This window comes from Zootoca vivipara, chromosome 1, assembly GCF_965207765.1.
Source record: "Zootoca vivipara chromosome 1, rZooViv2.hap1.1, whole genome shotgun sequence".
Classification (NCBI taxonomy): domain Eukaryota; kingdom Metazoa; phylum Chordata; class Lepidosauria; order Squamata; family Lacertidae; genus Zootoca; species Zootoca vivipara.
In genome coordinates this window covers 126,956,531-127,027,967 of record NC_142582.1, presented here as the reverse complement: position 1 = coordinate 127,027,967, position 71,437 = coordinate 126,956,531, and the positions used below count along the sequence as shown (strand labels likewise).

Genomic DNA, 71,437 nt, shown 5'->3' with positions numbered 1-71,437 from the left:
GCGGGGTAGCGATCCACCCAGGGGTGATTTTGTCACCCCCCCTCAGGGATGACACCCGGGGCGGACCGCCCCCACTGCACCCCTTCCTACGTCCCTGGATGGATCAGCAACATAATAGAATTGTAGAATTGGAAGGGACCCTGGGGATCATCTAGCCCAACCCTCCAACCCCCTGCAATGCAGTAATCTCGACATGAGGTCTCCCATCCAATTTGAAACCATGCCAGAACCTGCTTAGCTTTACAAAGGTGCTAGCAGTTTTATTTCTGCACCTCTATAGAGGCAGTTCTGGCTGTTCTAATTTATTGTCCCTGGATAGGTCTCTCTGAGAGGCAGGATAGGCTGAGATACAGTGTGACCAGTGGCAGCAGGTGCCCACTAGGATTGGTAGGGCGGAAGGCAAGGAGGCGAACAGTAGGTGGCGCCAGAGGCCACAGCAGACAGAGCCAACACATTCTAAGTTTTGTCCCCACCCTCTTCTTCCCTGCTGAGTTCTACAAGGGGGCAATAGTTGGACTGTTTTTAATTTTTAACTTGGAAACCATTGTAATCCACCTTGGGTGCTGCTGGTGTATCGCAGAACCATAGAATGGTGGAGTTGTAAGGCCCCCCCAAGGGTCATCTAGTCCAATCCCCTGCAATGTAGAAATCAACGGTGTCAATGTGGTGTGATTACGATGGGCAAGTGTGTTGTCCTCCTGCCCACCTGGCAGAATCCCGAAATCAGAGGTTGAGAGGGGCAAGTGAAGACTTGCAAAGCCCGTCCTGTAATGATCCATTCAACCTTTTGCCACCCCACCCCCACTTTTCCTTTGCCACTCCCCATGTTGGAGGTGCAAAGGAGGTGGGCAGGGAAGATTGCCAACTCAGCCTACCCCAGCCCACTAGACCTCAATATCACCCTCTCCCTCATTCTCCTTTGCCTACTCCCAATGTTAGGGGTGCAAACCAGAAGTGGGAGGGGGCGTTGCAGAAGGACCTACACCTTCTCCTTTGCTCCTCATGCTGCTGCAGCAGCAGCCAAAGAAGATGAAGAGTCAGCCTGGCAGGAGCAGCAGCACAGAAAGAAAGACAGAAGCAGAGTATGGCCAGCCTGGGGACTGATGATAGTGCCTGCAGCAGTGGGCCTCTGCTTCTAACCACTTCTCTCCTTCCTCCTGCTGGACAGACTCTTCATCCTAACCAACTGGCGGCAGAAGCAGCAGCTTTCCTGGCTGGTCAGGGAGGAGGGAGGTGGTCAGTAGCAGTGCCAGCTGGCCTGGGGGTCTAGATTCCAGAGATAGTGGTCCCCGGGGATGGCAGGAAGAGCCAGTGGAGCTGCGAAGCTACTGTTCTGGCTGCCCTTCTATGCTTTGCTTAGGCCACCCATCCATTGCCTCATCACACTGGGGCAATTCACAGCACCACCTATCTGTAACCAAGTAAACTGCAGCATGATGACAACCTTATATTTTTATTATAGCTGTAGATATAAATAGGTAGAATTGCGCTGCAAAGCACAGTACCTTCTTCCTGTGTTTACCCGAGCTATATACAGTCATACCTCGGTTTAAGTGCACCTCGGTTTGAGTATTTTCAGTTTAAGTACTCCGAGGACCTGTCTGGAACGGATGAATCCACTTTCCGTTACTTTCAATGGGAAAGTTCGCTTCAGGTTAAGTATGCTTCAGGTTAAGTACGGACTTCCAGGACCAATTACACTCATGTTGTTGTTGTTGTTTAGTCGTTTAGTCGTGTCCGACTCTTCGTGACCCCATGGACCATAGCACGCCAGGCACTCCTGTCATGCACTGCCTCCCACAGTTTGGTCAAACTCATGTTCGTAGCTTCGAGAACACTGTCCAACCATCTTGTCCTCTGTCGTCCCCTTCTCCTAGTGCCCTCAATCTTTCCCAACATCAGGGTCTTTTCCAAGGATTCTTCTCTTCTCATGAGGTGGCCAAAGTATTGGAGCCTCAGCTTCACGATCTGTCCTTCCAGGGAGCACTCAGGGCTGATTTCCTTAAGAATGGATAGGTTTGATCTTCTTGCAGTCCATGGGACTCTCAAGAGTCTCCTCCAGCACCATAATTCAAAAGCATCAATTCTTCGGCGGTCAGCCTTCTTTATGGTCCAGCTCTCACTTCCATACATCACTACTGGGAAAACCATAGCTTTAACTATACGGACCTTTGTAGGCAAGGTGATGTCTCTGCTTTACACTCATACCTCGGGTTAAGTACGCTTCAGGCTGAGTACTCCGCGGACCCGTCTGGAACAGATTAATCCACTTTCCGTTACTTTCAATGGGAAAGTTCGCTTCAGGGTAAGTACGCTTCAGGTTAAGTACAGACTTCCGGAACCAATTGTGTTTGTAAACCGAGGTACCACTGTACTTCATGCAGAAAGATCGTATAGCAGGCACATTTTTCCCCAGGACCGGTCCATTAAAGGGCCATATTTTTTTACATTTACACTGTACAACAGAACCTCTTCCCCTTGGGAAAGGTGGAATTAACCTTTGCCAGCTTGTGCTGGATGGCAAGCAGCCAGACTCAATACACCCAAGGTGGATGTTCACATCCACTTTGCTCACTACATTATCCGAGCCAGAGAGGTCACTAAAAATAGTTGCGCAGCACTTTACATTTTCAGCCGGGAGACTTTTGTTATCATTTAGCTCCTTTCTCGCCGCTGCATTACCTATCGCAGTTCCTCCAGCTGAAGTAATGCATTGGAGCTGAGCTCGGCTAAGTGTTCCCAGAGTTCACGCACTGATGGATGGAGTGATTCCAGCAATATTGTAATCACTTGCAAGAGCGAGCCGAGTGACCCATTTCCAGCCTGAATAAGATAAAGCTTCTGCAGACAATCTGTTGCAGAAGCTGAAGGTGTCCCTGAGCCTCAGCTGCAGCATCTTTAGTAAGAAGCAAATAAACCTCACACCGACTGTCAAATTCCTCTATAATGCAAACTTATTTGTAGCCTCCGTTCCTCAGCTGTAGCACAAGTAGGACCCACCAGAGGCAAGCCACCTCCTCCTTCAGTGATCATCTGGGCAATGCGATGTTGTACCTGCATCTTGCACCCCCGATCTGCACCTGTTAGTGTGGTGTAGTGGTTAGATATGGCGTAGGGAACTCCCCCCCTTATTTGTTTATTTCCCCAGAGGCCCCCCCCCCCAAGAAATACATAATGAAAACTTATATTCCCATACATACACCACCATACATCTTATTAAGTGATCCAAACGTTAGTATGTACCTTTGGTTTCCTGGAGAATTTATAAACAAAAGGAAGCCCTGCTATTCTCCCACAAAGAAACCTGTGTGCTTAGTTGCTCTTTCCAGGCTTAATAATAATAACAATTATTATTATTATTATTATTATTATTATTATTATTATTATTATTAATGCCCCGCCCATCTGGCTGGGTTTCCCCAGCCACACTGGGCGGCTTCCAAGAGAAATATTAAAATACATTGGTATGTTAAACATTAAAAGCTTCCCTAAACAGGGCCTTCAGATGTCTTCTAAAAGTCTGGCAGATGTTTTTCTCTTTGACATCTGGTGGGAGGGCATTCCACAGGGCGGGTGCCACTACCGAGAAGGCCTTCTGCCTGGTTCCCTGTAACTTGGCTTCTTGCAGCGGGGGAACCGCCAGAAGGCCCTTGGTTCTGGACCTCAGTGTCTGGGCAGAATGATGGGGGTGGAGGCGCTCCTTCAGGTATACTGGACCGAGGCCATTTAGGGCTTTAAAGGTCAGCACCAACACTTCGAATTGTGCTTGGAAATGTTCTGGGAGCCGATGTAGATCTTTCAAGACCAGTGTTATGTGGTCTTGGTGGCCGCTCCCAGTCACCAGTTTAGCTGCCACATTCTGGATTAGTTGTAGTTTCCAGGTCACCTTCAAAGGTAGCCCCACATAGAGCACATTGCAGTAGTCCAAGCGGGTGATAACTAGGCATGCACCACTCTGGTGAGACAGATTCATAGAATCATAGAACGAACCATAGAGCTGGAAGGGGCCACAAGGATCATCTCGTCCAACCCCCAGCATAGCAGGAATCTTTTTGCCCAACATGGGGCTCGAACCCACGACCCTAAGATTAAGAGTCTCCTGCTCTATTGTCTGAGCTATCTAAGGTGTCAATATTTCTGTAAGGGCCATACATGTTCAAGTTCTCGCCTTTAAGTCTTTCCAAAACGTGGCTATAACCATACGTGCCCAAGGGCCACATTCCCTTCTAGGGGCCCCACACCAGTGGTGGGTGGGGCTAGAGGCAAAAGTGGGCAGGGCAATAGATGTAAGTTTCACCTTTTGTGCAGTAGGCAAGCTTCTACAAAAACCCCAACACAACACCACTCCCAGTCCTCTCCTCCACCCAGTCAACCAACAGGCATTATCTGACCTCAAGGACCCATTCCAGTCAGGCAAAAAACCCTCTAAGAGGATGCAAAGCAAGGCCAATGAGGCTGCTTGGACACAGAGGAATGGTGGGAGGAACCAGCTGGAGAAACTGCAAGAGAAGAAGGCTCAGAGCCTGGAAAGTGGTAGCGGGACAGTGATGAGTGGTCAGAGGGAGAAGAGGGGGAAGACTGGGAAGAGGAGGTGTCGGAAGCTGAAGAGGTAACAGGGCTGAGTGAGCAGGAAGAGGCTGAGGCAGAGAACAGTCCAGAATCAGAGGCAGAAGCTGAAGCAGGAGAGGAGGGAGGTCAAGAGGCAGAGACAAGTCAGGTTGGGGAAGAGTCACAGGTGCCTATCCGCCCTGCTGTGACAAGCTTCCCTCGCGCCCCCCATGAAGGCCACATTCCCTACAGAGCAGCCTTCCAGAGGGCACCTTCCAGGTGGAGGAACCAATGTAAACACTACCTTTACAAAGGTGGTCGGCTAGTTTCTGCACACAATCACACACCACACTCTGCATTCCATCAAGGCAAGCAAGAGGCATTTGCAGAGCTGAAAGGCACACCACAGTCAGGCAGCAGTAAAAACTATGCAGGCAAAACACTTAAATTCTGCCCTGAGATCTTAAGAGGAAGGGCGGTACTGTATATAAATCATATATAAATTCTATATATATATATATAAAATCTGGAGCAGGCAGAGGCATGTCTGCAACTAATGCTGGTCAAAGGAAGAGAGAGAAGGAGGAGAAGGAGAAGGAGAAGGAGAAGGAGAAAAAAAAAAAAAAGAAGAAGAAGAAGAAGAAGAAGAAGAAGAAGAAGAAGAAGAAGAAGAAGAAGAAGAAGAAGAAGAAGAGTTTGGATTTGATATCCTGCTTTATCACTATCCGAAGGAGTCTCAAAGCGGCTAACATTCTCCTTTCCCTTCCTCCCCCACAACAAACACTCTGTGAGGTGAGTGGGGCTGAGAGACTTCAAAGAAGTGTGACTAGCCCAAGGTCACCCAGCAGCTGCATGTGGAGGAGCAGAGACGCGAACCTGGTTCCCCAGATTACGAGTCTACAGCTCTTAACCAATACACCACACTGTATGTTCCATCCTCCCCAGGAGAGGAGAGGAAATGACACCACACAGAGCCCTATCAATTGTATTTTCTGCCTATCAACCATACAGCTCTGTGGCCTTTACCCCTTCTCATGCTAACCAGAAAGAGTATACATTTGTTAGGCTTGGCTTGGCTGCTAATCTCCCACAGAAACCATGGAGAGAGGGTGGGATACAAACATCATGAACACATAAATGTTCTAAATAAATACTCCTAAATTCTAAATAAATGTTCTAAATAAATACTCCTCAGCCTTGTGATTGCTATCTGCCCAATGCCAGGTAACATATGCTCTGCATGTGAGGCTTCCATTGGGTAATACATCTGGAGTGCGCACGGGTGCTGTTCGGACTGGGATCTCTGATCAAAAAGGCAAAAAACATATGATGCTGACAAACGGAATCTCGCGGGCTTCTTGGATTTCCAGATGTGTGTGAAAATCTCTCCTCAGGTGCTGGCAGAGAGAGTCACACCTAACAGTTCTAGGAGGAAACGATGAGCTCAGCTTGGAATGCTTAGGCTGAGGGTGGGGAACCTTTCTGAGCCCGAGGTCCACATCCCCCCATGAGTAACCTTCCAGGGGGCCACATGCCATGGTAGAGGGCTGGGCGGGGCCTGAGGTAAAAGTGGGCTGGGCAATGGATGTGGCTCTTTCCTTATACAAAAGGCTACACATCCCAGCCATGCGAAAGTCAGAGGTTTCTACACAAACACAAACACACGCGTGTCTCCATCTTCAGTCCAGGGAAGCAAGAACAGGGTGCATTTGAGCTAAGCAAGATTATTCAGAGAAATCAGGAAGGGTGGGGGCGGGGCCAGAGGAGAAGGGGTGGGGCCTAGGGAAGGTTGTGGTTCATGCACAGGGCCCCAGGATCAGTGGTAGAGCACATGTTTGGGATGCAGAAAGTCATGGGTTCAATCCCTGGCATCTATAGTGTTTGTGTGTTTGTGTGTGTGCAGAAGCTCAGATAGAATCTCAGATAGGTAGTATCTCTAGACACCTCCAGTTATTATCAATAAGTGTGCTTCTGAAGTATTTTGGACACGTAATCTACAGTAAATCTACAGTAAATACCATCTCCCCACTGGACGAAATGATGAAATTTATTTATTTGCATTTTCATAAGCATTTGCACAACTCTTACACAAAATTGGATATAAAGGTAGTTTCTTATTGAAATAGTAATTCTTCTATCTAAATAATCGTTCTGCTTAAGCGTAGCCATTTTTTGAGAATCACAACTGTTGATAATTATGTGAGGCATAATTGTTACATAACAGTGGCTACCACATACATTTGCATATACACTTCATTTTGAGTGTGGCCTTGTCTGTCCAACTCATAAATCACTTTTGTACTATCTTCATTGGTGGTTAGGAGTCCTAAGTAGAGTAACATGTCTGTCACCTGCTGGTCAATGTAACACATAACACCCACACAAACATTCTTGCTTTTCAAGCAGCGCTAACACAAGAATCAGGCTAAGTAGACCAAACTAATAACAGCTCAGAGAACACTCCAGGGGAACATGACGCTGTTACTTGGCTAAAGCCAAGAAAGCAATTCTGTCCCAGCTTTCCCCAACCTGGTGCCCTCTTGGAGTTGGACTACAACTCCTGTCAACCCCAGCCAGTGCCAGTGCGGCTGATGGGAAGGGAGGGTGTGTGAATTGTAGTCGTCCCGTCCCGTCCCCCGTCCCCCCCCCCATCTAGAGAAAGCATTGTTGCTCCTCCTGCTTCTGCAGAACTCAAGCCTTTGGCTTTGTCCCCTCCCACTAGCTGGTTCTTCCAGAGAGGAAACTGAACTACCCACTGCGTCCTAAGTCAATTGTCCTGACTCTTGTGTGAAAGCACCGCTTTAGCAGCTCCTCCTCTGCTACAAATTTGCACCAAGCCGTGAACCTCATTTCCCAGCTTCAACTTGTTCACAAATTGTGGGCATAATCTAGAGCAGGACTGGAGAACTTGCCATTGCGACTTTTCTCAGGCCACAGTTCCTCAGCCTCCTTGGCGGCTCTTGGAGGCAGTTGCTGGCAACCATAACCGGATAGGGAACCTTGACAAAAGCGGGATCTTTTCACTGCTTCTCTTTCAGTCCATGTAATGATCTGGTTCCTGATCACAGAAAGCCAAACTTGGGCTTGCTGCGATGTGCAAACGAGGCGAATGTTGGCTGGTAAAAACATTTAGCTAGTAAAATGATGCTACATTTTGTGGACTTAACTTTGCAAGGTTAAGTGTAAGGACGGACATGAAATGGCTATGGCCCTGTTTTCTCTGTCTAAATGGGGACGCTTCCTATTTTATTACATGCGCGCGCGCACACCCCTTGATAAATCATTGACCTTATTTTGCCCCTAATGCAAAGTGATCTTAAGGCGCCACAGCTCTCTCCCAACTGTCTCTGTACTTTACAAAGCATCCTGCAGCAAGACGACCTCAAAAACACAACATCCATTTGGCACAGGCTAATAGCCCCACCATGCGGAGAATCTGAGGTTTAACCTTCTTGTTGTTTCTGATTATCATAAGGACATAGAACGGAGAGCAGTGCAGCTGGATCAAGCCAGAAGCCGAACTCCTCCAGCCCTGTATTCTTACCTTGGCTAGCTAGGTCCCCTCTATTGGGAAGCCCAAAAGCAGAAGCTGAGCAAAACAGTCTGCGAATCCCAGCAACTGAAATTCAGAGAGACTCACTGCCTCTGACAGTGAAGGTACAACATAGCCCTTGTGGGTGTCGGCTACTTCGCTTAGAATATCCGGCAAGCTTGAAACATTGCACTTGTATGTTATGTTTGTTAAGCCAGGGTTGAATTTAATTGCTTGTTGCTCAACACTGAGATAGGAGAAATTGTACTCATCTCAGATAAAGAGCTGTAAAATTGCTTTAGGGTGCCTCCTAGGAATCCATTCACAAATGAAATAGTAATAATAACAATAGTATTCCTAGATAGAAAAATTGCTGGTGGGGATTTAAAAATAAATAAATACCAAGGACTGGTTACAGAAACTGTCCTCTGTTTCCTTTTTTGTTTTTTTTTTGTGGAGCAGAGAATGGTCCAACTTCTCTCCCATGCATACAGTATTGGCATTCATCTGTCTTGACAGACAATGGAGTGCGCCTCCATGGGTGAAGTCAAACCGCTGCGATAGCAGCACTGAAGTGCTGGGGCACAAGCCTGGGCAGTGTGTATGGAGGTCCTGGGCTGCCCAGGTGACAAGACATCCCCCTCGGCCTTGTTGATGTGGTCCAAAGGAAAGCAGAGCAATATATTTGGCACCAATTTGGCTGCAGGAGTTGCTGGAAGGAGGTGGACAAGGCGCCATCCAACCGTTTTAGGGACTCCACTCTGGATTTGTGGAGGATTTAATCCTTAGGCTTTTCTTGTCCTGAAGATGTCCCACAAGGCAGCGGAGATCCCCAAACTGCGGCTCTCCAGCTGTTTTTGGCCTACAACTCCCATGATCCCTAGCTAACAGGACCAGTGGTCAGGGATGATGGGAATTGTAGTCCAAAACATCTGGGGATGCCTGGATCAGAGTTTTCCTTCTCCTAGATGGGCTACCTTGCCAGGTTGACAAGCCCTACCTGCCCCTCACTTCCCTCTACAGCATGTGCAGAAACCGCCTTCTTGACCGCTGGACCCACGATTGGTTTGTCTGCTCAATCCGCTAGAGCCTGTCTTTGCATTCAGGAGAAGTCCCTAATTCACCGAAGGTTTGAGAGCCATCGACTACCCTCACCTGATTTAACCAGCTAGTTTATTATTATTATATGTGCAATGTCTCTCATAACATTTTTACATTTAACCAGCTAGTTGAAGCCGTTTCTGGGCTGTGGCCGCTGTCACAAGCTGACAGCTTCTGGAAGCCACAGGTGAGAGCTGAGTGCAGGGTGGGGACCAAAGGTAGCCAAACTACCCCAGAAGGAGCACGGTGTGTCCCCCACCAGAGGCACTACCCCTCCCCTAACCTCCCATACACCCCATGCATAAGCCAAATTCCACAGCGAAACCTACATCCTTAAGGAAGCTGGTCCTCAGAGGTAGCCTTCCTGCTTGGGCCCTATAGAAATGTTGTTCCTTCAGTCACTTTGAACATCTGGCCTGGGTGCAAGAGAGGCCGAAACCTCCTCTCAAAGACGGCTTTGTTTGCAATGCAGTGACACCTAGAAGGCTGCCTGCTGGCCGGAGGGATATGGAGGCCAGATTCGAGGCCTCGTGGCTGCTTTTGCTCTCCGTTTTCCCCAACCCTAGTTAATGAGCGCTTTTTAGAACTTCGCTTGGATTTCAGTGTATTCCCCACACATGTGGATGAGAAATGCCTGGATTCTACCCCTTCTGGGAAGGCAGAAAGTTTGGCTGGGATCAGGAATGGTCCTACCATTTGGTAGAGGAACTCTACAGTTCCATGATTCTATAAAAGCCTGTGCTGGACCACAAAGCTGGGACCCCTGTCGGACGAAGGAAATCCATGTCTCAAATCTGTGGAAAACCCCAAATCCCATTCCCCCCCACTTCCTGAAATATGCTGCTCTGAAGCCAAGCGGGCAACTGAGGAATGCCAACACTAACAAACAGAGGAAGCTGGCCCATGTGCTGAAGCCAGGGCCTGGAATGCCAAGCGATGCCAAGGCCAGCAATGGGCGGACATGTCTGGGTGCCAAAGGGAGGTGCAGGTGATGAATTAAGGCTTGGCAGCCACTGACGCCTGCCTCTCTCCGACACCAGGGCCAGATACACCCACGCGGCAGTCCGTGCCCAGGTTCAACCTTGGGAAGAAAATGAAAAGAAGGAAATTGGAAATGTAAACAAGGCAGAAAACGGACACAGGGTGGTGGAATTAAGTCTAGGGGGAGCCAGGAAAAGCAAGGGAGCTGGAGGACAAACAGGAAAGGGCCCAGTGCGGTGCAAGTTTCGCAACACTAAAAGGCAAAACATAGAGGGCAAATGTTAGCAAAGCAGAAAGGGTGGGGGATTAGCAGAGCTGGCCCAGGCATTTGGCCGCTTGAGGCAAATGACAAGATGGTGCCCACTCGCTCAATGCATAGAAGCGGACTAGACTAGCATGCAAATCTTATTCGGTGGCACAGCACCTGCTTTGCACGCACAAGGTCCCACTTCACTCCCTGGCATCTCTAAGTAGCATTGGGAGAAACTCCCTGCCTGAGGTCCTGGGGAACTGTTGCCAGTTAGGGCCAGCCCACCCATAAGGCAAGATAGACGATTGCCTCAGGCAGCACAATCCCAATGTAGGTCTTATTTCTCCCCTTGTTTCTGATGACGATCTTCGCTCCACACCCACCCTTCTTCCCCGGCAGGAAGGAACACCACTTTGTGGTGTGCCTCAGGTGCCAAAATGTCTTGGGCCGGCCCTGCTGTTAGTGTAGACAAGACCGAACTGGATGGACCAATGGAAGGACTCATTGTAAGGTAGCTTCCTATGCAATGTTGTGCGGATTAGGTTTATTCACATTTTGTGACCACCCGGGACACTTTTTTCACCAAGGCCAGCTAATAAACCTTTTAAACAAAATAAGCAAACAAAGCAACATAAATCTAGATTAGAGGTTATATAAATCAGGCAAATATTTTGCACATGATGGTTCCCCAGTGCGCGCACACACACACTTTTCTTAAAACAGCAACGATGGCACGGCAATGAGGCCAACCAACCAGCAGAGGACACTCAAACTCCAGAGAAGAAGTATTCTGGTATTGTAGTATATGAAGATTTAGATATAAGGGTAAAATAAGAATTGAATGTTGTTAAATAATTAATATGAGGTGAATTTTTGTTAGTTAAGGTAAAAATAAGATGATTGAAGTATGATATAGAAATTACTAAGGATGATATACAATGAAAAGCAGAAAGGAGGGACTTGAGGAAGTGAACAATGTTAGGATACATGAGTGATAAATATGGTTGTTTTTTTCTTTTTGTATTTTGTACTTTTGTGTTTGTTTGTTTTTTGTATTTTTGTGTTTTATATGTTTTTTCTTAGTTTTATAAAAATCAATAAATATATATATATATTTTTGGGGGGAGTATTCTCACCCAAGAGCTGAAGTAAAAATAAACACAGACATGCTACTCTTTGCAAAAAAAATTCAGACGTCTCAACAATGTCAAAATTTTAGAATTTCCTCCATGGAAATCAAACACGTGGGTCTCTAGTCCTCAGTGGTAAAACAACTCACTGCTGCTTCAAGTGAGAGGTGGCTTCACTGATTGGCTGCTGGCAGGGCCGTCTTAAGTGTGTCTGGCGCCCTGGTGCCGTGGTGCGAAGATCCCTCCGGCGCCCCCCCCGTTTCGCAGCGCAGCTGTCTGGCGGGCGCAGCAACGTGGTGCCCCCCTGGCGTCCTGGCGCATTGCGCCACCCAGCCTTGCCTTAGAGCCGGCCCTGGCTGCTGGAGGCCCTGTAGCACAACCAGCTTTGGGGAGAGGGGGGTATGACTGGTCCACAGGAGAGAGCCCAAGAAGGTCCCTCTCTTTAGGATCCAAACACTCTAAGTTTTCTCTATTTTGTTTTGTTTTGGTTTTATTGCATTGCATCTATAGCCCCTCTTTTTCTCCTCCTCCTCATTTAATCCTCACAACAACAACCCTACGAGGTATGTTAGGCTGAAAGGCAGTGACTGGCCCAAGGTCATCCAGGGAGCTTCGTGGCTGAATCCTTGTCTCTCCCAGGCCTTAGTCTGACTCTCTAACCACTACAACACACACACTGGCTCTTTCCGCAGCTCGGCTGCTCGTTTATTTGCAAAAGCAAGATTGGCATTGGGAAAGGAAACCCAGGAGCATGTAGTAAGGGGTGGAATGGGGGTCTCTTCGAAAGCCCCTGTTGCTCTTCCCACTGGAGCAGAAGGGGATAAAAGGAGCACCTTGGCACTCTGTTTTCGAGCCTATGCTCAAGATGGCATCAGTAGTACAGCCATTTAGTCGTTTGCCTAAATTCAAAAGAGGGTCCCTGTTAGAAATCAGAGACTACTGAAGTATTGTAGAGTACATTCGTAGCAGCATCAAGAGGCTCTTTGAAGTGCTAGGAGCCCATTTCCTTGCACTTCATGTTTGCATTCTATATATCTATCTATATAATAGAGTACATATAATACATTGGAGGTTGTAGCAACGATTCTGGGAAGAGGATCTGGGACCGGGCAGGCTCCTGGTGCACTCAAGGGCTGGAAACAACACATCATTGTGACACATGGAACCAAGGTTCAGGTGATCGCCTGCCAGGTGCTTCAGCTCTAACCATGGTTGATTAACCATGGTTCATGCTAACCAGGCTCACGCTAAGTACTGGCTTAGTACTGTGCGTGAACAAGTAGTCTTATGCGTCCATAGGCAGCCTTGCACTTGGAGAAATTGTGCGGAACAAAGAGAGAGAGAGAGAGAGAGAGAGAGAGAGAGAGAGAGAGAGAGAGAGAGAGAGAGAGAGGTCAACATATCTGCCTGCTTCTTGTTCTACAACCCCAAGTATGAAAGAACCCGTGGGGCCGGTCCACTGTCGCTCAGACCTTGTGGGGGGCTGGACTACATTGGGGGGGGGGAATGAACGAATTCCTATGCCCCACAAATAACCCAGAGATGCGTTTTAAATAAAAGGACACATTCTACTCATGTAAAAACATGCTGACTGTCCATGGGCCGGATTTAGAAGGCGATTGGGCCAGATCCGGCCCCTGGGGCTTAGTTTGCCTACCCATGGATTAGAGTGTTGGACGTGGACATGGGAGACCAGGGTTCGAATCTCCGCTCAGCCATGGAGCTCACTGGGTGACCTTATCCCAAGTCACTGTCTCTCAGCCTAACCTACCTCACAGGGTTGTTGTGAGTATAAAATGGAGAGGAGGGAGAGAACCTCCTTGCGGTCCTCGGAAGAAAAGGTGGTACATAAATGCAAAAAAAAAAAGCAAATTATGGATGAGTTTGCACATGCGTAGCCTTTCCCCATGTGTGCACATTGGTACATTTGTCGAAACACAACATACAGCCAACTTTGGTGGTGGTGCAGCTGTTTCCCTGGACTTCAACTGCAGCCGAATCACCTGTTTCTGCCTTTGCGCTTTTCACCGTCCATTAACAGGACAGAAGTAAAGGACTGTGTTTCATTGGGCCCTGGAGTGCCGTCCTGTATTTTCTTTCTTCAGTGAGCTGAAACAGCAGCAGAAGCCCAGCACCGCCTTGCAAAGCGTCCCGCTTCCTGGACTTTCAGCAAGCTTTATGGGGCATGCCAAGGAGAACTTTGTGGCTATTTAAAAATTGCTGGCATATCTGAAGCCATGAAAAGGAGGTGGGAATCTTTGCTTTTTTTATTCTTAAAAAAAAAAACGCAACACAGAACGGGTTATTTATTATTATTTATTTGCAGCATCTATGCACCGCCCCTCCAGCCCAGCCGAAAGGTTTCTCAAAGCAGCTGACATAAAACCGGTTCTAAGATGGTCCTGTTCTCAGATTCACTGTCTGAAAGGACACAGCATAAGAGGAAAAAAGAGCGGGAGGGACAGAGGGAAAAGCAAGCTCAAATTATTCAAGTTACAGCAAATGCCAAATGTCAGTGGGTTGATGAGCTCAGAAATGTCTCCCCCTTTTGCAACTGGGTGAACTACCGTGTGCACAATGTATTTATTAATCACATTTAAAATTTGCTTGGTGAATATTATTATTATTATTATTATTATTATTATTATTATTATTATTATTAATATATTAAATTTCTATAACGCCCTTCATCCAAGGGTGGCTTACAATATAAAAACACAACAACACATACCATGGTAACAAAAACAATAACCCCACCATAAATACACACAGTTTAAAAGGCCACAGATAACTAGTTAAAGGCCTGGGAGAATCCTAGAATAATAAAATCATATAACTGTAAGTTGGAAGGGACCCTGAGGATCATCCAGTCCAACCCCCTTGCAATGCAGGAATCTCAACTGAAGCATCCATGACAGATGGCCATCCAACCTCTGTATAAAAACTTCCAAGGAAGGAGAGTCCACCACCTCCTGAGAGAAGAGGAATATTTCTGCCTGGCACCTAAAGAGATGAGCAATGGCACCAGGCAAGCCTCCCTGGGGAGAGCATTCCACAAGTGGGGTGGGGGCCACCACAGAAAAGGCCCGTTCTTGTGTTGCCACCCTCCGGACCTCTCACAGAAGAGGCTCACGAAGAAAGGCCTCAGAGGAGGATTGCAGGGTGATAAGTAGTCTGACGTTACCACAAGCCACAATTTAGGCTTCTTTGAGAACTCGAGGACATAAATCCCATGAAATAATAGTGGTAATCCCAATAATAATAGTGATAATAATAGGTAAATAATAATCCTGGTGTTGCACTAAGGATTTTTCATCCTCATAAATTAAACGCGTTAACTCCGTGTAGGCAGTGCCAACATTCCAACCCTCATCCGTTGATTTAAAAACTGGCCTTTCTGACAATGGCCAGAGGTTTGTGCCGAGTGCGTTCTCACACATCTGATGCCGTTGGTTTTTTCCAATGGGGGCAAGCATGCAAGCGGAAGGAAAACCCACAAACAAGATTTCGGGTAACCTGTGCCCTTGCAACACCTTACAAGGAAGATTAATATTCGATTGTTCTCACCAGGAAATCAAAACCGCAAGGCACCTTCAACAGCGGACTTGGGGAGTCAAGTTGCCCGTGTGAAAAGGTAAATTATTTCATGTGGGGAAACTGCATCTTTCACAGAAACTGGGCCTTTAAAAAAAAGTGTGTTTGTACAATTTCAGTGAAGTAAATTGCTATACTTAACAATTGTGGCTAGTAGCCACTGATAGCTTTGTCCTCAATGAATTAATCTAATCCTCTTTTACGGCCAGAGTGAGCGCCGCAGCTTAGCTTTTACAGTGGAACCTCGGTTTATGAACACCTCGGTTTGCGAATTTTCAGTTTACGAACGCTGCGGACCCATCTGGAACGGATTAATTCACTTTCCATTACTTTCAGTGGGAAAGTTCGCTTCAGTTTATGAACGCTTCAGTTTATGAACAGACTTCCGGAACCAATCACACCCATGCTTCGGGTTAAGTACGCTTCAGGTTGAGTACTCTGCGGACCCGTCTGGAACGGATTAATCCACTTTCCATTACTTTCAATGGGAAAGTTCGCTTCAGTTTATGAACGCTTCAGTTTATGAACAGACTTCCGGAACCAATTGTGTTCATAAACCGAGGTACCACTGTATCTATTTGTATTTATTTATTAAATTTGTACACCACCTTCCATCAGAAGATCCCAGGACGGTTCGCACTTCATGAAGAAGGACTTTCTTTCTTTCTTTCTTTCTTTCTTTCTTTCTTTCTTTCTTTCTTTCTTTCTTTCTTTTTTCTTTCATGTGTGTCCCGAATCTTCCAATGCTCGCTCAGCTTCCCTGAATGCCCACGATTCCATAATATAGAACTCGTGTTCTATATTATAACACACACACCTTACCTGGCTCTCATTCATGCTCAACCCGCAGCAATTTGGTGACCTTCCCCAGGAATCCTTGCTCAGACAGGCATTTCTAATAAACCTGGAGAGGAGAGAAAAGCAGGGAGGGAGGGGGGAACCCACCAGTCCCAGGTTTTGCAACCCCCTCCCCTTTCCGGGCTTCCGTCATCTCTGGCCTGAGCTGAATGCGAGGAGGCCCCTTTGAGCTTTCTGTGTGTGCCTGCAGTGGGGAGAGGTGGGTGAGCCAGCGGATTTGGGGGGGGGAGAGAGAGGGAGAGAGATTGTGTTACAACTTTCATTTCCTGAAATGTTTGGGAGGAGTGGGGGGGGGACACACATCCAGGGTTTTTATCCACACATCAGGCTTAGCCGGGCAGCTCGGGTTTCAAGCCCTGTCACTCAGCTGTCACCAAACAAATGAGGCTCTCAGAGATGGAGATGGAGAGAACTACCTGCTCTCCAGTGACCCCCCTTAAGCAGGTGAATGCTCCTGGGGGCGGGGGCGGGGAGCCAGGTAGAATTAATCACCCGGCTGTTCTCTGCTTCCTCCCTGGGCTCTTTCTTCGGCTGCGCAACACAGTGTGAAATCTGTCGGGGGGGGGGGGAGAGGAAGGCAAATTGGGGTGGGTGAAAAAGGAGAGGGGGGGCGAAATTCACGTACTCACCCCGCCCCCTCTTCTTCTCTCTCCACTCGCAAATCAGCAGGAAGGAGGGGAAAGGAAAGCGCACAGGTGGCTTTTAAGTTATCCTGGAAAGGAAGCTTACCTGCATCCTTCAGGTGAGGTCTGCAATGATGGGGAGAGGTGAGGTGGAAATTGCAAGCTGTAAGCAGCTTATTGGCTGGGGGGCCCCCTGAAACCCAGATGTCCACACACACCCCGCCCACACCTGACCCTGGGTATACGCATCATCCGTGGGGGGCTGGCCCATTCGAGAAAGTGGGGCTTTGTCCCACCACCAACCCTCAGTCTGTCTTCATCCAACCCCTACCTGCCAGCCTTCTTACTTATAGAATCATAAAATCATAGAGTTGGAAGAGACCACAAGGGCCATCCAGTCCAACCCCCTGCTGAGCAGGAAACACCATCAAAGCATTCTTGACATATGCCTGTCAAGCCTCTGCTTAAAGACCTCCAAAGAAGGAGACTCCACCACACTCCTTGGTAGCAAATTCCACTGCCGAACAGCTCTTACTGTCAGTCAGGAAGTTCTTCCTAATGTTTAGGTGGAATCTTCTTTCTTGAAGTTTTAATCCATTGCTCCATGTCCGCTTCTCTGGAGCAGCAGAAAACAATCTTTCTCCCTCCTCTATATGACATCCTTTCATATATTTGAACATGGCTATCATATCACCCCTTAACCTTCTCTTCTCTAGGCTAAAAATACCCAGCTCCCTACTTATAAGGGATAGCCCTGCCTGTAGCTACAGGGTGGGGGGCTAGCCAGATTGGTGGGGGTTTTGCCCTGGGTGAAGCCTCCAGGGGAACACTATTGAGGCTCCCAGCCTGTGTGTGTGTAAAAATACAAATGCACGTGAGAAACTGGGTCTTTGACCGAGGTGAAATGAAGCCTAGTTTCGCCTCTGCCTTCTCCTTAGTCTCATTCCTGTCTTTGTAGGATTCAGCAGGGTGGGTTGGTGTGCAGAACCAGAATTACCGGTAGATGGCATCACCTGTTACTGACTTTGCCTGCCATTGAGTCTGGCGCCACCTACAGGCAGCCTCCTTGCCTTCCAGCCTACCAATCCCAAAGGCTACCAGCATCCACTACTCAGAGCATCCCACCTCTGCCCTCTGCCTTCTTGACCCCTAACTGGACTCTCCTGACTTGCCCCTTGCGCCAGGCCCAGTGGAGACTCTGGCAGTACAATCCATACAGGTGAACTCTAAAAAGCCTCGCTGGGCATCTTTTATTTATCTCTATCTACACACACACACACACACACCTATGATTATGCATATGGCATAGGCAATGATGGTTAGGTTACTTTTGTTTTGTATTGTATTTTTCATCCCTTTGGTCTCACGCCTCTCCATTCCCTGCTCCCACCATCTGCCTGCCAATTTAGGGGTACACTTCATGCATGCATCTGTTGAGACTACAGCCCACAAAAAGCTTTTGCTTTTATATACAGTATATAGATATATTGGTGAGTGTCCCCGCTTGTCACGTGGGAGACCGGGGTTCGATTCCCCGACGGGGAGCCAGGGACCCAGGTGGCGCTGTGGGTTAAACCACAGAGTCTAGGGCTTGCTGATCAGAAGGTCGGCGGTTTGAATCCCTGTGACGGGGTGAGCTCCCGTTGTTTGGTCCCAGCTCCTGCCCACCTAGCAGTTCGAAAGCACATCAAAGTGCAAGTAGATAAATAGGGACCGCTCCGGCGGGAAGGTAAACAGCATTTCCGTGCACTGCTCTGGTTCGCCAGAAGCAGCTTTGTCATGCTGGCCACATGACCTGGAAGCTGTCTGTGGACAAACGCCGGCTCCCTCAGCCTATAGAGCGAGATGAGCGCTGCAACCCTAGAGTCGGACACGACTGGACCTAATGGTCAGGGGCCCCTTTACCTTTACCCTTTACTGTATAGATATATATAGATACTCAAAGAAATACAAAAATACATGCCCATTACAAAGTCTATTTTTCATAATATTCTGAGATAAAACAGCTTCTTAAAGAGAACAAAGTCGGAAGGTAAGGTAAGGAGAAACCTAAAGGCAGAGAAAATGAGAAAGAAATGAAAAGAAAGAAAAAACTAAAGAAGGATAAAGAAAAATAAAATAAAATGACTTCTGGCTCTCTGTCCTGCAGCTTCATATGATATTCATTCCTTAAAGTACAACCACTCTACGTATCTTCTATAAACCAGTATTTCCCCCCCAAACTTCAAATCCAGATATTAAATTTTATCTTTCGCACAAAAGTCCACAAAAAGTTTTTGCCATTGTAAATTCATTCATCGTTTAAGGTGCCATGATATTCTTCACCATTTTTGCCCCAACAGACTAAAGGCCCCTTCAGACTCTCTCCCTCCCTCCCTCCCTCTCTCTCTCTCTCTCTGTGTGTGTGTGTGTTTTGCAACATATCTTTGACTCATTGAAAGTGCATCTGCAGTGAATAGGGTTGCCATATCTGGAATTTCCCGGACATCGCCGGAACACGGTAGTCAGAAGCAGTATCCGGGTGGAAATCGTTGCAATGTCCAGAAAAATACAGACATATGGCAGCCCATGTTGGAAAAGCACAACAACTTTGCCCAAAAATGCTCAACAACTTTTGTGTCCAGATTTTCACCTTTTGAAATATGGCACTCTAGTGATGGATTTTGTGTGTGTGTAGAAACTGTGGGATGGAACACTGGGGCAGACAAGTCACAACAGTTCCTAGAGTGTCCACTAACAGGAACTCACCTGGAGGGACACCTGATTACAGGTCAGTTCCTGTTCCCTCAGACATGCAAATGAGTTGGATTAGACAAAAGCCCTAGCCTGCAATCACTCTCTCTCTTAGCTACTTCCTCCCTCGATGAGGACACATCTCCAGAGAATCTCTAGTTAGCATGGTTCTCACTCTAGGCCTGCAGCCAAGAGTGAGACCAAATGGAGTCTTACTTTACTAAGTAGTCTCTAGATGTATATATACTTGTAACTTTTCTAAGCAAGCCTGCCTTTCTGAGATTATGCTGTAACTCAGGATGAAACTGTAAGTAAACTCTATCTTATTTTATAAACACTGTGTTGTGTATTTCTTTTAAGAGGGACAAAGGGGACCTTTGCCAGGAAGTGTAATATTGAACTATAAAGTGTAATATTGTTATAGAGATTCTAGTGAATCTAACGCACATGCTTTGCTGCGCACAAAAGGGGAATGTCACTCTGCTAATATTGGAAGCTTGCTAACACAAGCTTGGATAGGATCTATCTAATAATATATCCTAATCCACATCCCTAACATTCCCATAAAGGGTTATTACGGCCCAGGACTGCGTATTTTTGTGTATTTTTGAAGGATTGCTTTGGATTGTGATTTTGAACTGAGTAGGATTTTTTCAGTTAGAACTTCCTGGTAAGCACATGGTCTATTGTTCTCCAGTGTGCCTAGGGGATTAGCTACCCCTCCCCTCCCTCAGAGTTTACAGCACTGAGAACTCAGAGGCAGTGAAGATTATTTTGCATTTTGAGATATTTTTAGAGATTTTGACTTTGGAATTTTTGGCAAATTTTTGAATTTTGAGAAATTTTTAGAATTTTGAGATTCCAAGATGGCTTTTGCAGATTTTGATAGTGGAGTTAAGCCAGGATTCATGGCTCTAGATGATGACAATTATGTATTTTGGAAACAACGCCTGATAGCATTTTTAGATGCAAGGAATGTTTTGGATGCCATTGAAAAACCTATGCCTACTGGCACAACAGCAGAGGATTTAGCCAAGATAGCAAATTGGAAACGCATGAACAGCGAGGCCAGATACATAATTTTGAGTGGACTTCGCAACAGGCATCTAACATCAGTTAATAGCAAAGATGATGCAGCTAAAATCTTAAAAGATATTGAGCGCAGGTATGGAGCATCTACTAAGAACTCCTACAGGAATTTGATGAGCAAATTAACTGCGCTGAGGATGAATTCAAGAGAAGAATTCACTGACCATATCAGCAAATTTAGTGAAATTGTTCAGAGGATTGATCTTACTCCTAAAGCCCTTGATGAAGAAACAAAGGTTTCATTTTTGATAGCATCTCTAGGACCAAGCTTCAGTTCATTCAAGAGTTGCATGGATCACAAAAAGGACCTGACTTTTGAAGAACTGATTGATCATTTGAGAGAGGAATGCAGAGATTACCTTGATTCTTCAGAAAGGAATACAGGGAGAAAGGACACTAATTATGCTTCCAAGCATTTCCAAAGGTCCAGACAAACGCCAAAGGAAATAATTTGCTTTAACTGCAATTTAAAAGGGCACATGGCGAAGGAATGCCGGGCACCTAGGAATAAATCCCGCCCCTTTCCACCAAAAGGCGAAAAGAAGGGGGGTCGTGGGCGTGCAATGATATTGCAAGAAAGAAATGTAGCTTTCCAGAGCTGTGAAGGAAAGCGCAATAAGTGGCTTCTGGACAGTGCAGCAAGCAGCCACTTCTGTTATAAAAGGGAATATTTCAATGAAATAGACAATAATAAACAGTCTGAGATTGAAATTGCTGATGGAAATGTTATAAAGTCAATAGGTGCAGGATCTTTGAACTTGAATTTCAAAGTGAACAATGAGTCTTTTGATACTACAGTGAGTAATGTTAAGTATGCACCAAAGCTGAACTGTAATCTAATAAGTGTGTCTAGCTTGGACAAGAAAGGTTTTGAAATTATATTTAAAAATGGACAATGCAATGTGATAAAAGATGGTGAAGTGTTTATTCAAGCCAAACTAATCAATGATGTGTATGAGATTGATATTTCAGAGAATGAGTCTGCAAGGGTTGCACAACCCAGCAGAAAGGATCAACCAGATCTGGAACTCTGGCACAAAAGGCTTGGACACAGGGATACCAACCTTATCCTGAAAATGCAGAAGGAAAATCTGGTAAAAGGTCTACAGGTAAAGAATTGCAGTACACCAATGCCAAACTGTACAACTTGCATAACTGAAAAGGCAGTCAAGCCTTCCTTCCCACGTTGTACAGAGAAGAGAAGCACAAAAGTCATGGACACTGTTCATACTGACCTATGTGGTCCGCTGAATGTACCTTCCCTAGGAAACAATAAGTACATTCTGATATTTATAGATGACTTCTCAAGATATTGTGTTGGATATTTTCTAGAAGAAAAGAGTCAGACACCGGAATTGTTCAAACTGTACTTAAACATGGTGAAGAACAAATTCCAGAGAGCTCCTTCCACCTTAATTTCGGATAATGGTGGAGAGTTTTGCTCACGGCAGATGAAGGCCATCATGGCACAAGAAGGCATAGCACATGTAACTACAGTCGCTTACACGCCTCAACAGAACTCCATTGCTGAGAGAAAGTTTAGGTCTATTATGGAGATGACAAGGTGCATGTTAAAAGAGGCCAACTTGTCACAGAAGCTATGGGGTGAAGCGGCGAATACGGCGATTTATTTGCAAAACAGATTGCCTACAAAGGGTGCAGAACGCACACCATTTGAACTTTGGCACGGGAGAGTCCCAAGTCTGCAGCACATACGTGTGTTTGGAAGTGTCTGTTATTACCACGTGCCCAAAGAGCGCAGACACAAGCTTGACTCCAGAGCAAAAGCAGGTATCCTGGTTGGATATGCTCCTGGAGGAAAGGGATATAGAGTTCTAGATCCAAAGAGTGGCAGAGTAGACCCATACCATGTGGTTCATTTTGATGAACAAGGAAAGTTTGATACAAAGAACACAGTTATTGACTGTTCTAGAGAGTCACCAGATGAAGAGTTTATAAGTTTTCCTTTAGCACAAGGAACTAATATACCTTCTAGTGTCACAACACCCCCTACAGGCGACACCCCAGAAGACGCAGAGGTCCAGACCCCTGGCGGCACCAGAGACGAAGAGGAGGAGCTGTACGTGGACATGCCAGCATTGGAGGAGGATGAGGATGCTGATGCGGTTGCACAACCAGAGGTCAGATGCTCATCCAGAACCAACAAGGGCGTTCCGCCACTACGACTGTCCTACTTTGCAGGGTCGGCGTCTCCACCAGAACCTTCCACTTGGGAAGAGGTAGAGCAGATGCCAGCCACCGAAGCCAGTCTCTGGAGGAAAGCCGCGCAGGAGGAGATTGACGCACTGCACAAGAACAAGACCTGGACACTCACAAAATTACCTGCTGGTAAGAAAGCAATTGGGAGCAAATGGGTGTTCAAGGTTAAAAGGGGTTCAGAAGGGGAGGTGCAACGTTACAAAGCAAGACTAGTGGCACAAGGTTTTTCACAGCAATATGGCCACGACTATGACCAAGTCTTTGCACCGACAGTAAGATACAGTAGCGTAAGATTACTTTTAAGCATCGCAGCATCTAAAGGGATGGAGGTGAAACACATCGATATAGCTACTGCGTTTTTGCATGGGGAAATTTCTGAAGAAATTTACATGAAGCAGCCTAAAGGTTTTATAAAGCCAAATGAGGCACATTTGGTTTGCAAGCTTCAAAAGGGACTGTATGGTTTAAAACAAGCAGCCAGAGCCTGGAACTTGAAATTGCATGGAATGCTGGTGAAACTTGGGTACAAGCAAGGTGAAGCTGACAAGTGTTTGTACACTAAGCAGAGTAATGGACAATTTTCTTATATTCTTGCCTTCGTTGACGACCTTTTAATCGCAACGTCAAATGACAGGGATTATAAAAATGTAGTCCAGCACCTCAACAAGGAAGTGCAAGTGAAGGAATTAGGACCAGTTGAGTATTACCTTGGGATTCAAGTGGAAAGAGAACAGGATGGTTCATTTCTACTTAATCAGAAGCAAAAGATAATTGAACTGTTGGAGAGTATGCAATTGCAGGATGCAAAACCCGTCGACACCCCGATGGCTACAGACTTCTTAAAGAACCAAGAGGATTCGAAGCTGCTGCCAAACAACACAGAGTATCGTTCAGCAATTGGTAAACTTTTGTATTTAGTTACCACATGCAGACCTGATTTAGCCAATGCAGTAGGGATTCTCAGCAGGAAAGTGAGTAGTCCCACTGAGCATGATTGGGTTGGTGTAAAGAGGGTGGTTCGATATCTTAAGGGTACAATGGATTGTAAATTAAAGTTACCAGCTGTCAGTGACCCTAAGCTCATTGGGTACACTGATGCTGACTGGGCGGGTGATAATTCTGATTATAAATCCACAAGCGGGCATGTCTTTATGTATGGGGGCGGAGCTATCACATGGGGGAGTTATAAACAGAAATGTATAGCTTTATCGTCTACAGAATCGGAATATGTTGCGGCTACAGAAGCGTGCAGAGAGATTTCCTGGCTGGACCAACTCCTAACAGACTTTGGCGTGGAGAGAAAGGAACCTATAAGCCTGCTGGAGGACAACCAAAGCTGTCTAAAGCTGGCGCAGAATGAGAAGTTCCTAGCACGCTCAAAACACATTGGGGTCAGGTACCACTACGTTCGCCAGATGATACAGGATGGACTTGTCGAACTGTCGTACTGCTGCACATCGGAGATGACAGCAGACATCCTAACAAAACCCCTGCCAAGACAGAGTTTCCAGAACCTGCGTGTCAAGCTGGGACTCTTGGGTGGTTGAATAAAGTTGCTTATGTTTTGTTTTGTATGTAATGAATGTTGTGAATTGCCTGAGAAGGGGTTTGTGGGATGGAACACTGGGGCAGACAAGTCACAACAGTTCCTAGAGTGTCCACTAACAGGAACTCACCTGGAGGGACACCTGATTACAGGTCAGTTCCTGTTCCCTCAGACATGCAAATGAGTTGGATTAGACAAAAGCCCTAGCCTGCAATCACTCTCTCTCTTAGCTACTTCCTCCCTCGATGAGGACACATCTCCAGAGAATCTCTAGTTAGCATGGTTCTCACTCTAGGCCTGCAGCCAAGAGTGAGACCAAATGGAGTCTTACTTTACTAAGTAGTCTCTAGATGTATATATACTTGTAACTTTTCTAAGCAAGCCTGCCTTTCTGAGATTATGCTGTAACTCAGGATGAAACTGTAAGTAAACTCTATCTTATTTTATAAACACTGTGTTGTGTATTTCTTTTAAGAGGGACAAAGGGGACCTTTGCCAGGAAGTGTAATATTGAACTATAAAGTGTAATATTGTTATAGAGATTCTAGTGAATCTAACGCACATGCTTTGCTGCGCACAAAAGGGGAATGTCACTCTGCTAATATTGGAAGCTTGCTAACACAAGCTTGGATAGGATCTATCTAATAATATATCCTAATCCACATCCCTAACATTCCCATAGAAACTACCTTATAGTAAAATTTGCCTTTGTTGCTCCTCTAGCTTTTGCCTCTGGCCCTGCACACCACTGTCATGTGGCCCTTTGGAAATTGCCCAGCAGGGAATGCGTCCCTCCAGCTGGAATCATAAATTAACTGAATCGCCTTTAACAACAACAACAAAATGATATCAGGCTGAATGAGATGAGACCTTCCAGACTCTGGGCAGGCTTTAACTGAAAAGGATCTTGTGATGGTTATTCAGCCAGAGAGGGTCTAGATTTGGGGGTGTGGAAGGAGACCACTGAACCCTTTTTGCCTGGAGGATAGAATTTGGGAGCGGTGGTGGCGGCAGAGGAACACAGATGCAGGAGGTAAGACAATCCCTTTGTTTTCTACATCAAACTGGCAGCGGTGTGTTTACTTTCAAAACAGCCAGAGGGACAGCCATCCCACCCCTCACTGATTTGTCTGGCCCAGCTGTGGGAGCAGAGGTGCAACCCCAGGGGTGACATTATAAATCAGGCCTTGTTTATTTAAAAAAAAAAACATGATGCGAAAGGAAAACAACAATGCAGGCATCTCCTGCTGCTAGAGAGACCTGTGCTTCCCCTGTGGCTGTGAGCCTCAAGCCACTTGATCTGGACAAGTCCAATTAAGCTGACCAAGTTACTAGTCCTCAAGGCTCCTCCTCGCCGGATCAGTAAACAGAATGCTTGCGATCTTAAACCCACTAAAGCTGGAGGTTTTGAATTGATGTAAGATGAACCCCATGGCAGGATCAGACCAAAGCCCATATAGTCCTGTATTAGGTTATCACATTGGCCCACCAGATGTCTACAAGATGCCCGCAAGCAAAGACCTCCTTACCAACTGGTCCTCTCTCAAGCATACTATCTCTGACACTGGAGTCAGAGCCATTGTAGCTATTGATAGTAGCTATTGATAGCCTTACACTCCACAAATTTGCCTTATCCTCTTTTAAGGCCATTCCTGTTGTTGACCATCATTACATATTATGAAGGCTGAACTTCTATTTTCACTCACCTGGGAGTCAGCCCCATAGAACTCAATGGGGCTGCTTTGCAACTTGATACATTTAGGAGTACTGGTGCTGCGGTCCTAAATGTTCTTGCTCAGAGATAAAGGTAAAGGACCCCAGGACAGTTAAGTCAGATTTGCTTATTGGGTGTGGCAATCATCTTTGCTTTCAAGCCAAGGGAGCCGGTATTTGTCCAAAGACAGCTTTCCAGGTCATGTGGCCAGCAGCACTAAACTGCTTCTGGCACAATGGGACATTGTGACGGAAGCCAGAGTGTGGGAATGTTCAGGGAGGCAGGAGAGGATATATTGTTTAATTATATCCCTTCCAACTTGCGTTAACAAGTTCTATAATTTAGCAGAGTAACATTCCCCTTTTAAACTTATACAGCAGATAGGTTTGCCAGGAGAAGGGGACGACAGAGAATGAGATGGTTGGACAGTGTTCTCGAAGCTACGAACATGAGTTTGACCAAACTGCGGGAGGCAGTGCAAGACAGGAGTGTCTGGCGTGCTATGGTCCATGGGGTCACGAAGGGTCGGACACGACTAAACGACTAAACAACAACAGGTTTGCCAGGCTTACTTAAGCCTCTAAAATAAGTTTCCTGGTAATTCCCCTTTATTCCCTCCTAAAAGGAATAGACATGACAGAGTCTTGTATAAAGTAGTTTACTCACGCATTCCATTCACAGTAGGATCCCAGAAGGTAGAAGTTACAAAATCTACACACTTGGAATCTATCCCATAAGGCGATAGTTCCTTAGCATCTCAGGCTAAGGAGATGTTGCTTCTTCGAGGAATGGAGTCAGAGAGAGAGAGATGGTTGCCTGCCCTGTTACCTGCACAGGTAAGGTCACGCCCACCTCTGGTCACATGTAGAGGAAGTTTGTCCCAGCCCAGGAGGAAACAGGAAGTTTATCTACTGACTGGACAAACATCCCTCTTCATGTCTAAACATGTCCACTCTAGGAATGTTGTATTTGACTGCTCTGTGTTTCACACCCCACACAAGAGAGCATGGAAATGCTGTTTACCTTCCCGCCGCACTGGTACCTATTTATCTACTTGCACTAGCATGCTTTTGAACTGCTAGGTTGGCAGGAGCTGGGACAGAGCAATGGGAGCTCACCCCATCGTGGGGATTTGAACCGCTGACCTTATGTATGATCAACAAGCTCAAAAGCCTCAGTGATTTCAACCACCGCGCCACCCATGATGCTTTCAAAGAGGTAAATCAATGGGGCCTTTCAGAGTTTGAACATGGATTGCTAACCTCCTCTATCTCCTTTGATCTACATTCTCCAGTTTAACCAGTTCATGGGCCCCGGGCCCCACCTGCATGTTTCCACCTGGGCTTCTTTCCCATAGGTTTTCCCCTCTGTGAATGGACAGGTGTTCTGTTTCCCCATAATTTTAGGACCCAATCCTGGATTGCCTCCTGGTTACATGTCACAGGAATCTTGCAGCACTGGGTCAAGCTTTGGTTGAAAAATATCTGCTTTCAGACCCCTTTTGAGGTGTGTGCATTGGCTGGGGTGCACAGGAAATCAGGTGAATTATTTTTGATTTATTTATCCAGAGTACAAATGGTGCTATTGCCTACAGTTGCAGATTTTTTTTACTTTTTTTAAAAAAATATTTTTATTAATTTTCCAATTAAAACCAATTATATCACATTCAATATTTCAAATTATACACATATATATATCAATCAAACCGAATGTTATGCCAAATCATCTAAAGAATTTTTTATTTGGGTTCCCATGCTTCAAGAAATTGGGAATTCCTCGCAACTGTCCACTGCCGTCTTTTTTCTAAAGTTCAAATCGTCCTCCAAGTTCATAATAATCCAGATCTTCCCCTTACAGTCACATAGATGTTTTCCACTTTCATCCGATTGTTTCCCAGCTGCTGAGATAAATATCAAACAAAGTTTCACAGATGTTCTTTCTCCTGTGTGAGTTAATCAGTCCAGCCTCCCCATAAATCTTCTTAATGGAGCTCCCTGTTGCGTCGAAGCAGCACGAAGCAGCGCCATCTTAAAAAGCTCAAATCACTTTCGTTTTCTCTCATAGCCATGAAGATTTACGATCATTATAGAATTTACAGCTTTTCCAGGCAGGAGACCCAAACATCAAACCATAAACTCTTGGTAAATTAATGGATCTCCTTGCCCTATAGCTGAACTTAGCTTCAGGTCGCTGCTCCAATTTAAAGTGCGTCACAGCTCATAAATCCTCCGAACGCGTCCAGAACTCCTTCCGTCCGACTAGGGGGGGGGCTTTTCTCATCGGCAACTCCACATCTTTAAAAAATATGCTCAGTAACAACAGTTATAAAGTTCAACTCACACAGTCTTTTGCTTCTCTTTCACTCCAAACAAGCCAGGACATCGCGTCCGGGAAGGTACGAGGCAACAATATGAAGAAAAAAAAATAAAAACTCACTTCCCTTATCGCTCCGTCCCCATCAATCCTTCTTCCAGATGCTGTACAATCTTTGACTCCTCTCCCTCAGCAGCATAAATTTCTCAGCAGTAAACAGCGCTTCTTCCCCTCCTTCTGAAGTATGTCCATAGATTTAAGCCTAATTATCTTCTTTAACCATGGAAATCCCCGCCATGCAGATTAGCGTCCGGGAGTCCTGGCCCTCGTAAGTGCTCAGCCCAAGCTCCCCCCACTCCAAAAACAGTCGGAGTGGGTCTGGGGGCATCGCGGGCCAGCGGCCCCTCTCCGTAACCCCCGGAGAGGGTAGGGGGTTGCCATTTACTCCCCTAGCAACCGCCAAATTCCTTACGAAGGTCAGAGAGATGGAAAACAGGTCCGCCATTCCTGCAGGCGGAAACCGGAACCCCGCAGATTTTTTTTTTTTTTTTTACAATGCAATCAGATACATGTCTGTTCAGAAGTAATCCCCATTGAGTTCAATGGAACTTACTCCTGGGAAAGTAGGTATAGAATTGCAACTTAGAGTGTTCCCTTTCAAGTCACTGTTAAATGTAGACAATAGGATTTGTTTTTAATTTTAAAAAGTCACATTTCATGTGCTAATTAGCCAACCAAGGCTCTGTTTTCTATTACTGTTTCTTGCTAACTGATCCTTACCCCTCTAGAGGTGTTGATACAATTTTCACCAATTATATCACCAATTAGCTACAGTAAAATATGAAAGGTGTACCTAATTAACACATATTACGCTCTCGTTATCCCAGTGTACTTTTTTTTTGCATCTCATTGCCATTCAACTCCCAGCATGCAATGTTCTCCGTTATATACCCATCAACTGAAAATTTGCTTCATGCAACCTGGACTTGAGCCTGCAAAACCTTGTGCCATAATTAATTTGTTAGCCTTTCGGTGGCCATATGACTCTTTGATGGTTGGCACTTTTTTATATAAAGGGACAATAGCTGCCACCCCCCTAGTCACACTTAACTTGGGAATAAATCCCATTGACCTCTAGGCGACTTGCTTCCAAGTCGACATTGCCTACAGAAGAAGTCTGCACAGAAGTTCCGGTAGAACTCACATTGGCAGCTGTGCAATCTCAGCTCTGTAGCATTGCTGTGGGCAGAGAGCTGGGCAGAGAGTGCATTGCGCACAGCCTACGAGCCGGTGGCATCCCAGTGCAGCACCATGATGCGTCTTGGGGTGGCGGAGGACGGGCGCTCGCTCCCTGACAGCGGCGGAGGCATGGGGAGAGGACGCGACGGCCTTGGCCGCTACGACGGGCTGGGTGATGCGGCGCTGGGGGACGCGACCGCCTTGGCCGCTGCTCCGGGCCGGGCGATGCGGCGGGAGCCGGGCAGAGGGCGCGTTGTGCGCACCGGCAGCATCCCGGCACAGCGCCATGATACGTCCCTGAGAGCCCCTGAGAGGCTGGCACCCTGGTGCGACGCGCCGCTAGCCCCAGTAGGAAAGACGGCTCTGGGTGTAGCCAATGTAGTATAGTGGTTAAGAGCAGTAGACTCATAATCTGGTGAACCGGGCTCGTGTCTCCGCTCCTCCCCATGCAGCTGCTGGGTGACCTTGGGCTAGTCACACTTCTCTGAAGTCTCTCAGCCCCACTCACCTCACAGAGTGTTTGTTGTGGGGGAGGAAGGGAAAGGAGAATGTGAGCCGCTTTGAGACTCCTTCCGGTAGTGATAAAGCGGGATATCGAATCCAAACTCTTCTTCATGGTCGTGGGGCCAAGCTGGCACTCCTATCGCTGCCATTGTGCTTTCTGTGTTCTGATCAGCTCACATTATTTCATTTGTAGAAAGAGGTTGGTTGTTATATGAAATAAATGGACCTAGCGAGTAAAAATGCAAATCCCTTTGCTTCAAGAAAGAAAAGGAGCTGGGGGGGAGGAGGCATTTTGAAATAGAAAGTGAAAGGGGGAAGAATAGTCACAGCCAACACCCTGCACATCTCACAAGCTGATGTTGAGTGCATGTAGCCAAGAATGAAGTGCTTGGCCTTGGCTAAACTGCACTTGCCCCTCAGCTACTGGAACTCCTCATTTTCCACTCAGAACCTGCAGAGACTCCCCAGCTCTCTCTCTAGGCAAGAGGATTCTTCAAGGAGGGAGCTGAACTTTTACCCAAGGCCTGATCTGGGAACTCTACTTTGCATCCTCACAACTGAGCCAGCTGTGCAGAGAGCCGGTCCTGGCAAAATTAACGGGCCTTACTTCTGAACAGACACGCATTGGATTGGGATAGGGGTTCAAGGTGAGCAGCAAGGCAGGCAAGTTTGCTGACGACACCAAATAATTCAGAGTGGTTAAGGCAGAAGAGGAATTTGCAAGGAACTTCACAAGGAGCTCTTCAACTTGGGTGAACTGTCAGTAAAATGGCAAATGCAGGAGAGCTGGTGTGGTGTAGTGATTAGGAACCACTTGGCCAGTTAAGCTCACTTGGGCCAATCACACCTTCTCAGCTTCACCTACCTCAAAGGGTCGTTGTGGGCCTGAGCTGGCAGTGACTGACCAGGAGTGAAACCTTGGGGTTGTGGTGGATCACTGGATGAAGACGTAGTCAGTCACACAAATTTCACCCTTAAGCTTTTTCCGCATGTCCTCAGATCTGACACAGGAAGAAATGGGAAAAGGCTCACCTTGCATTTCCCACGAGAGTAGCTTTATGGGGTCTTGTTTTGAAACAGACTGTTGGAAAGGACCGTGAGATATTAATCCCTGTAAGGGAACAACTGCATATTCCTGCATCGCAGGACCTCAGGGTCCCTTCCAACTCTGCAATTCTAGGATTCTAAGATTCTAAGTCTTCCTCCACCTGTTTTGTACTTCAAGTCCCATAAGTCCCAACACTGCTGTAGTCCAAAGCATATAGAGGGCATCATCAGGCTGGTGAAGGCTGCTCTGCAAGGTCACAGCTCCGCCCCCCCCCATTCCAACCCTGCATTATAATGATACTGCTTTTCTTTATTGTTTACTCAGAGATGCATCATTCAGAGGCACAGGCAACCAGTTCAATTCCATTGATATCCGTGGAAAAGACAGCAAGACTCCAAAAGTGCTTAATGGTGTGCGGATTGTACATATTAATAACGCCGATGACATTAGACTATTTATTACAGTGGTACCTCGCAAGACGAATGCCCTGCAAGACGAATTTTTCGCAAGACGAATGCGTCTTGCGATCTGATGGTGACTCGCAAGATGAATTAGTTTTGCGAAAAATTCGTCTTGCGAATCACTGTTTCCCATAGGAATGCATTGAAATTTAATTAATGCGTTCCTATGGACAAAAAAAGAAATTTCAATGCATTCCTATGGGGAACCGCGATTCGCAAGACGAATTTTTCGCAAAACAAATTGACTCGCGGAATGAATTAAATTCGTCTTGGGAGGCACCACTGTATTGTGTTCATTGGTTCCCGCAAGTAAACATGGGGGGAGTGGAGTGCTGACAGATGTCCTTGCTAATTCTTTTTCAATCTGGGTCCATTTCTTTCTTCCCATGAGAGAGCCAAATATTCTCCCTCGGGTTATTGTGTTGAGAAAGGAGAACAGGACACTATGCAGTCATTACCATTTTTTTGGAAGGATATTACACATTCACACACACACAATATAGATGACAAGCAAAGGCAACCCGTGACCCTTAAGTTGCATCCAGTCCTACAGGGTGAGTAGGAGCCAATATTCTGGGTGGCAACATCCTAAATTTAGGGCCTAAATATTGCACTCCCACCACATCGAACTCCTCTTCCTGTGGAGACAAGGAGGTGGGGGGCAGGGAAAGGCTGAGAATTTGCCTGCAGTTTCTCCTGGAAGTGAGAAATAATGTTTACATCCCAAAGCCTGTGCAATTGGCCAGAGGGGTTTTATAAGGTAAACCCGCAATAATTATTGCTTGTAATCCTTTAACTGGTGTGATGAATGCCTCTTGCAGCATACTGTTTTGCTGGCATGACATAATGCAGTGTTGACGCTTGTAATAAAATGTCAGAAAGATTAGTGTCTTGTATTTTAACACTTGAGAACCGCTCTCTGGCTGCAGAGAAGCCCCAAGGTCCAAAATTAGGAGGTCAATAAATAGATGGGTCACAATGCCAAGTAAATTTGCACTTGTGGATCGCCATACACATCCTTTCATATTGCTCAATTCAGAGTACAGGATCATAGGCCGTGGATTCATCTATACAGCTGCAAGTAAAACGTTTTAAATGTGTTTTAAGTGTAATATACATTGTGACACTAGATGGCGATGGCGAGCCTTATGGAAAATGCAATGTCTTTTTAAAAACGCTTTTAGAAAAAGCATTTTCAGAACGTTTTTTTATATGTGTGTAGATTCCACCTGTGTCTCCTACACTGCTCATCCTGACTTAACTCTGCTTTCTCTGCCGCAGGCTGCGGGTCAAGGGATGCTATATTTGGCCGGCCTATTTATTTTGGTGATGGGGGAGGGGCGGTGGACCCGAGAAATAAATCTGAAGAATGTGTGGGATTAACTCTCCACCTTTTGGTCCCCACCTCCCCTCCTGCAGCGGTTGATTCTTCTGCAACCCAAGACCTGTAGTGTAAACATTGCAGTGACTTAGATAAACATGCACTTAATGATGCAAAACGCTAACAGGGGAGATAAGGGTCATTAGCTGCAAGCAGAAACTGGGAAAAAAATTGGGGTGGGGAAGCAGAGATGAGACGGGTGGGCAGGAGAAAGAGTGTTTCTCCTCCCTCTCTCCTGCCATAAAATCAGCTCCTAGTTGCATTTCTGCAATTCTGTGGCTATAAGGCGGCTGGCCCCAGGAGACTGGAATTAAACCCTGTATTTGGGAAGGAAAGTTTCAGATAACACTAAAAATAAAATTAAAAACTCAAAGAAACTCCAGACACGCAGCAAATGTTTATGGCCACAGCCCTATGCTCACTTATTTGGCAAGATGTCCCATTGGGGGAGAGAGAGAGAGATTTACTTCTGAGAAATCAGGCAAAGGATTGTTCTAAGCAAGTTACTCAGGATAAAACCTTCCTGCTTGGAATAGAGTGGCTGAATTTAAATAATAGAAGAATAGAGATGCAATCCCTTGCAGGCTTATGTAGTAATGAGATGCACTGAGTGGAGTAGGACATTTGAGTTTGCAAACTGACAAATGTAAACAAACACAGATATACAGTACTCCACCTCTGCCTCTTCCACATGGAGAGCGTTGATCAGATAGTTTCAGGGCCGGCTTGTCGTAGCCCCCCGGTGGCGCAGTGCACCATGGCTCGGGGCTGGTAAGCTGGGTGCCGGCCTGGCAAGGAGGGCGCCGCGCGGCAAAGCCGCGCGGAAACCAATTGCACCCTGCAAGGGCGGGGCGGGCGGCGGAGCGACCTCCGCCCCTCAGCACCAGGGCGCGCGATCTGCTCAAGACGGCCCTGGGTAGTTTGGTTCAGTAAAGGCTCCCAAAAGTCCTCAGCAACAGGATTATCCTTCCTGGGTGAAAACTAGAATCCACTTAACAAACCTTGTTGGGAGTCATAGAATTCATTTAAGAGATACTTCCGGGTAGACATCAGAGGACTGCATGATAGGTTTGAATGAGTTCAGTGGGAGTTACTCCCAAGTCAGGGTTTGTGGGCTTAATAAAATGGGACTGAAGCTTCACTCGCTCGCTTCAAAGCAAGTCCCACTGCACCCAACAGCATTAGGATCACCTGGCGAACAACCTCCACATTGGTGATTTAAATGCCGGTTGTGCCATTCTGAAAGCTCTATACGGAGGTGAAAAGACATGATAGTGGTGATATGATAGCCATGTTCAAATATATAAAAGGATGTCATATAGAGGAGGGAGAAAGGTTGTTTTCTGCTGCTCCAGAGAAGCGGACACGGAGCAATGGATTCAAACTTCAAAAAAGAAGATTCCACCTAAACATTAGGAAGAACTTCCTGACAGTAAGAGCTGTTCGGCAGTGGAATTTGCTACCAAGGAGTGTGGTGGAGTCTCCTTCTTTGGAGGTCTTTAAGCAGAGGCTTGACAGGCATATGTCAAGAATGCTTTGATGGTGTTTCCTGCTCAGCAGGGGGTTGGACTGGATGGCCCTTGTGGTCTCTTCCAACTCTACAATTCTATGATTCTAAGACCTTCCACATTATAAAAAAGCAAAACGCCAACAAATATTGAGTTATTAATATCAGGGCAGCTCAGTCTCTTCTGAGAAAGCAACTTGAGGACAAGTCTAATTTCCCTGAGTCATAAACTCCCCCCACTTAAAGGACAGGAGGCTCTTTAAGCATGCTCTTCTGCATTTGGTGAGGCATAAATGCTGACAGTCTTCATGCCGTTTGTTTGTTTGTTTGTTTGTTTGTTTGTTTGTTTGTTATAAAAAAAACCTGGCCTTCCCTGGGCCACAATCCATGGCTTGGGGAGGTCACCTGTGCCCCACTGAAATTGCTTTGTGCAGTTCACTCATTCATTGCGAACTGGACTTGCACATTGGCAATGTAGATTTAGGGGTAGCATCCACACCTGAGCCAAATCACATGGACAGAGTCCAGCAAAATAGGAGGAAGGACCATGGCTCAGAGGTAGAGCGTCTGCTTTGCATGTTAAAATCCTAGCTGCAGTTCTTGGCATCCCTGGGATGGGAGAGCACTAGCCCTGCCTGAAACCATGAAGAGTCTCCCCCAGTCAGTGTGGGAAACCCTGAGCTAGATGGGCGAATAGTCTCATTTAGTACAAGGCAGTTTTCTACCTTCCAAGGCACAATTATATTGGGACCAAACCTCCACTAAAATCCAGTGGAACTGCAGATTCCTCCACTGTGTCTTTAGCTAGATGCACATGTCACAGTATAATACCCTCCAACAGTTCTCCAATAAAAATAGGGATGTTCTATTTACTAATAGTAGTAATAATAATAATAATAATAATAATAATAATAATAATAATAATAATAAACGGGACCCAGGTGGCACTGTGGGTTAAACCACTGAGCCTAGGGCTTGCTGATCAGAAGGTTGGCGGTTCGAATCCCTGTGACGGGGTGAGCTCCTGTTGCTTGGTCCCAGCTCCTGCCAACCTAGCAGTTCGAAAGAACGTCAAAATGCGAGTAGATAAATAGGTATCGCTACAGCGGGAAGGTAAACGGCATTTCCGTGCACTGCTCTGGTTCACCAGAAATGGCTTTGTCATGCTGGCCACATGACCTGGAAGCTGTACGCCGGCTCCCTCGGCCAATAATGCGAGATGAGCGCGCAACCCCAGAGTCGGTCACGACTGGACCTAATGATCAGGGGTCCCTTTACCTTTAATAATAATAATAATAATAATAATAATAATAATAATAATAATAATAATAAATAATTACTGTTTATGCCCCATCCCTCTTGAATGGGTTTCCCCAGCCACTCTGGGTAGGTTCCAACAAATATAAAAACTTCCCTATATAGGGCTGCCTTGAGATGGCTTGGGGGTCGGATAACTTCACACGCTCTGACATTTCTCTGTTGAAAATAGGGACATTCCACCAAACGTTCTGACATTTCTACAATGAAAATAGGGACATCCAAAGGAAAAGCGGGACATTCCAGAATCAAATCAGAAACCGGGATGGCTTCTGTAAGCGCAGGACTGTCCCTGGAAAATAGGGACACTTGGAGGGTCTGCCGTATAAAATCATAGAATTGTAGAGTTATTCCAGAATACTTTCTTCCCACCCTCCAGAGTAAACATGAAGAGAAGGACAGCCTTATTTCTAAGTAAGCTTGAACAGCACCGGCTGCAAATCAAAGCGTATTTGTTAGGGAGTAGATCCCACTAGGCCTTATTCCAGAAATAAACATGCTTACATTCCTGCTAATTGATCCACTGGTTTCAATGGGTGCCATCCAAGCCGGCAGGTCACCCTCTCCCACTGAGATCAGTGGGGACGTGATGAAAGTGCTTAGCTGAACTGCCTTCTCAATTTTTCACACACTTCCCATTGAATGTTTATTCTTCCTAACGATGAATGCTTTCTAAACACAGGGCCCATAAATTATTTTAAAGCAAGGGGGAGAGGGGACAGCCTGAAGACAACAGCCACATAGAGGACAGGACCATTTGCCTCGGAGAAAGAATCGGGTTTGAATTGGGTTTTAACAACTTTTCTCTCCCTCCCAAAGGCCTTCACTGAAAGGCTAAGGGGAGTAAACAGATTTAAAACCCCAACTTCAGTATTGGTAGTAACCTTCAGGCCTTGACAGACTAGCAGGGAAGGAAGGTGTGTTTGTGAAGATACAGGCTGCCTACTAATCTACTTATAAACAAATAAAAATATTAGACTTTAATGTTTTCAGTCTTCTTATCATGATTTAATTTAGACTTCTTTGGGTACAAGAAACCTGGAAAGAAAAAGCACATGCTACTATTGGTAACAAAAAATCAAGTTGCCACTTTGATTTTTATTTTTCCCCCCCCTGTATATTTTTGCAAGCCAAACTAGGTGGTGAGGTGGGAAGGAGGTAAAGTTGAGACAGACAGAAAGAAAACCTATAAAAAGAATGTGGGTTATGGTAGATATATGTCTGGGTAAAACTGTTCCTATTTTTGTCATCGCTGTGTTTTGTTGGTTTTTTGTGTTGTTCTTGTTTTTTTTTAAAAAAAAGAGTCACATGGATTAATTGCCTAAATTCACCACAAACGTAAAAATGACTGACATGAGTGTTTACCATCACACTTAAAATTTACTCTAACATAAAAAGGCCTCACACGATCTGCGTTAAGACATAGGCACTTAAGTTCTTCACCTAATACTGCATCATCATCATCATCTTTTTAGTTTTTAAGCTACTTCAAAATCTTTTTCAGAACGCTACATCTGACCAAGAAGAAAAATGTAAACTTAATTTGCCCTCGCCAGATCTCCAAACTTTCAAAACAAAAGTTTTAAGATACGCTACTCCTCTTCCCACCTCCCACCCCACCCCCTGCTTTCATATTTCCTAAGAATTCAAAGCCAGGCCAACCACCTCACTACTGCCTATGGAGACAGTCCAAGACACACTTACTAGAAAGTAAAGGCTGAAGAATTACGCAGGCTGGGGCTGGGGGTGGGGGGTGTAAGCCCCATTTAAATGACTTCTGAGTAAATATGCACAGGATTGTTCTGCCAGTCCCACTGACCTTAGGAGGACTTAACTTCCGAGCAAAGACACTTCCCAGTTCCTGCGTAAAATATTGCGCGCCCCCTATTATACAGGAAAGGGAACAGACAAGATCCATCCAAAAAAACCAAGCACTTTATATCAAGCTCAACACTCATATTTAAAAACTTAAACGCTTGATTTTGCTGGGTGGTGCCCACCATCGTTTAAATAGAAGAATTCATTTGTAATTCTAGCTGACAAAATGTGAGGCACAAATGGAGGGGGGCAAAGGGGGGCAAAGGGGTGTGCCTGTTGTGTGTGTTGGGGTGTGTGTGCTGTTTTGTTTATAGTACGCCAATGGGTGTGTGCTATCTTTATTTGGCTTCCGCTAAGACATACGGTAATGACAAGGATGCCGGGAGGAGAGCTGGATAAATGAGAGGTGCAGAAAGGCCTTTGTTGGGGTCAGAGAAGGGCTTCGGAAGAGATCTTTAGAAGTCACTTAAGAATCGCCAGGTGAGCTCTCAGGAAAACAAAAAAAGATGAGTAGGTTGGGCAGTGGGAGCAGGAAGGAAAAATAATTCATGACAATGTCCCCTTATTTACAAACCACTGGGTGGTGGCGGTGGGAGAAACCCCCACCCCTGTTTCTCCGGATTATGAACCCAAGTCCACCAAGCTGGAGGTGAGAGGGCCTAGGAGAGAGTCTTGCAGTTGGTGCTGGTGGGCTTGGAGACCGTGATTCGCCTGGGAGGCAGACAACCCCGTCAAGGAATAGGTGGAGTTTCTGGCATGGCTGAGGCTGCCCTGGAGCAGGAGGATTGAGTTCTGATCCGGACTCTGTGGGGGCGAAAACTCCTCTTCCGAGCTGGACATGAGCGGCTTCGCCCCATCCAGGGGAGACAGCTGGTTCTGTTTGTTGGTGGAAGTGTTGTTGTTCTCCGTGTTCTCCCTGGGAAAGAGAGGCAGAGAAATGAGAAAACTGGTCATAGACCAAGCTGGTTGCAAAAGCAAGGGCCAAGGGAGGGGAGGGAATGAAGCCTAAATTGGCAGAAACGCAATTACGCAAGGGGGAAACTCTACTGAAAGTTCACTGCCACTTACTCCAGCCACCAGCTGTTTTAAAGTCCTGGTGCTGGAATTAAGCCTCTCTGGTGGTACGGTTACTTACTCTCAAGTAAGCCACGTAGTGGAATCACAGTGTGTGGGGAGGAGAGCTCTGGATGCAGTCATGCAGCGAAACACCATTTATACAACCATTCTACATAGCAAAAGGAGGTTTAGGGGGCTACATATTTCAGTATGGGAGTTTCTCAGCAGATATACATTGCGTCGAAATTTCCCTAGGCTTATTTTCAAGGGATAGAATAAATAACAATAGAAACTGTTGGTCGTGGTGCACGGCCAGATCCTACCTCTCATCTATTCAGAATTAAGCGCCCACCCTGCTGCGTTCAATGGGGCCTAAGGAACTGGGCACAAGACCCCTTCTTTTTAAGGTTTCTCTGTTGAACACTTTGCCTTGAAAGTTCCGCTGAAATCATCAGTAGACCTAACTTCCATGAATGCTCAGTGTTAGAAGGGCAAAAACTGAAAATTTGTTGACTTTTGTTTTCTGGGGGAAAGTCAGATATTTGTCTTGAGTATCAAGGCAGTCCTTTGATCAGGTTAAATAACCCCTTTATATCTTAAAAAAAGATTGAGATTAATGGGACTCACTTCCAAAGGAGAATGTTGTACAATCAAGAGTAGAACAGTGTAGGAACAGAAGTCAGAGAAAATGTGAGGGAAATGTCCAGAAATTTCTGTTTTGTCGTGTTTTGAAATCAGTTGAGGAAAACACACAATTTATTCTCATTTTATCTTGCAAGCCACCTCCACAGCGTTTTGCCCTTCAAGGCAGCCTAAAGGCTATTGTAAATTAAGTATGCTTGGCCCTTTTTTAAAAGCAAACCTTTTTTTTTACAAATGTGAAAAAAAGACACTAAGACTGGATTATCAGTGGATTATCAATGGAGGGAGAGTTGAGAAAAGCAACTGCTTTAATAGTTAGCTGGCTCATGCCCTAAATAACTTCAAAGAAAGGGTTTTTTTTAAAAACCACACATAGAACCCTAAAAGAAGACACCCTTAGGATCAAGGCTGCAAGTATTTCACATTAGCTCAGAGGATGGACAATACTGTCCTGAGCTCCTAACATTTTCTGTAATAAATCTCCCCCACTCACCCTCCAGAAGCAAAAAGCATTTTGTTCCCAAGGAGTGAATGCTAGAATCAGGATTTCTTAACTTGTTGGAACTTAGCCAGAAAGAGTGGAAGTTGTCCCCTTCCCTATAAAATATATATAATTTTGTCTTTGAGTTAGGGTACTGTTTCTCTCCCCAACCCGGCCCCTCCCTGCATACACAGAAAAGGAAAAGGAAAAAACACGAATCGCTCCTGAGTGGTAGGCTGATACAGACAAGCAGGCAATGCCCGGATCGTCTGCAATGGAGGCAGCAGAACACGGTCGCCTCTACATAAATGCAAACTCGCAACCCTTTCCTTGCACTCTGGAAGAAGCGAAAGCTGTGTCCGTCGCCCGTAGCAATTGTGGCTTCGTTGCAAAACAAGGGGAGGTAATAACTGCAGTTTTATATATAGCGCACATTTCTATCCGGTCTAAGCACCAGAAAAATCTGTTGTTTCACTCCTGGTAAAGCTGCATCTATTGCCCTCTTTGAGATGATCTAGCGGAGGAGCTTTGCTTGGAAGTAAAGAAATACCCGCGGCGAGTACAGCGCACGGAGACTTCCCTCCTGCGGGCAGCTCCGTTGAGATGGGGTGGCAACTTAAAACGCGACTTTCCTGCGCCTCCCTTCTTTCTGCGCGGGTCCCCTTAACATCGACTTTCGCTCGAGTCGAAACTCTGCCGCTCTCTGCGAGGAACAAGCGATCGCGCCTAAGGCAAGTGTGCATTCACACAACCTAGGTCAAACACGCGAGTCTCAGGCGGAGTAGAACGGCCAGACAAAAATTGGCATGGGGGGGCGGGCGTTTATCATGCAGCCTTTCTGAACCCCAGATAGTCACTCGCCACTGAAGCTTGCCGGTGGTTTCTGCTTCCACGCAGGGTGCATGATGGGGAATCGGGTGCAAAATCCCGGTTATCAACATGTTGTAAAAAATAATAATAATCCATGGGACTGAATTTCAAACAGGGTGTTTAAAAATCGGAGTAAAGAGTCCCGCTGATTTCAGGCTGAGGGGCACACAGCTGAGCCCCTAAATACATTTGCTTGAAGGCAAGTCGTATTCTCGGTGGCTCTCAACATACTTTGGGTATCACACAGTCACACAATCTGTGAATTATAAATTGCTCCCTCTCTTACAGTCGATGTTTATGGCTGCAGTGAGAATTGCAAATCAATTTCCGTTATTAGGAGAGTGGAATCTCAGGGCATTAGTTAATCCGGATTAGGAAACAGAGTGGATCGGGATTGAACGGTTTGTATTTACAGCCAAGAAAAGGTTTTTACCCTACCGGATGGGTAAAAACAAGGGTGTGAGAAATTAGAATTTAAGTGAGCAGTGAGCAGACAGGCGCGCGCGCACACACCCCTTGCATTCACACGACCAAGAGCTCACGGAAAGATATATACAGAGGTAGGCAGACCAGAAGCTCAATCCTAGCTAGCCACGTCTACTCAGAAGTAAATCCCGTTGAATCCAGTGGGTGAAGATTGCAATGAGTATGGAGTGAATCTCTCCCGCAGAAATCAGGGGATCTCCAGAGAGTTTTCTTAGTGCGGATCGTGCCCACGGCCTCGGGTGGAGGAAGAAACCCCAAATAATGGTGTGTGCGCGCGCGCATGTGTGCGTTTTACAATCCTCTGAAGAGTGGTTCATATTTTAATAATGGCTTCATCGCTGCAGCTGCCACGTTTTGGCCTCCTATTTAGACAGCTGCAGCCGGAACATCTCAGCCGAACTGATGTCAGTGTTAGTTTAGGTGAAGGAGAGACGGGTCTAGTCGGCGCGTCCACGTCGCGGCGTCAAAAAATAAAATGCTTTTGGAAAAGCTGTGTCTCTCTGCACAGCCGTTTCCAGCAGGACAACCCTCTAAATGTTTAGGATGGAAGCTAAAAATAATAAATAATCGCCGAGGACCTTCGCTCTTTTGGAAAACGGGGCTTTCAACTCTGGAATGCTCATGATGCGGGGCAAACAGCCGCAGAAAAAAACAAAAACCCATTTCAAGGCAGTTTCGCAAGCGACGCGTTAAACCGGTTTGGGCCTTTCCCCGGGAACCCAAACCGAGCCACAAGGGTCAATTCGGCTTTTTGAAAATAAATAAATAAAATTGTTGCTCTTCCCTCCCCACAATATTCACAAGCGTGCACAAACAGAGCGAGAAAAAGATGGGAGGTCAAAGGAGTTTTTGCAACATCAGGTGTCAAAAAAGTATTTGTCAAAGTGTAAATACCGAAAGATTTAGGCTAATTTATTTATTGCAACGAAAGCTATTAAACTAGTGTCTGTTGTTGTTGTTGTTGTTGTTGTTGTTGTTGTTGTTGTTGTGAAAGTATCCCTCCAGCTTTCTAGCCTACATTCACACGTTACGCCTTCCCAGGAAAAGAAGAGGTCGGGCGCGCCTGCAGAGATCCCCTCTGTTTACCCAAACCTCGGAGTCCCCTCGGGCTAACTCCCAAACGCATGAATCGGATGCTTGGTTTTTATTCCCTTTAAAACCTTTCTGTGCTGTTAAAATGACATTTACTCGAGGGGAGATGCCCCGATCCATGCCAAATTTAATCAGAATCCGGGGAGGGGGGAGTTGTCCCAACAATTGACCAGTAGGCAAGGAAGTGGACGTAGCTTCTTCTCTGGGCACAGAAAAAAAACTCTAACCCTAAAAAAAATGAGGTAGAGCAGGTAAAGATCAAGGCGGCTCCTTACTTATATTATTGCTGTATATGTATTTATTATATCATGAACTCTTAATGGGTGGAGCTTCTCCTATAGGCACCAGTTAGTGAGTGAGTGAGTTAGTTAGTTAGTTTAATTGAATGCGAGTCCAGAAAAATCTGAGGAAAGTGACGTTTTCATATACGTTATTATGTTTTTATATAATAAAAATTGCCCAGAGTGGCTGGGGCAACCGAGTCAGATGGGCGTGGTACAAATATAATTATTATTATGATAATCACCACCTAGTTCCAGAGCGAAGCCGGACCAACAGCAGGCTTGGAACAACTCTCTCTGCGCGCGCTGTTTGTGCCAAATGACCCATCTCTAACCAATGCACATTTACTTTGGGGGTGGGCATCATTTACCCCCCCCCCTCCAGCCAGTAAAGAAGGCAAACTAACAAGAGGCAGGTGTGTATGTGTGTCAGTCACGCCCATGGATTCAAGATCTGATGGACAGAAAGGGCGGTGGGTCTCCGCGTCCCCTTCCTTTCCCTCCCCTCTCAAGGCACTAACTTGTTACCGGCAGAGTAACATTATGCCCAATCTCGGGACAGGAGATAACCGGGTCTCACAGATCTCCGGTTTCCCTCCCCTCCCTCTCTCCCTCTTCCGGGCTCCGGTTTGCAACAAATAATAATTAAAAAAAACACAACAACCTCAGCAGCTGAAACCAGAGTCTGCCCCAATTCGTCCCAACTTCGCAACAGAGCAGCCGCCAAGTTGGACTCCCATCACTCAGCCCCATTGCTCTGCAACCTTTTTCTTTGCATTGCAAGCGCGTCCGGCCAAAAGTATCCTGGGAACTGTATTTTAAGGGTGCTGGGAATTGTAGCTCTGCGGGGGTAAACTACAGCTCCCGGGATTCTTTAAATGCATTGGGGGGGGGAGAGAGAAAGCTTGGGGGTTGTTATCCTTCGGCAATTTAGATTGTGACCTCTTGCGGCACGGATTTATTCCCTCCTTCCCCTCCCCCCCCCGTTATTTTGATGCTGCTAAAAACTATATAAAACAAAACAGCCTTTGAGGCAGGCATCCTACGCCGCAGCGTAAAACCGGGTGGAAATAAGTTCCCCTGACTTGGATAATGCATGAATTATTGTGATACTAGGGGGCCATTTCTGCACCTACTGCCGAGTTTTGTGCGGGGAGGATCTGGGAGTCATCAATGGGACTGACACCCTAATCCTAAACACATGTAAACCTTCCTAAAGTCAAGTACGTCAATTTAAGCGGGGTGTGGCTGGGGTTGCAAGGAAGATAAACGACTCCCTATATAACCTCACCCCTCCAGCTCCTTTGATTAACCCCCTCGCGGTCTGCTAGGAGTGGGGAAAGTCTGACCACAGCCTCCTGCATGGGGCGGGGGGGGGGGAGAGCTTTGGAGGCTGATCCATCAAACCTATGCGTGCTTACTCGGAAGTAAAGCCCCACTGCATTCAATGGGGCTCACTCCCAGGTAAGGGACTATAACCCAAGGCTGATCTGTGGGGGAAACTGAGGTTAGAGTTCATCCTAATTCCATGATTTATCTTTTCAACTTGGTTATTATTATTATAAAAGTACTTTGAGGATTGCAGCCTTTGTGTGCATATCTAAAAGCATGTGGGCTTGCTGAGTTGACCTCCTGTCTAACCTATTGCTGGCTATTTTATATTTTTTTAAAAAAATCACAAGCACACTCCTACCATCTTTCTCCGAGCACACTAACTCAGGAGTAAGCCAAGCCGAGAACATTGAGACCTACTTTTTGCTCAGACTGACTTAGGGGAAGCCGGAAGAGGACTTTGCAGCTCGAGTCTCCTATCACCCTTCTCACCTCTTTGACCTCCAGTACTTTAAATTTTTATTTTTATTTTTTTAAAAAACCAACTCCAAAAGGGAAGTGGTGGCTCGCAGACACACCAGGGAGCTAGTTTGGGTTTTCAAACAGTGCCAAACTGAGACACAACACTCCAGTCTGGAGACTTCCTGACCCCACAATAAACCCAGCGGAACCATAAACAAGAGGGGGGTGTTATTCCTGGTCACTTTTATTTCCTTTGCTCATATGCCTCATCCTGCTGCAGCTCGGGAGATGTATCTAATATGAAGGGGGCTTTTGCTGGAAATGGAGGCGGGGGGGGGAGAGAGGGGGTTAAAGGGCAGAGTGGAAACATTACTGGGCACTAAAAGAATCAGGATAGCTTCTATCAAGTACAGGGAACTCTGGACTAGCCCTCGGAGAGGAAAGGAAATGGGGAACAGAGGTGCAAATGGGGACCTTTTGCAGGATGTGCTGGTCTGGTTAGTGGGATTCAGTCCACAGAAGTTTCTGCCCTGTCAAATGTGTAGTCTTTTAAGGTGACAAAATACTCTGATTTGCTTTTCCTACAAGAGGCTGGTGCAGCTGCCACTCTGGAAATATTGGCCTTCCAGTTAACTTGTCCTTTCAATACATACCATGTATATATATATATATATTTGCATACCGCCCCCCCCCAGGCCAAGCAGGACTGCAGTGACTATTTGTGCCAGAAGCTGTAACAACTCCACATCAGGAAAATGCCACAAAGGGTGTGATTATTTTCATTCTCCTCCCTCGGGACATAACAGGAGGAAGGAGAAGTTTGGAAGCAACAATCAAGGGAAGAAAAAGGGAAGGAGTTGAGTAGGTTTTGAAAAGGCCCTCTTTCACCCTCTTTCTATGGGGTCCCTGTTAGTACTCTCTTGACTAACAGGTATTTAACATGACACAGTAGGCTGTGCAGAGATTTCAGAAGCAAGTAAGAGCCCCTAGGGACATGATCCAGACCCACCTGAGCCCTGAAGGCCCAACGAGTTTCACGGTCCGGGTGGCAAGATGCAATCGTAACCATGTCCACTCAGAAGCAATCTCACTGAACTCAATGGGGTTACTCCCAGGTAAAGCAGGGTTAACATTCCTGTCTTGTGTCACTAGGAACCTCCTCCTAGGCATGTCTATTGAGAGGTAAGTCCTTTAGGAGAGGGTATTATTATTATTATTATTATTCCAGGTAATACCATTGCAGCCTAAAAATCAGTGGGGATGGTAAACTGTATCAGGAAGTTTTTATATGTACACCACCCAGATTGGCTGGGGAATCCCAGCCTGATGGGTGGGGGGTATAAATAATATCATTGTTGCTGTTATTATAAACGCTAGGAATGATCATTTGGCATAGTTGGTAATGAATACTGTGTAGGATACCATCCAGCCAAAGTTAAGATTTCCTATATAATTCACCATAAATTTAGGCTCCAACGATATATCCAACATACTTTGAGGGGGGTGGGGTTTAAGGCCCCACAGATCCAAACGAGACTGACTTCTGAATAGACATGCACAAGACTGCGATGCAAAAGTGCCTACCTGTGGCTGACTCCTACCTTACCTTTATCTTATTGATAATTCCGGATAGCGGGAGCCTACGCGTGCTTACTCGGGTGCAAGTCTCAGCGCGTTTAGCTGGGCTTGTTCTCTGTCTGTCTCTCTTACACACCCACACCCCAGATAAAGTTTGGTCGCCCCCTCCGCTCCTCCGACTTGCAAAACAGCAGCACCCACCTCTCTTTCGCCTCCGCCGCTCGGTCGCGCTGCCTGCGGTTTTTGAACCAGTTGCTGACCTGGGTGGTGGTGAGGCCGGTGGCTTCGGCCAGCTCCCTCTTCTCCCGGGGCGAGGGGTAAGGGTTGTGGGCGTACCACTCGCGCAGGACGCCCCGGGACTTCTCCTTGAAGCAGTAGCTGGTCTCCTCGCCGTCCCAGATGGTCCTGGGCAAGGGGAATTTCCTCCGCACACGGTACTTGCCCACGGCGCCCAGCGGCCGGCCGCGCAGCTTCTCGGCTTCCACGTAGTGGGCCTTGAGCCACAGCTGCTGCAGCTTGGGGTGGTTGTGCGGAGAGAACTGGTGGCTCTCGAGGATCTTGTACAGCTCGCGGAAGTTGCCCCGGTGGAAAGCCACCACCGCCTTGGCTTTCAGCACGCTCTCGTTCTTGTGCAAGTGGTCGCAGGCGGGCAGCGACCATAGGAAGCGGCCCAGCCTCTCCAAGTTGCCGCCTTGCTGCAGCACCTCGCAGACGCACGCCACTTGCTCCTGCGTGAAGCCGAAAGACGGCAGCATGGACATGGCGACGGGGGCGCCGAGCCGCCGACGGGGCGCCCGCCACCCGGCACTCGCTTAGCTGGCCGGAACCGGCAGAAGGACCGGCGGGGTGGTGGGGTGCGGGGAGAGAGGAAAAAGCAGCGCTGGGCGCCGCCCCCCTCCCCACACAGGCAGAAGAAGGGGAGGCGCGCAGAGACTCACCCCCAGGAACAGCCGCGAGGCGCAAACTCCAAAAAGACCCTTGGCGAATCCAAGCAGGGAGCAAAAGCGTCCCTAACAAAACCCAGCAAGCGAGGCGCAAAGAAACTGGATGCTCCGGCGCTGTCGCTGCAGGCGCAGGAAACTTTTGGGTCGGGATCTCCGACGGCAGCCAAGCTGAAAGCCGCCCCGTCGTCCTCCGGGCTCCCTTGGATTGGATGTTTGCAGCGCCCTATAGGAACGCGCGTCCAGCAAAGCAGCAGCTGCGCCCGGGAGAGGGAGAGCGAGAGAGAGCGCCGCTCAGGACGCAGCAGAAAAAAGCAGCCAAAGGAAGGCGCGGCTCGGCTAGGCTCCGGCCTGGTTGGTTGGTGCGCGAGGGAGCGAGGGAGCGGGCGCTGGCGACGGGGGCTTGGCAAGGTCCGCTTCGCTGTGGCTCTGGCTGCAGCCGAGTGGCCGACTGAGTGGCGAAGAAAAGCGAAGGAGACAGATAGGGCGGCTCTTGGTCTCTCGCTCTCTCCTCCTCCTCCTCCTCCTCCTCCCTCCAGAGGGGAGACACGTCAGGACCCTGCAATTCGAGCTGCTTCTCAAGTGTCACCTAAGGGGAACTAAACACTGTGCAAATCAATTATTGCAGACTCTCTCTTTTTTTTTAGAAGAAAAAAAGACACCCACCCGTACCCAACCCAGCAGTTCTCTCTCCCCCTTCCTCTGCGGGCCCATCTCTCCTCTAGCTAGCCAGCCAGCCAGCAAACCTCCTCTCCCTTCGTCGTCGTCTCGTCGTCCCCCCACGCCTTTTTTTCAGACCTGCTCATTCCCGGTGAGCTCATATTTAATTACCTTAATGTTGAGAATGAATAAATAATGCCCCCTGATGAATAGCTTATGGCGCGCGATAAATAATGAAAGGAGCGCCATAACTATGTCTTAAGAGGCTAGGGAGGCAGGGGGGGCGTCTTATTGTTATTTATTCTTTCATTCATTCATTTATTAATCACTACCTTCCTCGGAAATGCGTATATTACTTTTTTTTTCTTTTTCCTATTTTGCATTCAAAGAGGTTAAGCTTAAAAGCGATGCCTTTGGACTGGCACCAGGAATTGTGTTGCAGAAGGCCTCTCTCTGCGTGCAAATTGGTGGGAATTCGAATTATGCCAGGAGCGGGCGCGCGGGAGCGCGTATTCCAATTACATCACGAAAAGCGATGCTCCTGCCGTCAACACAGCCTCCGAACGTAAGGTGATAGAAAGGCCACCCTGTCGACGTCAAGTAATAGGTACTGGAATCGAACCAGCACATATTTCGCCTGTGCAGACGAGTAGGCCTATTTAAAATCCGCGATCCGCTCTGGAACGAACGGTACCGGGCTGAAACACTCCTTCCAACGCGGCCTCAAATAGATGACTCTGGAGTAAGCGTCTCCGGCCCTCTTGCAATCTGACCTGATCGCCGCGTAATTGCGCATCCTGTCCTGGAAGTCAAGCGCGCTGAACTGAGCGCAGGTTATTTCCGAGTGAACTGAAATGCAGTCCCCCCCCCCTAATGAAGCTCCTGTCCTCAGCATATTAATCAGGGACGTGGACCCCCATCCGTCGAGAGCTCGTCCTCTTAGTAAAAACGCCAATGATTATTATGCTGGATGGTGACTCGGAAACAGCTGTCACTTGAGTTCCATGGGGCTCGCGACCAACTTAGTATGTTATGGGGAGCTGGTGCAACCCTAGTCGGTGTTGGGGGTGGTGTCAGAATTGCCTTACCGTATTTTCCGCACTGCGCGTAGCCACCCGCGCCCTCCCTTGAATTCTGCTAATCCTCATTTTGGTTCAAAAAGCAATTAGGAGGTTCCTCCTGGAGGAGGAAGATGATTTGGGGAAGGGAGTCTCTCCAAACAATTAGAGACAATTAGAGTCTCTCCAAACAAAGGTAATCCATTGTCAGTAGCAAGGGCAGGGCTTGAGATAAGGACAATGAGGGTGAGATAAGCGCAGCAGCAGCGCTGCCAAAAAGGACAAAACGGAGAGCCTTTTTATGAGCTGTACTTATCTTGGAGGCGATAAGTGACCAACAGCGGCGCTTGTGAGGAGAGAATGCTTTTTGAGGTGCATCTAGTCAGGCAGGACTCCCAGAGGTCCGCCAAAAACAACTGCAGAGGGACTGAAGGCCGATGAGCGCCGGGGTAGTCCACGGGGTGCTCTCCAGGTGCTGTTGAACTACAACTCCCACCTGCCTCAGTTTGTCCGGTGGTCATGGATAACGGGAGTTATAGACCGTCAATTTATGGAGGGCGCCGCGTTGGGTACCGCTGGGTTAGGAGAAGGACCGCAGCTCAGTGTCAGAGCATCTGCCTTGCATGCGGGTGCATCTCCAAGAAAGGCTGGGAGAGACTCCTGGACTCCCCAAAACCTGCTGACGCACTATAAGACTGCCCTACGTTCCCACGTTCATAGGGATAACGGTGTTAGTCGGGTTGATGCAGCAAATCTAGGGAGAATGGGGACTTGTTTCGAAGTAAGAGTCCTTAAGCATGGCAGGTGGTCACCCCACACCCCTAAAACCAATCGCGCGTCTATTTGGATCCCACACCTTTGTATTTAGAAGCAAACTCCGGTAGACGTCAGCCGTCCAATTTACAGTATTCCCAACTAGGAACGTGGGGAGCTCTCTTGCCGAGTCAGACCACTGACTGCTGCATCCAGTCTGGCGGCGGCTGTCCATTGTCTCGAGTGGGGGGGGTCTCAGGCAGATGCTCTGCCACCGGGCTACGACGCTTCCCCAACCTCGAGTAATAATAATGCTTTAGCATTTGTATCGCGCTTTTTACTACTTAGGATGCTTCGCGGGCATACGGTAGTTCCAGCGACCGCCCCCCCAATACCCCCTTTGTACAGTATATTGATTCCCCAGCCCCGCTTTTATTTTATTTTTTTGCTTCCGCGTGGTTTGAGCTTCAGCGTTCAGGCGCAATCCTATGAATGCTGGTTGGGACTTAAAACTCCCCGGTGCATGTATAGGATCCCAGTATTAGGCTTACTTTAGCGCTCAAGAAAACACCTATTGGTTTTCATCCGCGGCTCACTAGGTTTGTGAATGTCAGACCTGAGATTTGGTTTTTGTCCTTAGTTGGGCTGATGTTTATATATCCTGACTCTTCCTTCCATCGGAACGTCGTAGAGGTTGGAATCTGTACACGTGTTGCGTTGCTCGCCCACGTCGCTCCTAGTGGGAACGCGAGACCACATTCACACGCACGGCGACGGTGACTATAACTAACCCCGTGAAGTGAGACGTTAGGGGGCGGCTGAGGAAGGCCCGGTTGTCCCTCTCCCGCAGTAGGGGGGCTTGTGACCCCTGTAGAGCCTGCCTAGATCAGAGATATTCGTGGGGGTGACATCCAGAATGCTAGGCTATCAGTTTTTCTTTTCTTTTACGTCGTTTTCTCTCCCCCCCCTTTTACTCGCTGGAATAAAAGGGAAAGCATGCAGGCAGCAGCGTTTGTATACAACTGCTCACCAATAAGTAATACAGTGGAAGAAGATTTAAAATACACCAGGCTTTTCTGCAAGGAATCTCTGTCCGCAGACCCACCGACCCAAAAAGCTCTGGTTACCAGCTTCATAAGACCAGATTGCCCATGGTGACCACCTGGCTGTGTCTGCCACCTCGGCCTCTGGATCCATGCAGTGGGGTTGTCGGAGGGAGGCTTTGCGGGCAGAAGTCCAGGATGATCAAGAGCCCCCGCCAAGAGCGTTGCCAGGACACATTTTGAAGAAACTCGCATTCGCCATCCAAAGACAGCGGTTGCGCCTAAGATCCTTAATTCCACCACAGCCTTAAAATGACCTAACTCGGGTCCGCAGAAAGAAGGCCCACTGCTCCTCGATCTGTTTGCACGCCTCTCTGCGTGTCCCTGTTACGTGTAAATGCATAGGATCCTCTTCGTTCCCGAAAACGGCTGCGCCGGTCAAACATCCCCTCTGCGTTGGTCTGTCTGCTCTGTGCCTCGGTATTGTGAAGCTACAAGGAAGAGACACCTTCGCGTCCTGCCTTTTGACCGTCAGGTCTGAAAACGGGGCCGGATTCTCTTTTGCACATTCGAGAAGCCTATTCGTTTAGGGCTAAATTGAATCCGGTTCTTCTCATCTTTCTGGATCTTGCAGAAAGTGCCCTTAAAGCCAGAGAAAAGGCAGGCCCAAGCGCCGTGGCGGTGCATCACGCACTGGTCACAGACAGTTAAGTAATTTAAGACCATATGGCATAGCTGCCAAGTTTTCCCTTTTCTCGCGAGGAAGCCTATTCAGCATAAGGGAATTTCCCTTAAAAAAAGGGAGAACTTGGCAGCTATGCCATATGGACTTAAAGGCATTAGGTGAGTATTGGGGCGGATCTTTCTCTTTTCGACGACTTCAAGATGTGGGACCCCTCCTGCTCAGTCTGAAAAACGGGGCTTTGGAGGACTTCTGGCCCGCCCCCCCATCTTTCTCTGAAAGCGCCACTGCGTAGGTAGGAGCCACCACTTAGGGGCAGATGGCCCTTCTCTCCCCAATAAAATATTTTGAGGGGGCCAGCTCCCTACAAGTTGATGGACATTGCCAGTCAAATGGTGTATGTGTCTTGTGATCAGCGCCCCCCCCCCATTTTTTTATTCAAGTTGGCACCATTACACCACTTTATGTGGATATAATATGCATATAGAGAGACAATCTCTATCTCCCCTCCCGTCGGCCGGTGCAACTAATTGTCCCACCCGATCTGAGGGCGCTGCCCGCGTGTCTGGTACTTTCCCCCCACTTTATTTTGGTCCTCGTGATGCCTTCAGAGAAGCTGCTGCAGTGAATGTCCTGCCAGCAAAAAAATGTCTCCACTTGGAACGGACTTCTTATTGACAAGGCAGCTGCGTGGGGACCGGAACGGGACTCTTTAGAAAGGCCTCTCTCTCTCTCTCTCTCTCTCTCTCTCTCTCTCTCTCTCTCTCTCTCTCTCTCTCTCTCTCTCTCTCTCTCTCTCTCTCTCTCTCTCTCTCTCTCTCTCTCCACACACACAAAATTATATGCCCCAACATACCCCAAAGTCTATAACAGATGCGCAAAATATTTTTCCCCTCCTTTTAGCAGAGAGAGGTTGGAAAGCTTCCCCCACCCCGGAAAAAAATGCCTCTCTCAAAGAGGTGTTTGCTAAATGGATGTTTACCGCGGCTAATGCTTTAAAAATAAGGACAGGAGGGATTTGTTTTTTTTTTAAACGGCTTCTTAAAAAAAAAAAAGGCCAAAGGTCTGACAGATTATACCTGCAGGACCGGCGGGCGAGGCGAAAGACAGATCTGAACCAAATTGGTGGAGATAACTCTCTCTCCGGCCTGACAGCTATTTGTCTGCTGCCACCAACCCCCTCAACCCGCTTCCCTCCCCTGGGATCCTTTTCAAACGTCTGAGAAGCAAACACGGGATTTATCATTCTGTAGCTCCGCACTGGACGAGATGAGGATTCTCTTTAAAGGACCGAATATAAATATATCAGCAGAGCCCACAAGCTATCTAGCTGCAGTCGGCTACGAACAGCGCTCTGGATTAAACCCCCCCCCTCCCTCTGTGTGTGTTGTGTGTTTGTGGATAACCCTCCAACACTTACACCCACATCCCCAAAACATTTGTATCCGGCTCTGCAGAGAATACTTGGCAGTTTAAAGTCAGCTTTTTGGTTTCTTTCCGGGCTGATTTTCGCCTAACTCGTTCAGGACGCAAGAGCGGTGTTCCTTGCGAGTAAACAATTTCAATGTCGTTTTGCGCTCAGTTAAGTCTCATTTCTATTGCAAATCATTCTGTTTCTGCTGCAATCGCCGACGAGCCACAAAAAGTTATATTTGTTTCCGAATGCGGAGATTAAATAATTCGCTTTTATAAACAAGGGAACGTAGAGACCAAGAGCTTTCCTGCGCCACAAGGGGCTCTCTAACCTGATGCTTGGAGTCCTGCACCCGAGAGCTAACTGCGGACGGTCATCATCACTTGCTATGTTTTATAAAAACCAGTCCCTTTCACTTCTCCAAATCAGACCGCAAAAAAGGCGGATATGAGAAGCGCATCGCCCTGACGTCCCTCCCGGTGGGTGGTTTGGAGAAAAACCTTTGCGGCGCTGTTGTTTTTCATTGAGCCTTTTCAGAGAAAAGAATTTGCTATAAATAATCATTTGAAACGTCGGGTCACCCGACTGTTGTTTTATTATTCCGCAGGCGCATTTTCCGCGGAGCCTGTTTACAAAAACAGCGTTTCTATGCGCTGCTAAGGAGAATGCGCGCGCGCGCCGACTAGACCCCCTCGCTGGCGTCCACGTGTACGACGCAAACGTCTGAAAGGAGCGAGCCTCCGCGTGGAAGTCCGCGCCTATTCGGCGTGGTCCCGCTCCCTGCTGCTCTCTTGTTCTCCTCAAAGGTAAGTCTAAACGCCTGAAGAGGAGGCAGAGAGGCAGGAAACCATCCACACCTCTGCACGTCTCCGCAGAAGTAGTAGCCTAAGCCCCGCCGAGTCAGGACCAGTGCTCCTATCACAGTGCATGATTAATGGGAAAGTCTGATTAAAAAAAACAACAAATAAAGGAGAGCCTCGGATTCTAAGCATGTTTACTTGGAAGTAAATCCGACTGGCAGGAATTGTTTTCTGCCACGAACATAGTGAGCAATTTCCCCCTGAAATGCAAGTGTCATTAAGATCACACCAGACAAGCTAGTTTAGGTGTAATAGGCTGGAGTGCTTATGAAATATACAAAGTTCCATATAAAATATAAATATTTTAAGCGACAGACACTACTTGGCAGCTGTTTGTGTGCGTGTTCAACACCTTAAGTTATTGCACAAAACAGCTTCTACTTGTGCTATATTAAGACAGTTTACATGCCCCAAAAATCTATTGATATTACCGCCCCATTTAAAGGCTTCTGCCTGACAGTTCAATCCTATACATGCTTAGCCACTGTGTGAACTGGGACATTTACTCTCAGGTAAGTGTGGCACAATAACCCCCTTCTAATCAGAAGTCGCATTGAGTTTATTTCCCTCAGGTAAGTACAGGTCAGGGCTGCATCCTTAGTCTCCTCGTCAGATGATGCTAAGCCCAATTTCAACCCAGTGTACCCAGTTTGTGAACAGAGGACTGTTCTATATAAACACACAAACAAACACACACACACATTTTACACGTCGACCCTACTAAGCACACGTAGGGAGGACAAACTCTGTTGAATTCAGGGGAGTTTTCTCCTAAATAAATAAACATCCACAGGATGGGGCGTAAATTTCTTAATGAATGGTCGCTAGATTTTTATTTTTATTTTTTTTAAAAACCCCAGGAACCTCCGTGGGGCGTAAGTGGCAGAATTTTGTGGACAATCCGAAGCCTGTTACCCTCGAAAATCGATTTGCAGCGTGAAATTGAACTGTCCACGGGTATAAGGCACGCATCTGTGGTTTGGGCGGAGTTGGGGGGTGGGGGTGGAAGAGGCTGGCGAGAAATTTGCCCACCTTTCGGGCCTGGTTTCTTCCAAATGCAGAACGTAAACAAGACCTTATTGGTGCGCGGCCTGAGGGAAAGAGCCCAGGGCAGGCTGGTTTCTGGGGAATGATCGGCGCTGCTTCTTAATTAATTAAAGCAGAAAAAAGGATTTGCAGAATGCGGCCAGTTATAAGTGCGGCCAGTAACCCAAAACTCCAGCGATTTCCGACCCTGGAGACGCGAAGGAAACCCAAAACCGAGCCCATTAGCAAATGAGTTTTCTGTCGTGGACGGCTCCGTTCCCATCCACTTGCCGCTCTGAAAAATAGATCACATTTCGTTATCTTTAGTGGGAATCTGCAACGTGATACCGGATCTCACCCTCTCTGAGCTGCTAAGCGCAGAGGAAAGAGAGCGAGAGAGAGACGTAGGGAGGGAGCGAGAGAAAAAAAGAAGGAAAGAAAGGAGGGGTGCGGTGGCTTGGCTTATTTCTAAACAATAAAGGACTTGTCTTCTCTCTCTCACAACCCCTTTAGCTCTCTCTTTTTCCTGCTTTCCTCCCTCTCTGCGCTTCCTCCTCCCCTGAAAAATCAAAACCACTGAAAGAGAAGAGGGGCGCTATTTTGGAGACGCGTCCACCGCGCCATTGCTGAAAAGCGTTTCGTGAAAAAAGGCGTCTGAAAGGAGCGAGAGGAAGAAAAACCCCGAAGGAGGCTCGAGGGACTGGTTGGCCATCGCTGCCCTCCAGACACCTGTGAAAACAAAGCGGGAGTCACCCTGCGAGCTCTGGAGGAGCCCAGGAAAGAGGGGAGCGTCGCCAGGAAGCCAAGAAGCCCGCGGTGGCTCCTCCAGATGTTTGTGGACCGCAGCGCCGTATCAGGCCCGGCTGGTCAGAGAGGACGGGGAGAAGTGGAGGCTAACAACATCTGAAGGTCCACAGGCTCCACGGCCTTGTAGTGAAAGATGCGCGTTTTCAGCTCTTCCCAAAACTCCCCGCCGTAACGCCATCCCCACGCATTCCGCGCGTCGCGTTTTGCAGTCAAACCACAAGGAAACAGCTCATGGGAGAGGATAGGTTTCTTCCAGAAAGCCAGGGCGTGTACAAGTAGGACTAGGACCTGGGAGAAATCAGGTTTCCTATCCCACTCTTCCATGCAGCTGAGCTTGTGCCAGCCTCTGCCTCTCAGCCTAACCTACCACACAGTGTTGTTGTGGGGATTAAATGAGGAGGGGAACGAACCACCCACGCCACCTTGAGCTCCTTGAAGAAAATGATGGGCTATAAAGATAATTAATAAATGCAATAAATCCCTGCATTGCAGGGGGTTGGACTAGATGACCCTTGGTGTCCCTCCCAACTCTAAGATGATAGGAAATATATGTGTGTGAGAGTGGATGAATGGTTGTGCCCCCCTGTATGTGTTTCAGCGGCGCAAAGGCAGGAAATGAGCGGCTGCTCTGGTTGCAGTCCTCCTGTTCAGACACGTGTTCAGGAACGAACGTCTGAACGAAGTGCGGGAGCCTTCAGGAGCACCGGCTGCCACGCACTCTGGGATACAGAAGGAAGGCTCCCTCGTCGCCACTTATACTAACCGGTAAGGCAGAACAAGCCAGATGTCAGCGCCTAGGGGTGCCAACTTGAATAAAATTTTGGGGCGGCGGGGGGAAAGTACTGCCCCGCTTGCCGGTTCTCCTTAGCTGTGACGTCTGAAGGCAGGTTAAGTTACTTGCCCGAGGACTCATCCCGAGTTCGTGGCAGAGGTGAGGGCTGAACTCGAGAGGCTTCCAAAATCTGTTACCACCACCACCGCTTCACTGAGGTGCTTTCCCCGGTAGCCAGTGGGAAGAAAAGCCCCTGAGGGTTTTCGCATAAATCCCAGGCAACAGCGAACATTTCGGGTTTTTAAAATGAAGCGGGAGCGGCCCCTACAGCAAAAGCCCAACCCCTGTTCCAAGGGGACTTCCTCTTGCCAGAACTCAGGACTGCAACCTTTTTAAACGGGATGTTTAAAAGTAGCCAGTCTCCCGGCTGGAAAGTCAGTATGGAACATCAAAGAATTGTTGGAAGGGACCCGAGGGTCATCTAGTCCAACCCTGCAACGCAGGAATTTCAACTGCCTTATATACTGAATCAGACAATACTGACCAAAGGGGACCAATCCACACTGATTGGCAGCGGCTCGTCAGGCTTCAGGCAGGAGATGCCGCCGGGGATCGAACTGGGCACCTACTGCCCTCCAAGTCCGATCCTAAGCAGGCTGACTTGGGAAGGGAGCCAGTCAGTCCTCAGACAGCCAGGTGGGAGGGGCTGGGGCTTAAATGCCCTGAAATACGAAGCCCTGTGGGTTTGCTTCGCCGGCTGGGGTAGACACCTCTCTCTCCCCACCGGCCCCCATCTCGCCCCATGGTGGCGCCTGGCATCCTGCAGAGGAGGTGCAAGCCGCGTTCGATTAGGGGTTAGACTAGATGACCCTCTGCACCCCTTCCAGCTCTACAATTCTGTGATTCTATAAGATTCTGTGCCTTCGGAAAGCAGCAATGAACCAGCTTCCCTGATGAAAGGGGGACTTAATTTTGGTGTCACTACCCATCTCTCTCTCTCTCTCTCTCTCTCTCTCTCTCACACACACACACACACACACCCCTGAGAAACATGCAAGGCTGCCATTGAAGAGGGTTCCCACGAACTCTCAAAGAAGCAGCGGGCCCCACGATTAAGGTCATGTTGCATACAGAAGTCCGCTCCTGTCTATAGCCATTAAAACGTGTTGTCCCCCTACATGGGTTATAAGTGATCGTGTGATTTCCCTTCCAATCTCTTTTACATCCCTAAACCTAAAAACGTTTCCTTTTGGAATCGCTCCCCTCCCACTGAAATCTTGTTTTACTTCCGTGCACAGGAACCAGGGCACGATCCAGCCATATCGCTCTCGCTCTCTCTCGGAAGTGTATATATTAGGGGGGGGCTTCATTTTCCCTGCAAAATGTCGATATATTCTCATTGATTTCCAGGGGGGCGAGGTCTACACGCGCGCACATTCCAGTCTGTAAAATTAAGTCGCGCTTACCAGGGAAAAGTTCAGCCCCATTGAACACAGTGGGGGGGGGGTGTTATTCCTCACAGTCAAATAAATATGCTCGCTCCCCCGCCAGTTTCAAGGAATGTGCTTAAACAGGGCTGGATCCGCGCGTCCTCTGCCTGCCGGAACCGGAGTGAAAACAGGAGCCAGTCCAGATCAAAGGGAGGCTGGAGACGAGCTCCAGAAAACGGGGACGCGGAGACTTGTAGCCCAGGTAATAGTGCACGTGCCTTCCCCACCCGTTGCTTCCCCCCCCCCCGGCCGCGATTTCCGTCCTCCGCCCACCTTATTCCTCCTCTCTCTTTCTTTCAGAGGTTTAAATCGTCGTGAAAATCAGCCAAGGGCAGCACCAGCGCTCCCGCCTCCTCCTCCTCCTGCGCCACTAATGTACATCCTGGATGCTGAAGTCTGTCTAAGCTAAAAAGAATTTCCTTTTTGGAGGAGAAAAAGCCTCCAGCTCCTTCTGTTCAGAGGAAAGTGCCAGTGATGGTAATGCGGGGTGACACTAAATAAACAGTTAAGTTCGCTTTGGAAAGATGGAGTTCATTATCCAGTGAGCTGCAGTTAAAGCCAGACCAGGCGGGGCCGGTTTGTTTTGGCGCAAAGCGCACAGCAGACTTTCCTCTCTCTCTCTCTCTCTCTCCTCCGATTCCCCCCTCCTGCTCCGCTTCTAAAACATACCACTTCTTCTCCTTCAAACTTTCGTAATTAGGTCATTGGAGGAGGAAGGGGAATTAAAACGGCCGTATTGTAACATAAATGTACAGTTTCAAATAGGTAGATACACAAAATCACCAAATTTTGTGTGACTCCGTTTTTTTTAAAAAGAACTCTGCTTCGAATTAATCCACCATTCCGTTCCGACTTGCCCACGAAGAAGCGGAGATGTTATTCCAGGCGGCGAGTCGCAAAGAGCGTGTGGATCGCGCCTCTGGTCCCGCGCGGCATCCAAGGCATCTTTGGAAGTAAATCCCCCCCACACACACACTGGGAGTGATTTCCCCCACCAAGTGGGGCTTACTTCCGAGTAGACACGCACAGGGCAGGTTGCTCGGTTTCAGTGCTCAATTAGCTTGCGGTGGGAGAAGGAGCCCCATCGAGTTACCGGTAGGTGGGTTTTTCGGAGAAAAACTCATTTGAACTGGAGGGAATACCCAGCCCGATCTCCTCCTATACGTGCTTACTCAAAAGTAAACCCAATTTTAAGAGCCCGTGGAGCGCGCTCTTCCTAGGAAAGCCTGCCAAGGAGTGCAGGGGTTGTAAACATGCGCTTGCTGCTGCAATCCACGCTTATCTGGAGGCAAAGCTCCATTGAACTCAATGGGATTTCTAAATGGAAACACTCGGGACTGCGTTGCAAATTTAAAGGAGACTCTAAATTTTGCCTGGATCGTATCCTACTTCTTCTTTTTTTAAAAAAAGCGACTTCACTCTCGCATCCCGTATGCCAAATTCGTTTACCTGGAAGTAAATTGCCATTGAAAGTAATAGGGTTCGCCTCCAAGTCCGTGCGTTTCCGAATCGGGGCCCCTCTCCGACTTCGCAGCAAGAAAGAAGCCGAAAACTTGTCACCTGAGACAGCAATCCTGTATTTATTGCCTGGAAGTAAGTCCCAGTGAGTTCAACAGGGCTTGCTTCTGAGTAGGCAGGTATAGGATTGCACTGCGTCTCGGCTAAGTTTCCACGCAGTTCAGAGCCTCACCCCACCAGTAGGAAATCTCAACAGAGGCTTAATTAAAATAGCAATCCCCTTTGTGTTTTTTTAAAAGCCTACCTAAAGTCTTCATTCCAACCCCCCAACCCCTTTAATTTATATTTTCTCCACTATAATTTTCCCATAGAACTCTGAAAAGAATTCCAAACCCGGCGGCAACCCCCTTGGCATAGTAAGTGGGTTGTACGGATCTTTTCTACTTTCCTCAAGCACAATTTGCACAACAAGAAAAGAAGAGAGCCGCTCTCGGTAACATAAACCTCTCGGCTTGGAAAAGGAAGAGGGAGAATAAGGAGGAATAAGCTAGAGGCGGAGAGCGGGAGACGCGAAAGAACAATCGCCGGGTGCCCCTCTTTCCGGGTCATTACGGTACTGCTGGTCTCCAATCAATCCTAATGCGATGGCAATTGGAGTCCCCGATGAACGCATCTCAGGTTTCGTGTAATGGCTCTACCACATTTTCCTGGACCTCCTTCTTTAACCTGAGATGCCAGGGGGACGAGTCTCTTTTCAGCTGCTGATTGCTTCAAGATGTGGGGACTTGGGGGTTGGGGGAGGGGAGCGACAAAGTCTTGGGATAGCCAGAAACTGTTTGTTGTTAGTCTAAGCTGTTTATTTAATCAACAGAACAAAGCAGATTTTCTCCCTTCTTCCATTTCTTCCTGCAACGCTCCCTCTCCATCTGTTCGGTATTCGGAATTCTGCCTCCCACTTGAGCTAAGTTTCCAGTTTTATAATATTGGGCTGCTGTCTCTGTTTACTAACAAACAGATCACTTGGAAAGGACTAAGGATTTATTCTAGCCAGAACCAACAAAGGCTGATTATGATTATGATGTTTACAAATCACTTAAGGTCAAAACAGACTTCTAAATGGTTTGCGAAATAATGTTATATATATATATATAAACCAGTTCATACAAACCTTAGAATAGAATCTGCAATAGAATAATCCCATTATTTGACCCCAGAAAATTGTGAAGGTCTTTTATTAGGACTGAGCATGTGCAGAGTGCCTATGCCAGTGGTGGCCCAAGAGGTTTCTGCACTCGAAACCACGCGTCACAATGATTTCTTAATATTTCTTATTTATTTGTTAGACGTATATCCACCCCCGTCCTTGGATCAAGTTACTACAGAAGTTTTTATTTATTTTTGTTCTCTTACATATATAGAATCATAGAGTTGGAAGAGACCACAAGGGCCATCCACTCCCAACCCCCTGCCAAGCATATAAAAAGGAGTGTTCAGATCCCACACTTTCATTGTAAAAACCATGCATTGGGGACTCACATCAGATATTTTTTAAAAAATGATAAGGAATCATACCTATTATGATGTCGATTCAGTATCTGTGGGGTTTCATAGCATGCCAAACTGTACCATACACAGTTAGCCCCATGCAAGGCAAGTAATAAATACATAAAAATCAAAAGAGTTTCAGCAATAAGTACTAGTGTTACTATTATGTCTTTTACTTTGGTCTTCTTTAAACATTTATTTGTCAAAATGATTTACAGTACTTCCCACTTTGAGAAAACATTCCCTCCCCAAAGTGATAAACACATGACAATAATGAAACGGATAAGAAGTGGATTAAAACAGATCAATTAATTTTTTTTTATACTTGCATGTACTTCTGCAGAATGCCAGAATAATACCGGTACCTGCAAAATAATTAATTATCAATGCAAATGTGGGCAGAGAGGCAAGTATGTTTATTGAGGGAGAAGAATGTTTATTTAAATGTGACATGTGGTGAAGAACTTCATTTGTTCCAGTTTCCTTTCTCTTTTTGTTTTATCATTATTTTTTCTTGAATCTATGCTTATCGTAAATATTTTTGTAAAAATAGGGTGGTTTTCTTTGGGGGGGGGGGAATAACAGCGAGTCAAAAGCAAATCGAATATTGATCTCTAGAGAGGGCAGAGGAGAGGGAGACAGACAGCAGCAACATTGAATGCAAGAAGAGAGCAATAGAATCATAGAATCATAGAATCATAGAGTTGGAAGAGACCACAAGGGCCATCCAGTCCAACCCCCTGCCAAGCAGGAAACACCATCAAAGCATTCCTGACAGATGGCTGTCAAGCCTCTGCTTAAAGACCGCCAAAGAAGGAGACTCCACCACACTCCTTGGCAGCAAATTCCACTGCCGAACAGCTCTTACTGTCAGGAAGTTCTTCCTAATGTTTAGGTGGAATTTTCTTTCTTGTAGTTTGAATCCGTTGCTCCGTGTCCGCTTCTCTGGAGCAGCAGAAAACAACCTTTCTCCCTCCTCTATATGACATCCTTTTATATATTTGAACATGGTTATCATATCACCCCTTAACCTTCTCTTCTCCAGGCTAAACATACCCAGCTCCCTAAGCAACAATTAAAAACAACAATTTGTAGAATGGCGGACGGGACTGAAAAGGACAGCTCTTTTCAAAGCAGGAGGAGAGAGAGGCTTCCAACTGGAGGGAATTATACAAGTGTGGTGCCAACACTGAAAAGGTCCTGTCTGATACCGTAGAGCTCAGTGGTACAGCATTTGCTTTGAATGCAGGTTCCAGGTTCAAACCCCAACATCCTCAGGTACAGCTAGCAAACACTCCTTTTTTAAAAATTCTAGGAAGCCAATTGCCCATCAGTGTAGCAGCTGGTCTTGAGCTGGGTGGACCGATGCCTACTAAATCAATGCCTACTGATTTAAAGAGATGCACTGAAATAAAATTAAAAAAAAACCCTGCAGGCATAAAAAGAGTAGCCCTTGCAGAAAAAGGTTCCCCTAGCAATGGCTTCAAATTACTTTCATGGTAGGAAGCACAAAAGGGGGTGCTCATCAAATGACACCAGACTGGGAGGGGCAGCTAATACCGCAGAAGTTATAATCAAGAGGACCTTAACAGACTGGAGAACTGGGCCCAGACTAACAAAATGAATTTCAATGGGGACAATTGTAAGGTTCTGCACTTCGGCAGGAAGAACCAGATGCATAAATAGAAGATGGGGAACACCTTGCTTACTAGTGGGGTGGTGGTGGGGTTATTTAGTTTGTTTTTGTTTTAATTTTGATTATGTATTTTGTGTTTTTATATTGTGATTTTGTCCTGTGAACCGCCCTGAGACCTGCGGGTATAGGGTGGAATAATAATAATAATAATAATAATAATAATAATAATAATAATATAAGTAAAGGATCTAGGGGTCTTGGTAGACCACAAGCTTAACACGAGTCAACAGTGTGATGCAGCAGCAAAAAAAAGGCAAATGCTATTCTAGGCTGCTATAAAGCTATGGTTTTCCCAGTAGTGATGTATGGAAGTGAGAGCTGGACCATAAAGAAGGCTGATCGCCGAAGAATTGATGCTTTTGAATTATGGTGCTGGAGGAGACTCTTGAGAGTCCCATGGACTGCAAGAAGATCAAACTTATCCATTCTGGTTTTTTAAAAAATATATTTTTATTAATTTTCCAATTAAAACCAATTATATCACATTCATTATTTCAAATTATACACATATATATCAATCAAACCGAATGTTATGCCAAATCATCTAGAAAATTTTTTTTGGGTTCCCATGCTTCAAGAAATTGGGGATTCCTCGCAACCGTCCACTGCCGTCTTTTTTCTAAAGTTCAAATCGTCTCTCCGAGTTCATAATAATCCAGATCTTTCCCTTACAGTCACATAGATGTTTTCCTCTTTCAACCGATTATTTCCCAGCTGCTGAGATAAATGTCAAACAAAATTTCACAAATGTTCTTTCTCCTGTGTGAGTTAATCAGTCCAGCCTCCCCATAAATCTTCTTGGTCTGGAGCGTCCCTATTGCGTCAACTCTCAACACGAAGCAGCGCCATCTTAAAAAAACTCAAATCACTTTCGTTTTCTCTCATAGATTAACGATCTTTATAAAATTTACAGCTTTTCCAGGCAGAAGAACCAGACCTCACACCATGCATAGACTCTTGGTAAATTAATGGATCTCCTTGCCCTATAGCTGAACTTAGCTTCAGGTCGCTGCTCCAATTCAAAGTGCGTCACAACTCATAAATCCTCCGAACGCGTCCAGGCACTCCTCCCATCCAACTAGAGGGGGGCTTTTCTCGTCAGCAACTCCTCATCTTCAAAAAATATACTCAATAACAACAGTTTATAAAGTTCAACTCACACAGTCTTTTGCTTCTCTTTCACTCCAAACAAGCCAGGACATCACGTCTGGGAAGGTACGAAGTAACTCATATGAAAAAAAATTAAAAAGAAAGACTCGCTTCCCTTATCGCTCCGTCCCCATCAATCCTTCTTCCAGATGAAATACAGCCTTTAACTCCTCACCCTCAGCAGCATAGATTTCTCGGCAGTAAACAGCGCTTCTGCCCCTCCTTCTGAAGTATGTCCATAGATTTAAGCCTAATTATCTTCTTTAATCATGGAAATCCCCGCCATGCAGATTAGCGTCCGGGAGTCCTGGCCCTCGTAAGTGCTTCAGCCCAAGCTCCCCCCACTCCATAAACAGTCGGAGTGGGTCTGGGGGCATCGCGGGCCAGCGGCCCCTCTCCGTAACCCCCGGAGAGGGTAGGGGGTTGCCATTTACTCCTCTAGCAACCGCCAAATTCCTTACGAAGGTCAGAGGGATGGAAAACAGGTCCGCCATTCCTGCAGGCGGAAACCGGAACCCAAACTTATCCATTCTGAAGGAAATCAGCCCTAAGTGCTCACTGGAAGGACAGATCGTGAAGCTGAGGCTCCAATACTTTGGCCACCTCATGAGAAGAGAAGAATCCTTGGAAAAAAACCTGATGTTGGGAAAGATGGAGGGCACTAGGAGAAGGGGACGACAGAGGACGAGATGGTTGGACAGTGTTCTTGAAGCTACCAACATGAGTTTGACCAAACTGTGGGAGGCAGTGCAAGACAGGAGTGCCTGGCGTGCTATGGTCCATGGGGTCATGAAGAGTCGGACACGACTAAACGACTAAACAACATTCTAGGCTGCATCAAGAAAAGCATAGTGTCCAGATCAAGGGAAGTAATAGTACCACTATATTCTGCCTTGGTCAGACCACACCTGGAATACTGTGTCCAGTTCTGGGCACCACAATTTAAGGATGTTGACAAGCTAGAACGTGTGAAGAGGAGGGCAACCAAGATGATCAAGGGTCTGGAAACCAAGCCTTATGAGGAGCGCTGGAGAGAGCTGGGTATGTTTAGCTTTGAAAAGAGGCGACTGAGAAGAGATATGATAGCCATCTTCAAATATCTGAAGGGCTGTCACATGGAAGATGGAGCAAGCTTGCTTTCTCCTGCTCCAGAGGGTGGGACCTGAACCTATGTAGTCAAGTTACAAGAAAGGAGATTCTGACTGAACATTAGGACGATCTTCCTGATGGTCAGAGCTGTTCACCAGTGGAACGGATTCCTACAGGAGGTTGTGGACTTTCCCTCATTGGAGGTTGGATGGCCAGCTGTCAGGGACTATTTAGCTGAGATTCCTGCATTGCAGGGGGTTGAGCTAGATGGCCCTTGGGGGTCCCTTCTAACTCTAAAATTCTATGCAATCTATGCTAGGGAGAGGTGCATGTGCTTGCAGGTTTCTTTGTTTCAGGTGCCAAGACAACTGGGCCACGGTTGAGAACTATGCCCACTTGACACTCCACTTTACTAGCAAAACATTAACTATTTAATACACACACACACACACACACACACACACACACACACACTATATACAAATACATGCACATTTAATTAAGAACATAAAATAGAGGCAGTAGATCTCTGTATGGTTTGAAGTATTGTTTAATTCCTTGACTCTGGCACTAGGAGACAGCATGGAGCACAAGTCTGTGGGCTAAAGAAATTATGGTCAATTTCAATATTCTCACAAGGGTCACACCTTGATTAAAATTCGGTAGGGTTATTGCACATAATCTTTTTTCTACTGGTTAGACCCATTAGTCCTGGCCCAGGGCACATAATGCCTGGCAGGGGGTTGGACTGGATGGCCCTTGTGGTCTCTTCCAACTCTATGATTCTATGATTCTATGAGTCTGGGTTCAAATTCATTCCGGCTTTTAGGCCATGGATGGGAAACCTGGGCCCTTCAGATGTCGTTGGCCAACAGTCTGGGATGCTGAGGATTAGCATCATGGAATCATAGCATCGTAGAGTTGGAAGGGACCCCCGGGGTCATCTAGTCCAAGCCCCTGCAAAGCAGGAAATTCAGCTAAAGCATTTGTGACAGATGGTCGTCCATCCTCTGCTCAAAAACCTCCGATAAAGGAGAGTTAACAACATCTGGAGGAGCACAAGTCCCCCCATCCCCGACCTAGTCAATATGTCCATGGGGTTATCCCAGTTTATTCTTCCAACAATCCTGGGATGGTGCTGGGTTAGCATAGCTGAACCCTAGGACTGACTCTCTAAAGGAGGCAGTGATGGCCGTCAACCTTGAGGGCTTTAAAAGAGGATGGGGCAAATACACAGAGGAGGAGAAGGCTCTCCATAGCTACTCACCACGATGGCTGTGCTCTGCCTCCACAGTCAGAGGCAGGAACACTTCCGAATACCAGTTGCTGGAAACCATAGAATCAGAGTTGGAAGAGACCATGAGGGCCATCCAGTCCAACCCCCTGCCAAGCAGGAAACACCACCAAAGCATTCTTGACATATGGCTATCAAGCCTCTGCTTAAAGACCTCCAAAGAAGGAGACTCCACCACACTTCTTGGCAGCAAATTCCACTGTCAAACAGCTCTTACTGTCAGGAAGTTCTTCCTAATGTTTAGGTGGAATATTCTTTCTTGTAGTTTGAATCCATTGCTCCGTGTCCGCTTCTCTGGAGCAGCAGAAAACAACCTTTCACCCTCCTCTATATGACATCCTTTTATATATTTGAACATGGCTATCATATCAACCTTCTCTTCTCCAGGCTAAACATACCCAGCTCCCTAAGCCGTTCCTCATAAGGCTTTTTCAGCTGCTGCATCACACTGCTGACTCATGTCAAGTTTGTGGTCTACCAAGACTCCTAGATCCTTTTCACATGTACTGCTCTCAAGCCAGGTGTCTCCCATCCTGTATTTGTGCCTTTCATATTTTTTTTTGCCCAAGTGTAGTACTTTACATTTCTCCTTGTTAAAATTCATCTTGTTTGCTTTAGCCCAGTTGTCTAATCTGTTAAGGTCATTCTGAAGTGTGATCCTGTCCTCTGGGGTATTAGCCACCCCTCCCAATTTGGTGTCATCTGCAAACTTGCTCAGGATGCCCTCAAGCCCATCATCCAAGTCATTGATAAAGATGTTGAATAAACGCAGGCAGGCAGAGTGTTGTAGGACCAAGAGACGGTTTTAGGGTAGCACGACCCGTCCGGCTGCACTGGGCACCAGCACTACAGGGGTCGCTGCAACAATGGTGTCAAAAGGAGCACGAGAGTCCTGCCCCTCCACCCTCAAATTTTAGCATCGCACCAGGGGCTTCTGAAATTTGTGGGGCCAAAGTCTACCGCAGGTAGGAATCAGGTCTTGCTTGAGGTTTCCCCCCAACAGGAACCTGGGTAGGCTGCTGTAAGAACAAGATGGTGGACCAAGCTATTTTTTTTTGTTTTATTTATGAAATTTACACACTTGCCCTTCATCCCACGATCCCAGGGCTGTTTGCAACATAAAAACACAGAATAAAAGCAACAAGTAATCTAACAACACACACCCATAATTGTATGGCCTTTGGGTCTCACTTTTTTTGGAAAAACAACTTTTGTTTGCGTTGCAAGTCTCACGGGCTAATTTATCAAAAGCATGGTCCCTGATACAGCAGAATCTCCGTATGTTTGTATGCTCTTCTTAAGTGCAGTCAGTACCCAGCTATGTGGACCAATGGTGTGACTCTGTATAAAGCAGCTTCCTAGCTCAGTGGCAGAGCATTTGCCTTGCGAACAGAAGCTCGTGGGTTCAATCCCTGGCGTCTCCTATTAGGGCTGGGAGAGACTCCCTGCTGCAACTCCGGAGTAGACAATATTGCGTTATACGCAGTATAAGCCGCTTCCTATGGCCCTAACCCAGGGCCCATTCCAAGCACAAACTCTGCGCGTGTTTGCACCCCAAATTGCCAAGGGCTCTCTTTCCCAGCCCGGTCCAGCGGAGATCAATCCAGCAGGCGCTCGTGGCCCAATTTGTCTGCAGCCTTTGCTAAAACCTAATTCGAAATGCATTATCTTATTTTGCAAAGTGGGGGTTGGGGAGTGGGGGGGGGAGCCCTCATGAAAGTCTCTCTTATCCGTGTGTCGGGTTACTGCAAATTCCATTATGCTGAGAAATTGGAGGGGTGGCGGGTGGAGAGCAACAAAAACAAATGCCCCGTGAAAATGCGGATAGCTCTGCTAATAATATTGCACACTAAAAGGAACCGATCTGTCTGCTGCGGGCCGCCTTGACGCCTTTGATCTCCTGTCTGCCCAAAGCGGCGCGAGACAGTCGCCCCCATTTTTCCTGTTTGTGATAGGGAGGTGGAGGGGGGGGTGAAGGTAGAGGAGGAAGGTGTGTTTTCATGCCTTGAAAAACTGCGTCGGGTGGTGGGGGGGGTTGAGTCCTGGTGCATCTCTGTACGGAAATAGATCTATGGTGCTCTGCTCATAGAAGCGGCGGGGGAAAGCCAGGAAATAAAGTGTTTTTATGCTGCAAGGCAGCACCAGGAGAGGAAAGTGAGGGTCCTGTTAAAGCATTAATTCCAGAGCTTAACATTTGTACCTTATGGACCAGGCGTCCCCAAACTTCGGCCCTCCAGATGTTTTGGACTACAATTCCCATCGTCCCTGACCACTGGTCCTCTTAGCTAGGAATCATGGGAGTTGTAGGCCAAAACATCTGGAGGGCCGCAGTTTGGGGATGCCTGTTATAGACACATGGAAAGAAGTCCTCTTGAATCACCTGCAAGTTCTTCTTTCATAAGCATACCCTCCAACATTTATCCAATGAAAATACTGATGCCATCCTGTTCCATCATCATCATCATCATTTTATTATTTATACTCCGCCCATCTGACTGCATTGCCCCAGCCACCCATCTTGCTTTACTGGCCAAGGGAGCTGGCGTACAGCTTCTGGATCATGTGGCCAGCATGACTAAGCTGCTTCTGGCGAACCAGAGCAGCACATGGAAACGCCGTTTGCCTTCCCGCTGGAGCGGTACCTATTTATCTATTTGCACTTTGATGTGTTTTCGAACTGCTAGGTGGGCAGGAGCTGGGACCGAGCAACGGGAGCTCACCCCGTCGCGGGGATTCGAACCGCCGGCCTTCTGATCGGCAAGCCCTAGGCTCTAAACATAATAGAACATTAAACATCTTAAAACCTCCCTGTATGGGGTTGGCGCCAGATGTCTTCTAAAGGTTGCATAGTTACTCATCTCACTGGCTCCAGGATCGCACAATTCCATACCCTCCAACATTTCTCCAAAGAAAAGCGGGACATTCCGGGATCAAATCGGAAAGCCGGGACGGCTTCTGTAAATCCAGGGCCGTCCCTCGAAAATAGGGATACTTGCAGGGTCTGCAGAAGCACCTATCCTGTAGGGTCCTCCAGTCTGTTGCGTTATTGAGGGGCGTGTGTTTGTTCCGCCGCATGCTCTTGACACAATAAGAGGGCGTTTGTGCTGGGTTTCTTCGGCTTTAGGCAAGGCTGACCCACCCATGAGGCAAGGTCAGTTGACCACCTCAGGCTACAGAATCCACAGAGACAGCAGATCCAGCCCTCAAGGAATGTGTCGCCCCCTGGTGGCAGCAACAGCTGTGGCATGCTCCTTGGGGGTCAGATCAGCCGCCTCCTTGGTAGCCCCCTCAATGCCACCTCTACAGTGGCCTCTTGGCGAATAAGAGGCACTGAGGGTCTTCTCCCACCCTTGTTCCCCATGTCGATCTTCACTTGCCCCTTCTTCCCTGACGGTGGGTGGGGACGCCATTTTGTGGTTCGCCTCAGGTGGCCCAATGTCTTGGGCCGGCCCTGGCATTAGACCACATTCATACCATACAGTTAAAACCACAGGAGCCAACTCCTAGGGGCCATGGGGGCTTCAACCCTCACAATAAAATATTTGAGGGGGCTGGGCCCCTGCAATGTCGATGGGCATTGCCATTCAAATGGTGTTTGTGCACTGTGTCATGTGATCAATGATGTGAAGCGGGGTTTACCCGGGCCTCTACAATATTTCATTCAAGTTGGCACCCCGGTTAAAACACTATGATCTCACTTTAGAGAGCCAAAGAAATCTGGGAGCTGTCACATGTTAAGGGCGCTGAAAGTTGTTTAGGGAACCCCCCATTCCTTCCTGTTCACTAGTTTCCTGTTTCCTAGTTTTTGCCCAACAATGGAATGATTTAATACACCAATACAGCCGTACCTTGGTTCTAGAAAGGAATTGATTCCGGAAGTCCGTTTGACTTCCGAAAACCAAGGCATGGCTTCTGATTGGCTGCAGGAGCTTCCTGCATTCAATCGGAAGCCACGGAAGCCGCGTTGGACATTTGGGTTCCAAAGAACGTTTGCAAACCGGAACACTCACTTCCGGGTTTGTGGCGTTTGGGAGCCAAAACACTCGAGTCGCAAGGCGTTCGAGAACCAAGGTACGTGTGTAGAGGCTTGGGTTTATAACATTTGGAGCCTTGCTCTGTCAGAACACCTCACATACCATTGGCAACTAACCAAAGGTATCTCCAAAAGAGATTCCTTTGACACGATCTGGTCTCCCTTTTTCTCTTTTATTGAAGAAGAACAGGCTATTTCAATGCCACCATCATCAGAGATACTGTATGTCTGTGGAGGGGATATACTGATTGAAAATGTATTGTATTGTAACTATTGAATAAATGCTTTTTTTCAAAATATAGAAGAGCTACTTTTTCCAGAGTTTTCCCGAGAAGAGCGATGGATTCTTAAATCACTCTGAGAATTGTAGCTATGGGCAATGTGAGCTCCTCTTTGTGAGGTTTTTGTGGGTCCTCTAAGCGCGAGTTTGGACCCTGAGAGAGAACCAGGCTGGATGGGTGAAGTCCTGGGTGAGAGCCAAGAAGCTAAGAGAGGAGGGGTGTTGAAAGGAAAATGAATCAATACTGATTTATAATGATTAGTAACTTAGAATTAATGTGCATTTTTGTAATATTTGTTGTTGTTTAAGTGGTTTGTTGTTGCTTTGGTTTTCTGTACACTGCTTAGAGATTTGTTTTACCTATTAAGCCATATAGAAACAGTGCAAATAAATTGTGTGTTGTCTGTATTCTGTTAATGTTCTAATGTATTTATGTTTAGACCTGGATAGCTTAGTAGGTGATAGTGTGGTGCTGATAATGCCAAGGTTGCAGGTTCAAATCCCCAGGACAGCTCCATATCCCTGCATTTTAGGGGGTTGGACTGGATGATCCTCAGGGTCCCTTCCAACTCTACAATTCTCTGTTTTTAAATGTACAGTATTGTAAGTCACTTGGAGATCTTTAGGTAACAGGCATCTTACCTGAACAGGTCTAATTAATAGTAATTATGATCATTGCCATGATAATATAACATGCTCTGAATACTTGAAATGTGCAATATAAATGCTATTCTTGTTGTTTTTATTTCAGCCTGAACCAATGACTGACTTAGATGAACTTGAAATCCCATTCAAGATCTAGGGTTACAGCCAAATGCTAATCATGCTCAAAATAGACCCAATGAAATCAATGAACTTGCCCAGTGTCAGTCACACTGAGAGCATCACCCCTAAATCTGAATGGATGGATAAAAGGAGGGTCAAAGCAATGAATGCTTTTCTTTTCTCTCCCTTCATTTCTTTTGCTAACAGTTTCAGAGTTTAAACGAAGCAAGGGTGGCTCAGCCTGCTTTCATCCACAGACTTCTTTCGCCTGCAAAAAAAAAAAAAACAGCGACAAAACAAAAACAGTATAGCAACACACCTGGATCTTGCGATTTGTTTAATCCATTCTCTCCAGAGCCAGTCGCTCCCAGGGATGCCTGATTGAATGCTCTTTGAGATTTGCATCGGAGGCCTTGTTGACTTACGCTCTTGCGAGAAAACAAATATCCCCACCCCACCCCAGTCCTGGCCATGTTGCGCACTCTTGTCATTGAGCTGTGATGGGAAGCAAACCAGCAGCATGCCACATTTTCTTTTCTTTTTTAAAAATATATTTTTAAGTGCTTCCAGATAGGCCCCCTCCATTTGTTCAATGAAGCTGGCCTGTTGGGGAAGGGGTGGGAGATAACCTTAATGCAGACTTGGTGAGTCAGGGAGAGTTGCAGAAAGAAAGGGAGAGAGAGAGAGAGAGAGAGAGAGAGAGAGAGAGAGAGAGAGAGAGAGAGAGAGAGAGAGAAGGAGAGAGGGAGGACCTTTCACCCCCCATTAGTGGTGCCATCAACGCTCCAGCACAACAGAGAGCGAGGTCACATTACATATGGCCCACAGTCTGTTC

At 47.0% G+C, this 71,437-nt stretch overlaps 1 protein-coding gene and 1 long non-coding RNA gene across 4 annotated transcripts; one reads left to right on the top strand and one right to left on the bottom strand.

Moving 5' to 3' along the window:
- Window positions 1–36,986: 36,986 nt before the first annotated feature.
- Window positions 36,987–47,188, bottom strand: SIX1 (SIX homeobox 1). Of its 2 annotated transcripts, none has more exons than XM_035104198.3 (2): window positions 45,989–47,188; window positions 36,987–38,423 (listed from the first exon to the last, which is right to left on the bottom strand). In XM_035104198.3, exons 1-2 carry the CDS (start codon window positions 46,546–46,548, stop codon window positions 38,129–38,131), a joined length of 855 nt encoding a protein of 284 aa, XP_034960089.1. In that variant the 5' UTR covers window positions 46,549–47,188; the 3' UTR covers window positions 36,987–38,128. The 2 variants fall into 2 exon arrangements, with proteins under 2 accessions (XP_034960089.1, XP_034960098.3); XM_035104207.3 differs by having other exon boundaries at window positions 46,048–47,153.
- A 5,068-nt stretch (window positions 47,189–52,256) lies between these two features.
- LOC118079730 (uncharacterized) lies at window positions 52,257–60,773 on the top strand. 2 transcript variants are annotated; one of them, XR_015951046.1, is made up of 7 exons: window positions 52,257–52,817; window positions 52,946–53,144; window positions 54,738–55,133; window positions 55,630–55,796; window positions 57,355–57,495; window positions 57,594–57,797; window positions 59,123–60,773. It is a non-coding gene; the product is annotated as an uncharacterized LOC118079730 (long non-coding RNA). The 2 variants fall into 2 exon arrangements; XR_015951044.1 differs by having other exon boundaries at window positions 57,378–57,495; window positions 59,123–60,439.
- The last annotated feature ends 10,664 nt before the right edge of the window (window positions 60,774–71,437 follow it).

Excerpts from the sequence above, each read along its gene's own strand:
- SIX1 (XM_035104198.3), bottom strand. The coding sequence starts at position 46,548 with ATGTCCATGCTGCCGTCTTTCGGCTTCACGCAGGAGCAAGTGGCGTGC. Across the intron at positions 38,424-45,988 it reads GCGGCGGAGGCGAAAGAGAG|GGAGAACACGGAGAACAACA; the intron begins GTGGGTGCTGCT and ends TCTCTTTCCCAG.